The sequence below is a fragment of the Drosophila novamexicana genome, unplaced genomic scaffold (genome assembly GCF_003285875.2).
Source record: "Drosophila novamexicana strain 15010-1031.04,08,12 unplaced genomic scaffold, DnovRS2.1 tig00000870-arrow-arrow-pilon, whole genome shotgun sequence".
NCBI lineage: Eukaryota > Metazoa > Arthropoda > Insecta > Diptera > Drosophilidae > Drosophila > Drosophila novamexicana.
The window spans coordinates 98,827-167,106 of NW_020824830.1; the positions used below are offsets into that span (position 1 = coordinate 98,827).

At 42.7% G+C, this 68,280-nt stretch overlaps 10 protein-coding genes across 14 annotated transcripts in view; 4 read left to right on the top strand and 6 right to left on the bottom strand.

Annotated features, from left to right (window-relative positions):
• The first annotated feature begins 13,729 nt into the window (after nucleotides 1-13,729).
• Nucleotides 13,730-15,054, top strand: LOC115764738 (evolutionarily conserved signaling intermediate in Toll pathway, mitochondrial). The gene has a single exon (XM_030707953.1). It carries the CDS (start codon nucleotides 13,780-13,782, stop codon nucleotides 15,034-15,036), a length of 1,257 nt encoding a protein of 418 aa, XP_030563813.1. The 5' UTR covers nucleotides 13,730-13,779; the 3' UTR covers nucleotides 15,037-15,054.
• A 354-nt stretch (nucleotides 15,055-15,408) lies between these two features.
• On the bottom strand, nucleotides 15,409-18,940 carry LOC115764736 (GTP-binding protein 2). Of its 2 annotated transcripts, none has more exons than XM_030707950.1 (4): nucleotides 18,605-18,940; nucleotides 16,703-17,407; nucleotides 15,769-16,643; nucleotides 15,409-15,705 (listed from the first exon to the last, which is right to left on the bottom strand). In XM_030707950.1, the coding sequence occupies exons 2-4, from the start codon at nucleotides 17,391-17,393 to the stop codon at nucleotides 15,430-15,432; spliced, it is 1,842 nt and encodes a 613-aa protein (XP_030563810.1). In that variant the 5' UTR covers nucleotides 17,394-17,407; nucleotides 18,605-18,940; the 3' UTR covers nucleotides 15,409-15,429. The 2 variants fall into 2 exon arrangements, with proteins under 2 accessions (XP_030563810.1, XP_030563811.1); XM_030707951.1 differs by lacking the exon at nucleotides 18,605-18,940 and adding an exon at nucleotides 17,687-18,507.
• A 305-nt stretch (nucleotides 18,941-19,245) lies between these two features.
• On the top strand, nucleotides 19,246-21,242 carry LOC115764737 (guanine deaminase). The gene is made up of 4 exons (XM_030707952.1): nucleotides 19,246-19,433; nucleotides 19,524-19,784; nucleotides 20,052-20,206; nucleotides 20,269-21,242. The coding sequence occupies exons 1-4, from the start codon at nucleotides 19,338-19,340 to the stop codon at nucleotides 21,089-21,091; spliced, it is 1,335 nt and encodes a 444-aa protein (XP_030563812.1). The 5' UTR covers nucleotides 19,246-19,337; the 3' UTR covers nucleotides 21,092-21,242.
• Nucleotides 21,243-27,180: 5,938 nt separating this feature from the next.
• Nucleotides 27,181-31,910, bottom strand: LOC115764735 (cyclin-G-associated kinase). The gene is made up of 9 exons (XM_030707948.1): nucleotides 31,556-31,910; nucleotides 30,832-31,062; nucleotides 30,637-30,776; nucleotides 29,578-30,570; nucleotides 29,107-29,516; nucleotides 28,657-29,039; nucleotides 27,592-28,592; nucleotides 27,368-27,529; nucleotides 27,181-27,306 (listed from the first exon to the last, which is right to left on the bottom strand). The coding sequence occupies exons 1-9, from the start codon at nucleotides 31,773-31,775 to the stop codon at nucleotides 27,196-27,198; spliced, it is 3,651 nt and encodes a 1,216-aa protein (XP_030563808.1). The 5' UTR covers nucleotides 31,776-31,910; the 3' UTR covers nucleotides 27,181-27,195.
• Nucleotides 31,911-33,794: 1,884 nt separating this feature from the next.
• On the top strand, nucleotides 33,795-34,705 carry LOC115764704. Its single transcript, XM_030707902.1, has one exon. It carries the CDS (start codon nucleotides 33,811-33,813, stop codon nucleotides 34,465-34,467), a length of 657 nt encoding a protein of 218 aa, XP_030563762.1. The 5' UTR covers nucleotides 33,795-33,810; the 3' UTR covers nucleotides 34,468-34,705.
• A 1,309-nt stretch (nucleotides 34,706-36,014) lies between these two features.
• On the top strand, nucleotides 36,015-42,821 carry LOC115764772. Its single transcript, XM_030708012.1, has 2 exons — nucleotides 36,015-36,135; nucleotides 41,583-42,821. Exon 2 carries the CDS (start codon nucleotides 41,598-41,600, stop codon nucleotides 42,735-42,737), a length of 1,140 nt encoding a protein of 379 aa, XP_030563872.1. The 5' UTR covers nucleotides 36,015-36,135; nucleotides 41,583-41,597; the 3' UTR covers nucleotides 42,738-42,821.
• Nucleotides 42,822-42,829: 8 nt separating this feature from the next.
• On the bottom strand, nucleotides 42,830-47,387 carry LOC115764771 (beta-mannosidase). 2 transcript variants are annotated; one of them, XM_030708010.1, is made up of 10 exons: nucleotides 47,307-47,387; nucleotides 47,050-47,239; nucleotides 46,748-46,894; nucleotides 46,180-46,693; nucleotides 46,039-46,123; nucleotides 45,687-45,975; nucleotides 44,354-44,833; nucleotides 43,879-44,300; nucleotides 43,441-43,821; nucleotides 42,830-43,147 (listed from the first exon to the last, which is right to left on the bottom strand). In XM_030708010.1, exons 2-10 carry the CDS (start codon nucleotides 47,183-47,185, stop codon nucleotides 42,881-42,883), a joined length of 2,721 nt encoding a protein of 906 aa, XP_030563870.1. In that variant the 5' UTR covers nucleotides 47,186-47,239; nucleotides 47,307-47,387; the 3' UTR covers nucleotides 42,830-42,880. The 2 variants fall into 2 exon arrangements, with proteins under 2 accessions (XP_030563870.1, XP_030563871.1); XM_030708011.1 differs by having other exon boundaries at nucleotides 47,050-47,361.
• Nucleotides 47,388-48,693: 1,306 nt separating this feature from the next.
• LOC115764671 (beta-mannosidase-like) lies at nucleotides 48,694-52,407 on the bottom strand. The gene is made up of 10 exons (XM_030707858.1): nucleotides 52,215-52,407; nucleotides 51,817-51,963; nucleotides 51,237-51,753; nucleotides 50,936-51,023; nucleotides 50,706-50,880; nucleotides 50,535-50,645; nucleotides 49,989-50,474; nucleotides 49,296-49,927; nucleotides 49,052-49,234; nucleotides 48,694-48,990 (listed from the first exon to the last, which is right to left on the bottom strand). The coding sequence occupies exons 1-10, from the start codon at nucleotides 52,330-52,332 to the stop codon at nucleotides 48,718-48,720; spliced, it is 2,730 nt and encodes a 909-aa protein (XP_030563718.1). The 5' UTR covers nucleotides 52,333-52,407; the 3' UTR covers nucleotides 48,694-48,717.
• An 801-nt stretch (nucleotides 52,408-53,208) lies between these two features.
• Nucleotides 53,209-62,399, bottom strand: LOC115764785 (xaa-Pro aminopeptidase 2). Of its 3 annotated transcripts, none has more exons than XM_030708026.1 (8): nucleotides 62,303-62,399; nucleotides 57,908-58,015; nucleotides 56,383-56,459; nucleotides 55,648-56,322; nucleotides 55,475-55,587; nucleotides 54,201-54,913; nucleotides 54,067-54,135; nucleotides 53,209-53,998 (listed from the first exon to the last, which is right to left on the bottom strand). In XM_030708026.1, the coding sequence occupies exons 2-8, from the start codon at nucleotides 57,954-57,956 to the stop codon at nucleotides 53,580-53,582; spliced, it is 2,115 nt and encodes a 704-aa protein (XP_030563886.1). In that variant the 5' UTR covers nucleotides 57,957-58,015; nucleotides 62,303-62,399; the 3' UTR covers nucleotides 53,209-53,579. The 3 variants fall into 3 exon arrangements, with proteins under 3 accessions (XP_030563886.1, XP_030563887.1, XP_030563885.1); XM_030708027.1 differs by lacking the exon at nucleotides 62,303-62,399 and adding an exon at nucleotides 62,049-62,119; XM_030708025.1 differs by lacking the exons at nucleotides 57,908-58,015; nucleotides 62,303-62,399 and adding an exon at nucleotides 56,842-56,965.
• A 2,254-nt stretch (nucleotides 62,400-64,653) lies between these two features.
• The window catches only part of LOC115764825 (nucleolin 2), a 5,345-nt gene continuing 1,718 nt past the window's right edge, over nucleotides 64,654-68,280 (bottom strand). Inside the window, exons 2-3 of the mRNA XM_030708074.1 lie at nucleotides 66,393-66,764; nucleotides 64,654-66,332 (exon numbers count right to left, since the gene is read on the bottom strand). Coding sequence (XP_030563934.1) covers nucleotides 64,984-66,332; nucleotides 66,393-66,764 — 1,721 coding nt within the window. The 3' untranslated portion in view covers nucleotides 64,654-64,983. The remainder of the gene's footprint in view (nucleotides 66,333-66,392; nucleotides 66,765-68,280) is intronic.

The following is a 68,280-nucleotide window of genomic DNA, read 5'->3' on the forward strand; positions in this document are numbered from 1 at the left end:
GTGCAGCCAGTTGCCTCGTCGTTTGACAAGCCAGAAAACATAAATAAGTCTTGCGCACAGCTGAGTATTAATCACACCCCGCGCGTATCTTTTCCCCCTACTCCCTACTCCCTTTCCCTTTCCTTTTGTGAGGCATCTGTAAATTTTGCGCCAATTTGTGCGGCTGCTGGCTTTGGCGGAACACATGCACAGGCACACATATACCTGCTGCCAATTTTGAGCAAATTTTTGCGCCAAAACCAAAACCTGAATCAGACACAGCCGGGCATCTGGCATCAGGCATCAGGCTCTCGGTCACCACAAACCGGGCCACTCTCTGCTCCCGCTTCCGCACCTTCAACATTTTGTTGAGCCGCAGCTCAACAAGCCGAACAAGTGCTTTGGTTTTTATTATTTTTGTTCCTCTGTGTTTCGTGTATACCCTGCACTTATTGGGAATGCATCTACAGAGTATACATAGTCAATATTTGATCTCGAGATTTGAGACGTAGATGTATTTAAATGCATATTATCGATAGCTCAAGCTATTTCTGCGATATCGATAAATATCGATTTTTCAGTTCGATTTTTTTTATTATATTCTGGAACTAAGAAGAGATAAATATATTTATATATTTGCAGCTAGTAAAAGATTCCGACTGTTTCATACCCTGGACTTTAGTACTCAAAGTGGGGTTCGAGAAAGAAGAAGAATTGGGTACATTTTTGTTGATGTTTCAATCTCAGATACTTTGATAGTTCGCGTTTTGTATCGCAGATGTTCCTAAAGTCGAATTTATATTCAAATAATCGATAGTTCGACAAGATCGATAAGTATCGATTTATCAATTCGATTATCCTGACTATATGCTGGGACTAAGAAGATATAGATACGCCAGCTAGTAAAAGATTCAGACTATTGCATACCCTGGACTTTGGTACTCAGCGTGGGGCTCAAGAAAGTAGAAGAAAGTTACAGGGTATCTGCCAGTCGGCACTAGGCAGCTCTTCCTTGGTTTTGTTTTGCTTTGAGCCACAGCCAGGCTCAAGAAATATCGCAAATTCTTGTTTTTTGTAGAGGGAGAAGGCGCGAGGAGGGATCTCGCGGGGTAGCCAGAAAAATAACATCTGCTCCCCAAAAAAACCATAGACCGGAATTGTCGCTGTCGCGATTGGCCTTAAAATACCTTAAACAATTGCTAAACTGCCGGGCAACCAAATCGATTTTGTCTATCTTAACCTTTAGATTCTGATGAAATTAAATTAATAAACTATCAACTGACAATTCAATTTGCTGAGCTAATCTACGAAACAGAATGATGTCAGCTATTAACAATTATGTATAACGGATATTCTAATAATAATTGCAAATTTTGATTTTGATTGTTGTTAAGTGACGAATAGCGATTATCTTATCTTAACTAATACAATTATTTATCTCTATCGACTATGGACTCTTAGGGGAAATTAAGGTCAAAGAAGTTACGTGCCATTAGAAGTCTGCCCAAATTTGTAGATAATCTTCGTTTTCTCTAGACACATGCCGAGTTTATCAAGAATTATTTTTGCTGGAGACGTCGATCCATTTCGAATGCGGCCCGATTCGACCTTAATTCGACCCTTCATAATTTTACTTGCCTTTGCTGTTGTCGGTTTTCAGTAGTTCCTTGGGCCAAGGAAAATGTCGAGATATCTGTTTAATCTGAAATTTTAGCTTTCCATGCAAACATATAAGTAAATTCTATCGGAATCAAACGACATTATGTATAACTCCCAAAGAGAGGCGCCTTGTAAAGAGGCGTAGAATTGTAGGAGTCCGAATGCGATATATAGATATAACGATATATAGATATATAGATATACCGATATATAGATATATAGATATATAGATATACCGATATGTAGATATATAGATGTATAGAAACGTATATCGCAAAGTCTTAGATAAAGTCTTAGTCTAAGATAATCGTTCTTTCTATTGTGGAATATTCTGTTGTGTGGAATATGCGTGGAATTCAATCAAGTTCTCATTTGTAGTGAGAGAAATTGAAAGAAAGCAAACATAATGTAAATATCTTATTTGAGAAAATAGACCAAAATTGAGTTTCTTGTAGAAATATATAGAAACTTATATCGCAAAACTGATATATCTGTGCGATGTTCCTTAGTCTTAGATAATCGTTCTTTCTATTTGATTAAAAGCGGATGTGTGTGTGAATATATATGAGATTCAATCAAGTTCTCATTTGCAGAGCCTGAGAGTTTTACAGTTCCGGTTTGTATAATATCAGCTTAACTGTCCGATATTTATAATTGTCGTCGTTCTTCTTATGTTTCTTCTTTTTGTTGTTGTTGTTGTTGTTGTTGTTGTTGCTGATGTGCTAATTTGCCGCATTTATCTTACAATTCGGGCAACCCAACTGCGCTGGCGGGCACATGAATATACGTGCACGTCTATATATTTACATATATGGACTGAGTCTCGCCTCTTTTGGGGTACGCTTAATTGCAATAGTTGTCTGTCGTCTGGGAGAGCTCATAAATCTCACGCGCCTCCAATTGCAGTTGCAGGCCCGGGCCGGGATTTGTTCGGCGAGTGTCCCGTGTCTAGGATGGCCGCAATTAGGCGAGAAGGTGAGGAGCTGCGGCTGGACTCTGTGTGTCTCTCTCTCTCTGGGGACTGACCCACCAGCTGGCCCGTTTCGAGTGACCAATGTCCAGCTCATAATTCACAAAAAGAAAAAAAAACAGAAAATATAATTAAGGCAGGGGTTGCGCGCGTTTGTTGATAGATAGAATAGTGACAACAGCTCGAGAATATGATATATTTATATGAGAACCTTTGTGAGTTGATTTCGTGGCATAAATCAAAGCAGCGCCTTGCATGTGGCATGTTGCATGTTGCATGTGGGTCAGTTGCCCGATCTCTGGCCCCTTCGCCCGGGCCTTGCATGCGGCACGCCAGTTGACCCACTTGTGAATATCTTGGCGTTCCGTTACTTTTCACACTCAAACTGGTTGCGAGATTTTCTCTAGCGAAAACTAGCGACAATTGTCGAAGGCAGCCGTCCGGAAAATGTTGAACAATAGGAGACCAGAGTTGGGCATTTTTGATTTGGTTTGCGGCTGGTTTTCCAACTGGTTTTTCCCATTTTGCTTTTTGGGCATTTTTTTTGTCTGGCTTTTTAATGGCTTTTGCCTTTTTTATTGTCTCAGATTTTTCCTGCTTTTCTTTGGTTTTTCGTAATGCATTGCGAACAAAAGAGTTTGTTAAACTCTGCCCCGTCCCTCTCCCCTCTCTCGCCCTCTCTCTCTCTCTGCTTGACTTGGGTTTGGTTGAGTTATGAGCCTGGGTGTGGTGACCTCTTGACTGGAACGCTTGGTGGTTGCTTTTGTGTTGGATTTGTATTTAAAACTTTATGTAAGACACGAAACCCGAATGGACTCTATTAACGTAATGTGATATGAGTCGGAGTTGATATGTATCTGTATCTGCAGCTCGTTGCTGGAGTATCTCAGTATCTTTTCCGGACAACATATGGTCAGCGCTTAGTCAGGCGCTCATTTGATGATCATCAAAAACTATTAATACAAAAAAAAAGATCAACTATTTTTGGCATATTAGATTGCATTGTTGGCCGCACAGCTGCCCAAATATTTTGGCCCGTGCTGTCGGCCTTTTTCAGCTGCCGCCCCCGCCAGTCCCTGCCTCTATTTCTAATGATGAACTTCTCCAGTGTGTTTGCCGTCAACTTGTGTGCATATATCTGGCCATATACATATATGCTGATGCCACTTGCAATCCCTACCCTGGGCTCTGCCCTTTGTCTGTCAGCGAGGCGCGCGCGCTCTTTGTTTATTTTTATCTGCTGCTATTTTAGTTATGCGCCGTTCGGCTTTTTATTTATTTACTTGCATTTGTTGTTGCTGTTGTTGTTGTTCTGTCACACGCCCTGCGCCTGTTTGCATTTTCCATGTCCATCGCCGGCTGCAGTTGCGCGGCAGCTCCCAGCCTCGTCTTGCATCTTTGGCTGCAGCTCCGGCTGACTTCCTGTCTAAATAATTGCCCATTCAACGCAAACACATGAATTTCGACTAAAAATCGGTGTTCAGATTTGAATGCCAGATTAATCTAGAGGGAAAACCATGAAGAAAAATCCAAACTTCGTGAAAATCTAATGAGATTTGGCCGAGATATGGGGGTGGTAAATTTTGACCCATGTCTATTTACGAATCTTGGGGTAAGATTTGGACTTGAATTTCGACTAAAAAATCGGTGTTCAGATTTGAATGCCAGATTAATCTAGAGGGAAAACCATGAAGAAAAATCCAAACTTCGTGAAAATCGGATGAGATTTGACCGAGTTATGGGGGTGGTAAATTTTGACCCATGGGTATATACGAAAATTGGGGTAAGATTTGGACATGAATTTCGACTAAAAAATCGGTGTTCAGATTTGAATGCCAGAATCTTGGGGTAAGTTTTGGACATGAATTTCGACTAAAAAATCGGTGTTCAGATTTGAATGCCAGATTAATCTAGAGGGAAAACCATGAGGATAAAGCAAAACTTCGTGAAAATCTATTGAGATTTGGCCGAGATATATTGTGGTAAATTTTGACCCATGGGTATATACGAATCTTGGGGTAAGATTTGGACATGAATTTAGACTAAAAAATCGGTGTTCAGATTTGAATGCCAGATTAATCTAGAGGGAAAACCATGAAGAAAAAGCCAAACTTCGTGAAAATCGGATGAGATTTGGCCGAGATATGGGGGTGGTAAATTTCGACCCATGGGTATATACGAATCTTGGGGTAAGATTTGGACATGAATTTCGACTAAAAAATCGGTGTTCAGATTTGAATGCCAGATTAATCTAGAGGGAAAACCATGAAGAAAAATCCAAACTTCGTGAAAATCGGATGAGATTTGGCCGAGATATGGGGGTGGTAAATTTCGACCCATGGGTATATACGAATCTTGGGGTAAGATTTGGACTTGAATTTCGACTAAAAAATCGGTGTTCAGATTTGAATGCCAGATTAATCTAGAGGGAAAACCATGAAGAAAAATCCAAACTTCGTGAAAATCGGATGAGATTTGACCGAGTTATGGGGGTGGTAAATTTTGGCCCATGGGTATATACGAATCTTGGGGTAAGATTTGGACATGAAATTCGACTAAAAAATCGGTGTTCAGATTTGAATGCCAGATTAATCTAGAGGGAAAACCATGAAGAAAAAGCCAAACTTCGTGAAAATCGGATGAGATTTGGCCGAGATATGGGGGTGGTAAATTTCGACCCATGGGTATATACGAATCTTGGGGTAAGATTTGGACTCGAATTTCGACTAAAAAATCGGTGTTCAGATTCGAATGCCAGATTAATCTAGAGGGAAAACCATGAAGAAAAATCCAAACTTCGTGAAAATCGGATGAGATTTGACCGAGTTATGGGGGTGGTAAATTTTGGCCCATGGGTATATACGAATCTTGGGGTAAGATTTGGACATGAATTTCGACTAAAAAATCGGTGTTCAGATTTGAATGCCAGATTAATCTAGAGGGAAAACCATGAAGATAAAGCAAAACTTCGTGAAAATCTGATGAGATTTGGCCGAGATATGGGGAAAACCATGAAGAAAAAGCCAAACTTCGTGAAAATCGGATGAGATTTGGCCGAGATATGGGGGTGGTAAATTTCGACCCATGGGTATATACGAATCTTGGGGTAAGATTTGGACTTGAATTTCGACTAAAAAATCGGTGTTCAGATTTGAATGCCAGATTAATCTAGAGGGAAAACCATGAAGAAAAATCCAAACTTCGTGAAAATCGGTTGAGACTTGACCGAGATATGGGGTGGTAAATTTTGACCCATGGGTATATACGAATCTTGGGGTAAGATTTGGACATGAATTTCGACTAAAAAATCGGTGTTCAGATTTGAATGCCAGATTAATCTAGAGGGAAAACCATGAAGAAAAAACCAAACTTCGTGAAAATCGGATGAGATTTGACCGAGTTATGGGGGTGGTAAATTTTGACCCATGGGTATATACGAATCTTGGGGTAAGATTTGGACATGAATTTCGACTAAAAAATCGGTGTTCAGATTTGAATGCCAGATTAATCTAGAGGGAAAACCATGAAGAAAAATCCAAACTTCGTGAAAATCGGATGAGATTTGACCGAGTTATGGGGGGTGGTAAATTTCGACCCATGGATATATACGAATCTTGGGGTAAGATTTGGACATGAATTTCGACTAAAAAGTCGGTGTTCAGATTTGAGTGCCAGATTAATCTAGAGGGAAAACCATGAAGAAAAAACCAAACTTCGTGAAAATCGGATGAGATTTGACCGAGTTATGGGGGTGGTAAATTTTGACCCATGGGTATATACGAATCTTGGGGTAAGATTTGGACATGAATTTCGACTAAAAAATCGGTGTTCAGATTTGAATGCCAGATTAATCTAGAGGGAAAACCATGAAGAAAAAGCCAAGCTTCGTGAAAATCGGATGAGATTTGGCCGAGATATGGGGGTGGTGAATTTTGGCCCATGGGTATATACGAATCTTGGGGTAAGATTTGGACATGAATTTCGACTAAAAAATCGGTGTTCAGATTTGAATGCCAGATTAATCTAGAGGGAAAACCATGAAGAAAAATCCAAACTTCGTGAAAATCGGATGAGATTTGACCGAGTTATGGGGGTGGTAAATTTTGACCCATGGGTATATACGAATCTTGGGGTAAGATTTGGACATGAATTTCGACTAGAAATTGGTGTTCAGATTTGAATGCAAGATTAATCTAGAGGGAAAACCATGAAGAAAAATCCAAACTTCGTGAAAATCGGATGAGATTTGACCGAGTTATGGGGGTGGTGAATTTTGGCCCATGGGTATATACGAATCTTGGGGTAAGATTTGGACATGAATTTCGACTAGAAATTGGTGTTCAGATTTGAATGCAAGATTAATCTAGAGGGAAAACCATGAAGATAAAGCCAAACTTCGTGAAAATCGGATGAGATTTCACCGAGTTATGGGAGTGGTAAATTTTGACCCATGCCTATATACGAATCTTGAGGTAAGATTTGGACATGAATTTCGACTAAAAAATCGGGGTTCAGATTTGAGTGCCAGATTAATCTAGAGGGAAAACCATGAAGAAAAAACCAAACTTCGTGAAAATCGGATGAGATTTGACCGAGTTATGGGGTGGTAAATTTTGACCCATGGGTATATACGAATCTTGGGGTAAGATTTGGACATGAATTTCGACTAAAAAATCGGTGTTCAGATTTGAATGCCAGATTAATCTAGAGGGAAAACCATGAAGAAAAAACCAAACTTCGTGAAAATCGGATGAGATTTGGCAGAGATATGGGGGTGGTAAATTTCGACCCATGGGTATATACGAATCTTGGGGTAAGATTTGGACATGAATTACGACTAAAAAATCGGTGTTCAGATTTGAATGCCAGATTAATCTAGAGGGAAAACCATGAAGATAAAGCAAAACTTCGTGCAAATCTGATGAGATTTGGCCGAGATATGGGGTGGTAAATTTTGACCCATGGGTATAGACGAATCTTGGGGTAAGATTTGGACATGAATTTCGACTAAAAAATCGGTGTTCAGATTTGAGTGCCAGATTAATCTAGAGGGAAAACCATGAAGAAAAATCCAAACTTCGTGAAAATCGGATGAGATTTGACCGAGTTATGGGGGTGGTAAATTTTGACCCATGGGTATATACGAATCTTGGGGTAAGATTTGGACATGAATTTCGACTAAAAAATCGGTGTTCAGATTTGAATGCCAGATTAATCTAGAGGGAAAACCATGAAGATAAAGCCAAACTTCGTGAAAATCGGAAGAGATTTCACCGAGTTATGGGAGTGGTAAATTTTGACCCATGTCTATATACGAATCTTGAGGTAAGATTTGGACATGAATTTCGACTAAAAAATCGGTGTTCAGATTTGAATGCCAGATTAATCTAGAGGGAAAACCATGAAGAAAAACCCAAACTTCGTGAAAATCGGATGAGATTTGACCGAGTTATGGGGGTGGTAAATTTTGACCCATGGGTATATACGAATGTTGGGGTAAGATTTGGACATGAATTTCGACTAAAAAATCGGTGTTCAGATTTGAATGCCAGATTAATCTAGAGGGAAAACCATGAAGATAAAGCCAAACTTCGTGAAAATCTGATGAGATTTGGCCGAGATATGGGGTGGTAAATTTTGACCTATGGGTATATACGAATCTTGGGGTAAGATTTGGACTTGAATTTCGACTAAAATATCGGTGTTCAGATTTGAATGCCAGATTAATCTAGAGGGAAAACCATGAAGAAAAATCCAAACTTCGTGAAAATCGGATGAGATTTGACCGAGTTATGGGGGTGGTGAATTTTGGCCCATGGGTATATACGAATCTTGGGGTAAGATTTGGACATGAATTTCGACTAAAAAATCGGTGTTCAGATTTGAATGCCAGATTAATCTAGAGGGAAAACCATGAAGATAAAGCAAAACTTCGTGAAAATCTGATGAGATTTGGCCGAGATATGGGGTGGTAAATTTTGACCTATGGGTATATACGAATGTTGGGGTAAGATTTGGACATGAATTTCGACTAAAAAATCGGTGTTCAGATTTGAGTGCCAGATTAATCTAGAGGGAAAACCATGAAGAAAAATCCAAACTTCGTGAAAATCTGATGAGATTTGGCCGAGATATGGGGTGGTAAATTTTGACCTATGGGTATATACGAATGTTGGGGTAAGATTTGGACATGAATTTCGACTAAAAAATCGGTGTTCAGATTTGAGTGCCAGATTAATCTAGAGGGAAAACCATGAAGAAAAATCCAAACTTCGTGAAAATCGGATGAGATTTGACCGAGTTATGGGGGTGGTAAATTTTGACCCATAGGTATATACGAATCTTGGGGTAAGATTTGGACATGAATTTCGACTAAAAAATCGGTGTTCAGATTTGAGTGCCAGATTAATCTAGAGGGAAAACCATGAAGAAAAAACCAAACTTCGTGAAAATCGGATGAGATTTGACCGAGTTATGGGGGTGGTGAATTTTGGCCCATGGGTATATACGAATCTTGGGGTAAGATTTGGACATGAATTTCGACTAGAAATTGGTGTTCAGATTTGAATGCCAGATTAATCTAGAGGGAAAACCATGAAGAAAAAACCAAACTTCGTGAAAATCGGATGAGATTTGACCGAGTTATGGGGGTGGTGAATTTTGGCCCATGGGTATATACGAATCTTGGGGTAAGATTTGGACATGAATTTCGACTAAAAAATCGGTGTTCAGATTTGAATGCCAGATTAATCTAGAGGGAAAACCATGAAGATAAAGCAAAACTTCGTGAAAATCTGATGAGATTTGGCCGAGATATGGGGTGGTAAATTTTGACCTATGGGTATATACGAATCTTGGGGTAAGATTTGGACATGAATTTCGACTAAAAAATCGGTGTTCAGATTTGAATGCCAGATTAATCTAGAGGGAAAACCATGAAGATAAAGCAAAACTTCGTGAAAATCTGATGAGATTTGGCCGAGATATGGGGTGGTAAATTTTGACCTATGGGTATATACGAATCTTGGGGTAAGATTTGGACATGAATTTCGACTAAAAAATCGGTGTTCAGATTTGAGTGCCAGATTAATCTAGAGGGAAAACCATGAAGAAAAATCCAAACTTCGTGAAAATCGGATGAGATTTGACCGAGTTATGGGGGTGGTAAATTTTGACCCATGGGTATATACGAATCTTGGGGTAAGATTTGGACATGAATTTCGACTAAAAAATCGGTGTTCAGATTTGAATGCCAGATTAATCTAGAGGGAAAACCATGAAGAAAAAACCAAACTTCGTGAAAATCGGATGAGATTTGACCGAGTTATGGGGGTGGTAAATTTTGACCCATGGGTATATACGAATCTTGGGGTAAGATTTGGACATGAATTTCGACTAAAAAATCGGTGTTCAGATTTGAATGCCAGATTAATCTAGAGGGAAAACCATGAAGAAAAAACCAAACTTCGTGAAAATCGGATGAGATTTGACCGAGTTATGGGGGTGGTAAATTTTGACCCATGGGTATATACGAATCTTGGGGTAAGATTTGGACATGAATTTCGACTAAAATATCGGTGTTCTGATTTGAATGCCAGATTAATCTAGAGGGAAAACCATGAAGAAAAATCCAAACTCGGATGAGATTTGGCCACAAAGTTGCACGATAAAAATGGTAAAAAAAAATAGTTGAGAAATTCATTATCGTATAATATATATCCTTAATAAATACCCTAAGCTACGCAGTTGCAATCAATCTATTTGGTCTGAATCACATCAAAACACACATTTTTATCGATAATAAGTAAATATTCGCTAAGGAATTTACAGATTGACTGACTAGAAAATACCCTGCGCACGGCGAGCTGCATGACTTTTACCAACTCCGTTTAGATTTTAGTCATATATTAGTGGGTATTTCCCGGTATTAAATCCGTACTATCTTGAATTCCACTTAGGTTTGTCTATATTAAAGTCCATAGTCCATGTTTGTCTGCTGCTGAAAATCCTGAAGCCGCAAAGTTTGACACATTTCATACATTTTTTCGCCAATTTTCCACTATTTCGGGTGGAATTGCCAAAATCGCTACAACACGTTAAAAGCTCTATTTTGAAAATAGATTGGCCGAGGAGACTGCGGTTCTACGAAAAATGTGAATCCCGTTTAAAACCATTTTTCCTGGAAATGAATTTGACACAAATTTGAACTTTACCAAAGAATTCTTCCAGCCCCATTTCTATCAAGGAGAAATGGATTCTGTGGAAAGTGTGAAACATTTCTCACACTCTTTGAATACATATACTCTGTATATATTTGATTATTATTTAATTGTAGCGAACGTCATTTGGTGGTGTTAGAAGAATGTTCAGGGCATCCCTTAGTCGGGCATTCCCGACCAGAGCACGTTTTGCTTGTGTTTACTCGCTGCGTCTAAAAACATTTAATATGAAATTGATATAAATTTCAAAGTACATTTTTAACGTATGCTCTTAAATTGATTGCATGCAGTACTATTATTTTGACCGCAAGTGTATTTACAAATACAAACGAAATTTGTTTCTTACATAAATCGACGCAATGATTCGCTTACATCTATGAAGATATGCACACACACACACACGCAAATATATATTATATACAGTCGGTACCTAAATTTAGTGCACAGCTATGTATGCATGTGTCTGTCCATGTGTGTGTGTGCATTGCTTGAGCTTATCGCCGAATATTTGGAAATTGCATACCTCAAGAATAACAAATGAATAGTACACACACACACACACACATACATACGTGTGTGTCTGTAGACGCACGTTGCCTACGTAGAAATTTCTTTTTGTTCGCTTCTCATTTTGTTGTTTACGCTCTGTCGTAGAAATCACAAATTTTAAATAAAACAAAAAATAAGATAATCAAATGAAAATTGAATAAGCTCTAGTAATTGAAGCTTTTCGCCACTTCAATTTGATATGAAATTGCATCAAAATACATATGTACATACATACTTACAATTAAAGACTAGAACATAACCTGTGCCCAGGTCTCCATTTTTATATATGTATGTATGTATGCATGTAAATATACTAGCGGTAAAAATAAAGTGTACAATACCCATGTCAATATGTACTTAACTAAAAATTCCCATAAGACATGCATAATTTATTTATTTATTCATTATTACGCGCGAGATACATGTGTATGTTAACTTTGCCATATACAAGTTACTGTATATATTATTATTATTGAAGAAGAGAGCGAAGAAAGAAACGTTGTTAAAGCTCGAGTAAGAGAGTGAGAGAGAGAGCAAGAGCAAGACAACGGAGAGTGCTCGACTAGAAAAGTGATTGAGGAAACTTCGACGGTTCGAAATCATGCGCTGGTATGCAGTGTCCGAAAATGTTGAGGGTCTAGCTTCCTTCTACGCACACATGCATATGTGTCTAAGCAAAGTCACAAATACAAACAAACTTTGTTCCGCAGCTTACGCTGCTGCGGCTACCCAGTATTTACGAGCTTCACACTTTTCCCCATATATCTGCAAGCCCGTTAGCCCGTGTGTCTCCACAAGGATATTTATCTAAGTAAACTTAATTGATTTGTCTTAAAAGTAATAAGTTTTTTATTTTTTATAAATATGTACTTTGAAAAACTTTGACATTTTGATCTTCACGAATTTGCGTGTTGTGCATTGCGTGTGTCGAGGGCGTACTGTACCTATGCATGCATGCCAATTTGCATGCATATACATGCATACATATGTGCACATATATCTATTCCAATAAACGCATTGTCTGACGTCATTATTGTGCGCATGTGGCCTGATCTGGTGTAGTCCTAAACTCGAGCATTGCTAGGGCCAAGTTATCAACAACAAAGCAGTTAGATTTGTTGCTGTGGAAATAGTAATATTGCCGCTAGGTTCTGGATCTCGTTTTGCGGTCGTCTCGCTAATCGACGGCTTTTCACCGTTAAGTGGCGTTAAGTGCCACCACAAAGCAAAGAAGGGAATATAAAAACAATGGGAAATAAACAAAGAATTAATCTGATTGGCTTATTGATGAGTTTCAGTTTTCTCGCAAACGTTTATTGAGCAAATGCAAGATTCACACACAGCGCCCGCTGCATTGAAATTTTAATGACGCATAATATCATCAACACATTCGACTTTTGCTGGCATCATAAACAAAACCACCTAAAATTACGTACCCCCCCCTCTCTCTCTCTCTCTCTCCCTCTCTCTCTATCTCTCGTAATATGAGCAGCTGAAGAGTATTGTGAGCACGCACACACACACACAGTCAAACATGCGGGCGTTTGACTTTTCGTCACATTGAAAACATCGAATTTTAGTTCCGTGCATTCTTGATTGATCTATGAGGGCGGCGGTTCAATCCTCTATCATCAGGATAACCTTAACTCTATGACGAACGATGACGTCACAACTACGCAGTTGAGTAAAATCATACCATGCGACTTATTTAACTGTATTCCTTAAATATTTGATTTATATACCCTGTAATGGGTAAAATGGGGACACGGGGTATGTTGGTTTTGTGCTCATGCAGTACGAGTTTGTTTCTTAGTTATACCAACATCGGTGCACAGTATTATATAACTGTCATAAGATCGATTGATGAAAAATTCAGTTTTTGTATGTAAAATATACATATAATTTTATTAAGATCATTGTTTATTAATTCATGACCAAACTCGGCATTTATTAGTTTTACTTTACTTTACATTTAGGCAAACCCCTATTACTATCAGACCAATATATCACTTTACTATTACCCTAATAGCTCTGCAAAACCTTGTCAAACCGGACTACCTTATTTAATGGCCTATTAAGCTTTTTATATAAGCATATCTAAGCCACATGTCGTTAGGGGTATTTAAACTTCGGTGTGCCGAAAATATTTCCTCTTATCAGCTTTTAAGTTTAAACATTGGCGGTATATTTTCCGTTAAAAAGTTGTGGTTGGCAACTCATTTGAGAAAGTATTTCATTTTCGATAGATCGTTTTCGATAGTCTTTATTCGTGCTAAGAGCTATCGATAGTTCGTTCTGATATCGGATCAGCTGATTCTGCTTGAGCAGTGCTGTAAAATGCATTTGTTGTTGTTTTATAATCGTTCAGCTTAGTTTTATGAAATAGATTTGTTTTAAATAAAAATGATTCGCAAATTGCATGGCATATTGCGATTGCATAGCACAGTTAATCAAACACGCATTAGACAGCGAGCGCCCACGCTCTTCGCCAGAAATTATGCCACGGACGAGGCCAACGAGAATGCCAACACAGAAGATCCAAAGAGCAGCAAAAAGAACAATGCCGGCACGTCCAGAAGCCTGCCTGCTATACGAAATCCGTTTGCAGCTGCGCAGGAGAAGACCAAAAATTCGTATCTGACAATGGTCGAGATCTTTGCGGAACGCGATGTGCACCGGCGGAACCATGTCGAGTTCATATATGCCGCACTCAAGCACATGCCCGACTTTGGGGTCGAGCACGATTTGGAGGTCTACAAGGCGTTGATAGATGTTATGCCCAAGGGAAAGTTCATACCGACGAACCTGTTTCAGGCCGAGTTCATGCACTATCCCAAGCAGCAGCAGTGCATCATTGATTTGCTCGAGCAGATGGAGGACTATGGCGTTATGCCGGACTACGAAATGGAGGCGATGCTGTTGAATGTGTTTGGCAACAAGGGACATCCGCTGCGCAAGTACTGGCGCATGATGTACTGGATGCCCAAATTCAAGAATCAATCGCCATGGCCGCTGCCCGATCCCGTGCCCGACGATACGCTAGAAATCGCCAAGCTGGCCGTGGAGCGCATGTGCACGGTAGATCTGCGTTCCAAAGTTGAGGTGTTCCATACCAGTGAAGTAAAAGACTCACTGGACGACACGTGGATTGTTAGCGGCATGAGCCCGGAGCAGTCCAAGCTGTTGCGTGAGCACTCCCGACAGAAGGCGCTCTACATTGAGGGTCCTTTCAACATATGGATACGGAATCGACGCATCAATTACTTTACGCTGCGCGCCGATGCCGATGCAGAGTTTCTGGCGCAGCTGGACGAGCGAGAGGTGGATGAGGATGATGTTACCCAGATCGGTGTGCCGTTCTTTGGACGTGCACCGCCGCGTCGCCACAACCAGCTGGGCAAGCTGCGCTCGGTCCACCAGCAGGACGATGGCACCATATTCGCCATCTGCGCGACTGGCACCTCCACCAAGGATTCACTGCTTTCGTGGATTCGTCTGCTCGAGGCGCATGGCAATGCGGCGCTAGGCGAAATACCCGTACTCTTTAGGTTCACCTCGACCTTGCCCGACAAGGCCGAGCAAATCGAAGGCCCCTCCAACATGCCAGCGCACACCCGGGATACGAGTAGCAATAAGGAACAGTCTGGCAGTAGACCGTAGCGTGTTCTTTGAAATAAATGAATTGCTGAGCAACATGCTTGTTTGTGGAGTATATTATCGTCTGGTCTTTATTAAGTATTCGTGGGCAAAATTAAAATTCGTACATTATTTTCAATTTGAAATTGCATTGTCTAATGAATCAGTTATCCGTAACGCAACTGTGTTTATATACTGGAGGAATTGAGCTTAAAATAAAAATCACAGAACTCGAAACTAAATGTAAAGAAGATCTGCTACAAGTTCGCGGCATATACGCATTATTTTGCATACGCTAATCGAAATCTCTAAACTCTAGTCGTAAATAATATGTACATGTCTACATATGTTATCCGTATTGAGATATATTGATAAGCTTTAATAAGTATTAAGCTGTCCACTGGTCAGGCGCAGAGTTTACTTCGTGCGTGTCTTGTTGACGGGAAATACTTGGGTGACGACGCCTATGCCCTTGCTGGACATGCCCTCGCGGAACAGTATGCGCATGCCGGGTCGCACATACTCCGGATGTCCAACGAACTCAAACATAACAGAGGCCGAATCATTGGTGCCCAGCTTCTCGCCACCCATTATGCCGCGTATAACAGCCGTCTGGCGTATGCTGCCGATGTGCACCGTGGTCTGAAAGCCCACATAAATGGCTGTTGCGTGGAACAGCACCGAGACCTTGGCCTGCAATGGGAGACAGTAAGTTATTAAAGTGTAAAATGTGAATCTCGACAGCGCTGCACCAACCTGAAAGAAGTAAGTGCCGTAGGGTTCATCCAGGTTACCAAAGTCACCCAGCAGCACCATGCCGCTGCGCAGCGATGGCAGCTCCTGGGTTGGCGTAAACGATAGGGACGCACTTTGGCCAGCGCGCACCACCCGACATGGCGCCTTGTTGCGATGTATGGTATGAACAGTGACTGCATGAAAGCTGCCATCCGGCAGGGGTCCAATTTTCATGGGCATATTTTCGGTGAGCACGCCCTGTACCAGCAGGCCGCCCACAACTGGGCCGACGTCGGTTACCCTAAAGATCTCATCAATTTGGAACTCGCAAGGCTCTAGCTCGAGACGATCCTTTTCGGCATTGCTGATGCCCGGCGAGAGCACGTACAGAAACTTGGTGACCAGACTCAGACCAGTGCCAGTCACATTTGAGACACAAAATATGGGCACAATATTCTCGGATTGCTGATTCGAGCCAGCCGATATAGCCTCATCCGTGTCGGTGACCAGAAACGGCACCTTGCGGCAGCCAATATTTGTGAGCAGTGTGCGCAGCTCCTGCACCGTGGCATCCGGCGATGTGATATCCGTTTTGGTAATCAATATAAAGAAGGGCATATCAAGGGCGCGCACTATGGCCAGATGCTCCTCGGTGGTGTCATTGCAGCCGCTGCCAGCGGACACCACAAGCATGGCATAGTGAGGCGAGTAGCCGCTCAGCGCTTGGACCGTGGTGCGCATGTAGCGTCGATGGCCTGCCAGGTCCATGAAGGTGACCAGCTTGGTTGAGCGATCGCTGATCTCCTCGGCCGTCATCATTTCATTGTATTTGTAGTTGACCACATTGCCCAAGGCGTCGAATCCCAGAGTTTCATGCGAGATGCAAGAAGTGCGACCTGTGCAGGGAGCCTGGATTAGTGACTGTAGCTAGGAATCTTAAGTATTAAGCGATTACCGGACTGAATCTCGTGCATGTGCCGAAACATATTGAGGCGCGCGCGTCCATGTCCATTGTCCAGTTCGTCCTGGGTGAGCACGCCCAGCAGCGTGGATTTGCCCGCATCGGCGCCACCCAATACCGCCACGCGCACTTCAATGTTGTGCTGATCGTCGGGTATCTTGCGGACCAGCACCTCGGCAACGGATCGCCGCCCGGCAACTGTCTTGCTCCTCAGCACGGATGTGCTGGCGCCCAAATGATGGGCCATTTGCTTGAGCGTGGTCAGCGATGCATTCATATCCTTCTCGCTCAGGCCCTGCAGATGACCCGCATCCGAAACACCAATCTCATAGATGGCCTCGCCGTGGCCCTCGCGCAGGCGCCATTTCATTTGCGTGACCAAATGCTCGAAACGCTGCTTCGACGGATTAACCAGCTTCAGCTTATACTCCACATTGCCCAGCTGCGGCTCGGGCGGCAGGGCGCCCTGCTCAAAGTCAAAGATTAGATTGCTGTTGCTAATATTGTTGTTGTTGTTGCTGTTGCTTTTGCAGATCTTGTTTTTGTTGGTCTTGTTTTTGCTGCCATTGACATTGGCATCCACCTCGTACTCGCTGCTGCCGCTGCTGTTGCCATTCAGCTCCTGCTCCTCATCGAAGCCATCGTCCGGCTGGTTGGGATCGAATAGACTAAGAAACGATTCCATATTGTGGCTGCTAACTGTAAAAACAGAGAGCAAAAGAACAAAGGAAAACTCACAACATGTATTTTGTAAACATTTTCGGACAAGTGCGCCATTTAGCGTACACATTATATTTTTGGCTTGGCCTCTTTTGCTGCTTGCAGCGGGGCGACCTTGAAACTCTTGTTTATGTGCGCACACACACACACACGCACACGCACGCACTCATACATACACAGCACAGAGCAGGTATTGCTGTTCCCATATACACTGCATAAATACTTGAAATTCACAATTAATATTTATTATTAATTTACCAATGCTGCAAAATAAACTTTTAATATTAAGCGCCTTTTGCTTTCGCCTAAATCAGAACGTTTACCGTTTCGAACCGTTATTGTGCTTCTTGTGTACGATTGTGTCACTGGCACGAAAAAATCGATTTTGGGGACGCTGGCGCTTTGGCCCAGTCTTTACATACACACATACTCATGCACATGTAAATATGCGCGCATATGTACACATACATATATATGTAGTTGTTTTTTTTTCTTTTTGGCTAACTTGCTTTTGGCTGCTCTTCGCATCTTGTATGTACTTTTTGTGCTTTTTGTTTTCAGCTGCCTTTCGATTTTGTTTATAACTTGTTCTTGCTTTGTGGCAATCGCACGTAAGAGCTTTCCGTTGCTTGTTCTCTACAATGGGGCATATTCGCACTGCGCCAACTTGTCACTGTTGATGTGCTTGTATTTGTAACAGCGAATGCGTAGAGCGCATGCAGCAGTCGGTTAAGCTTAGCTTGAATGTACCGCTCGTTATTGGGCCGTGCTTTCTGTATGTTTTTTCGCATTTTGTCGTTGTTGGCTCTGCTCCTTGGTTTTCTATACAAATTGCCAGCTATGTATGTATTTGTTTTGATCAGCTGCGACGACGCTGAATGAATAAATCAGATAACAAATTTGCACTTCTGGCGTAATTATCTTTTGTTTTTATTTATTTCAAAGAAAGCTTTCGATGGGAATTACGTGTATAAATATGTTCACAATGAGTACGTGTCAATTTTATACACAATAAACAGTTGTAAATACCACAAGCATATACGTAAACAGTTGCATATAAATAATAACTGTATATGTATGCATATAAAAACCCATTTGCCCGTCTCGTCGAGCCCCCTTTCCCGCGTATTTGCATATTTCATCATCCAGCATATGAACATATTTCATCATACTCACATTTCACAATAGATGGCAAATCGTCTTGAGCCAAACCAGTTTTATGCGCGCAGTTTTTTGTGCAATTTATGTTGACGAATAATGCACTCGGATTGCGTGAGACGCTTTGTCTTAATGTATGCTTGGATAATTTGAACAAAAATATACGTTTACGTCGCCATTGGACACTGTGCACTTATAATTTTGGTAATTTGGCGCCAAGAAACACCCACAACAAAAACAACTATACTGCTTTGATTACATTATTATTGGTAAATGAGCTTGTCTGGGCTAAGCAAGTGTAAAAACTAATATGGGATATACTAAGCATAGTCCCTCTTTTACTCGTATTTCATTTTGCTAATAATTATCGATAACAAATCAGCTGAAAATCGTTAAAGCGACAACAGAGTGACCAGCTGTATTTCAGAAAAACAGGTTTGATTTGAATATCATAACAGCTTTTTGATTGGCCACAAAGCAAAAGCACACGAATGTGTGTCAACGTGATAACAATAGTCTAATAAACAAATTAAATATTAAAAACAATAAATGAGTCTACTTGACATAAGCCAGTTCAACTTTAATCAAAATCAATTAACCCGCCAAAACCTATATTCACCATTCAGCATAGCAGCTTTCAATTGGTGCTGCCAACTTGTTTGGATTACAAAAAGACTGCTGCAAACAATTTAAATACTTGTTTATCAGGCATAGTTTCGGATCGTCTTGAGGAACACGTTGCTAAGTAAACATGCCTATCGTATATTGCGGAACTATTGTGCACACCAAATCTTTTGATGAATTTGAGTCTTTTAAGCAAGGCTTCATTGCTGTTGACGATGGAAAGGTATGTAAATATTAAAAACGTAATTAAATACGTTGCGTTATAAGATTTGATTCTCCTTGGAATAGTTATTGATTAAATGTTCCCCTTTAGATAATTGGCATTGGCAATGATTACCAGAATTGGTTGGCGACCGCAAAGATCGATCCCAAATCAGTAGCCGAAGTGCGCTTGTCGGAATTTCAGTTTCTCTCTCCCGGCTTTTGTGACGCACACATTCATGCCCCCCAATATGCCCAAATTGGCCTGGGCATGAGCGTTCCTCTGCTGGACTGGCTAAATAAGTACACATTTCCCACTGAAGCCAAATATGTTGACCAAGAATTTGCGCTGGAGATCTACAGGGCTGTTGTCGTAAGATACGGTTAAATATAATTATTTTTCGCTTATATTCATAGTTAGATTCTTATCATATGGCACGTTTCCACACACACACAAACACACGCACACTCACACACATGACTTCTCACTCTCAAGCACACACACACACGAATGCACTTGCCGATCTTGAACATTCGGCTCTCACTCTCTCTCTCTCTCTCTCACACACACACTCACACACAAGACATGCTTAGATGTGTGCTCAGTTACATCAGCAGCTGATAACTTAATACTCTATAGGAAGCTACGCTACGCTGCGGCACCACATTGGCCTCCTATTTTGCCACCAACGACTTGAGTTCCACGCTGATTTTAGCCAAGGAAGCGGCACGTCAGGGTCAGCGGGCATTGATTGGCAAGGTCTGCTCCAATTGCAACAGTCCCGACTACTATGTGTGAGCATCTGAAGCATCACAATTGATTGAGATCAATTGAGATAATTATTATTTGCTTGCAGAGAATCGACGAATGTAGCGGTTGAGGGCACCGAGGAATTTGTTGCGGCAATACGCAAGCTGGGGAATCCCCTGGTGCTGCCCACAATAACGCCGCGTTTTGCGCTTAGCTGCAGCAAGGAGCTGTTGCAGCGACTGGGCGACATAGCCAGGAGCCAGGATGTGCATGTGCAGAGTCACATTAGCGAGAATCTGGAAGAGATTCAAGTGGTGAAGGATATTTTTAGAACCAGCTATGCAGGCGCCTATGATGATGCAGGACTGTTGACCAAAAAGACTGTCATGGCGCACGGTGTGCATCTGGAGGATGACGAAATCGCATTGCTTCGAGAGCGTGGAACCGCCATTATACATTGTCCTGCTTCCAATACGAATCTTAATTCGGGCCTGTGCGATGTACAACGTCTTATCAAAGCGGGTGTAAATGTGGGCCTAGGAACTGATGTGGCTGGAGGAAATTCCATATCGATTCTGAATGCCATACAGCGGACTTTGGATGTTTCCAAGCATCTGGAGTTTTTCAAGAAGCAGCACATTTGCGGCACGGGCACAGCCAAAGTGCAGGATAACGACTACCAGCAGTTGTCCTACAAACAGGCTTTCTATTTGGCCACCTTGGGTGGGGCTAAGGCATTGGCACTGGATCACATAACCGGAAACTTTGCTGTTGGCAAAGATTTCGATGCTCTTCTGGTGGACGTAAGCGTGCTGGAGAAACCACATCGTACGCTCACCGTAGACGAGCTATTGGAGAAATTTATCTTTACTGCCGACGATCGCAACATAACAGCCGTATTTGTGGCTGGCAAGCGGGTCAAGGGTTGAAAAGGATAATCCCAATAAGAAAAGAATCCGTTCTAACAGTACCACTTCACAGAGAAATGCATAGAGAATTTATTACTTAGCTTTGTGTATTATGTATGGATTTCGATTTAAATGCTGAAAATAAAAGGGTTTGTTTTGGGTTAACAATAAATCAAAGCTTTTACATTCTATTTAGTATAGTTGGATTGGTCTACCACACATAATCATTAATTTTTACAAACAGTTATATATGTACTCGTATTTATATATGTATATATATGTCGGAACAGAGAAATCACTTTCTTTGCAATTAGGCATACTGGCAGCACAGCAAGTCCCGAGTGTCGTTATAGTCACAAAATAATTATATTTTTAGGAGCGAGCACGTCTGTTCTCTATGACTTCCACTTTTAGAATGAATAATTTTCATCGTCCTCGAGCATACTACTCATGTTCTTGTCATTCTATATTCTTCTCTGACTTTTAGTACTGTTAGTGAACATTCAACACTATAGCAAACTGGACGTTATACAACACACTCGGGCCATGCTCGGCAGAGACTATCTTTTTTGTCTCACACCATGCTTTCAGTAGCAACCCTAATACAAGTAGGACAGTTATGTTAAATAGCAGTACCTTCTGTCAAATTCTCTGATTCTTACTAACACTTAATCGTTAGCATTCAAAATAATACTCACAATAATTTATTGGATACACGACACGGCCTTCCTGACATTTCACACGTCCTCGTGTGTACATTTCGCTTAGATCATGCCATAGTCAAAATTGTTGGGTAAAATTTATTAGTCATTACTTTACTTTAAGAATAGCTTTACAAACAGCAGTATCATCGGTCATTGTAGGTTTTATTTTTTTATTTTTTTTTTTTTTTTTTTTTTTGTTGTTGTTCTGTCATCACACGTCTATAGGCTCTTGCTGCCCAGCAACGATAACATGGAGCGGATCCATACAGGTCTTTCAACCTCTGACCCCCGCCATAATATCACCCGCTTCAGCACGCCATGATCGAGCACTTGTGCACGGCGTGAGTATTATGGTGCGGTCTTAGCCATCGTGTATGAGCCCAACCGCACTCTCTCTTAGTGCCACAGTGTCTTGAGCAATGTCCTCAACATTGTCACACTCATCATCTCTCAAATCTATCAACTCCTCCGATACATTGTTGCTTGGAAAAGCTCGCAAATACTCATGTGCATACTTAAACGTGCGCTTACTCGTCAATGACTTTAATAAATATCTGTCTCCATCAAGTATTTCGATTATCTCAAAAGGTCCCTTAAACTTGGGATCTAACTTCGTTTGATTTCGTTCTTCCCTCTTGAGTAGGACATGATCACCAAGCTTATATTTTACAATTTTTGTTTTATTTTTATCAAACCTAGCCTTATCATATTTAGCGTTATTCACCATGTTATCTTTCGCTTGTGCTCTTATTAAATCTTTATCAATTGTTTTTTCATCTGATATTGTTATCATTCCTAACGGCCTTGCCTCTTTACCGATTAGCAATTCTAACGGACTATATTTCGTTACACGATTTGTCGTGCAATTTATTGCCAGCTGTATGTCTTTTAAAGCGTCTTGCCAGGATCGCTGACTACTCTCAACCGCTGTGAGCATGCTCTTCAAGGTGCTCATGACACGCTCTACTTGGCCGTTTGCTCGACTGGCGCCCGTCGCAATCAGGTGTAAACCTATCTTCTGCGAAGAACAAAATTCCCTAAACCTTGTGCTAGCAAAACATCTACCCTGATCAGCTATGATGCGTGCCGGCACTCCGAATAGTGCAACAGTTTCTTTGACTGCCTTAATGCAGTTTTCCGTATTAAGGTTCAGCGTATGTTGAAGGTGAACAAATTTTGTGAATGCATCAACTTGAACTATGATGTACTCTTTTAAGTCGTTTTTGCCACTTAATTTTCCGGTTATATCAATATGCACAGTGTGCCAGGGTATGTCATCTTTAGGAATCGGGTGCATTTCTATTTGTGGCTTACCAGATGGTGGTTTTGACACTCTACAGGTAATGCAATTTTCTACAAACTTTTTCACATACTTAGACATCTTCTCGAACCAGTAGTTGGCATACATTTTGTCTAGAGTTTTCTTCCACCCTAAATGCATTATGGCTTCGTGAACATTGTTAATGACTGACCATCTAAAGGCTCTAGGTATTACAGGCAAACATTTTGTGCTGTCATTTCTTTGAATCCTTCGATATAATACTCCTGCTCTCAATTCGTACGACGCTGAGATAGCTTCTCCCATCTTATGGTTTCGCAATTTTAAGGTTATGGAAGCAATGTCAGAATCTCGTTGCTGTTCGGCTAGAAGCCAATCGTCGGTTATCTCAGCTAGGTTTATGTGCATTTCAATCGTTTTCGCTGAGGATTTATAATCAGTAGGCAACGGATTGCGCGAGAAAAAATCAGCATGTAACATGCGTTCTCCCTTCCTGTATTCAATGCTGAAATCAAATGATTGCAGATATGCCCACCATCTATGTACCCTTGGGGTAAGGTTAATTTTTTTGATACTTGCTTTCAGGGAGTTGCAATCTGTATGCACAATAAATTTTTGACCATGTAAATAATGGCGGAAGTGTCTTACTGCGTTGTAAACTGCGAGGGTCTCAAGCTCGTATGAATGATATTTTGCTTCAGCCATTGTCGTACATTTGCTGTAATATTCAATGACTCTGGGTCTATTTTCTATCTTGTGCATTAAAATAGCACCATATCCAATAGAACTTGCGTCTGTATGTAATTCCATTGGCTTTAGTGGATCGAAAATTGTCAAAACGGAGTCATTAGTCAAAATTGATACGATTTTTTGACGAATTTCCTCATATTCCGGCTTCCAGACAAATTTATTATTTTTGGAGGTGAGATTATATAAAGCTTTCATCTGCTCAGAAAATTTTGGTACGAATTGCCTAAAATACGAGGCTAGGCCTATGAATTGTCGCACCTGCGTTACTGACTGCGGTGACGGTAATTCGGCCAACGCTTGTATCTTGCGTGGATTTGGTCGAATTTGACCCGCTTCAACCAAGTATCCTAAATATTCTATGCTTGTTTTCAAGAACGAGCATTTTGTAATGTTAAATGAGAATCCAGCTCTAGACAAGTTTTCCAAGACCGTTTGTAGCCTTTCAAGTGCCTCTTCCTTTGTCTTCGCTAGAATTAACACGTCATCTATATAGACGATGGCATACGTTTGAGCCAAATCACCCAATGCTCTCACGATTGCGCGCTGGAAAATCGAGGAAGCATTTTTTAATCCAAAAGGCATGGCCAAAAATTCATACTGTCCTTCTGGCGTGACAAAAGCAGTGCGCTCGATAGAGTCTGGGTGTATTGGAACTTGGTAAAAACCACTTGCCATGTCTAAACTGGAGAAATATTTGCCTTCACTCAGTCTATTAATTTGATCAGAAATCAAAGGCAGCGGATATTTGTCAGCGACCGTATTAGCATTCAGTTCCCGATAATCGACACATAGTCGATCGGTTCCATTTTTCTTTCTTACCATCAGCATTGGGCTTGCAAATGGAGAGCAACTAGGACGTATAACGTTTGCGTCTAACAATTCTTTTACTTTATTTCGCACGACTTCTTTTTCTTCTATGCTTAACCTATACGGACGCCTTTGTACAGTTTTATTTGGGTCAAGCAGGCGGATTTCAAGTTCACCCGTAGTCACTCGCGTTTGAGGAATACCCTCAATAAATTTATCAGCATAGTTTTGCAATAATTCTAGCAGACGATTCTTATCAGTGTTGCTTAATGCTCTATCGTTATTCAGATGCTCTACGTAACTTATATCTGGCACTTTTATTAGTACATCAACAGTTTTGGTTTTGTACATTTCAAATTTGTCGGCCTCGATGGAGACTCCAAAGCCTAATCCGAGTATATCACGGCCTATCAATACATCGTATTTCAAAAACTTATCCATTATTACATGAAATAATATTTCTAAGGAGTACTGATCAATTTTAACAGTAGCCAAGATTTGCATAGTGCTATACACAGGATTTTCTCCAATACCCCTCAAAACTATCAAATTATTAATTCTTTTTCCGGAAAATTTCTCGGCCCAACTCTCTCTGATGAGCGTACATTCCGCTCCAGAGTCAAAACAAAATGGAACGAACTCACCAGATTGACGCAGGATTCCTTTTGGCTCGGACACACAACAGATGTTTATACGCTTCTCATGTGATCCAACACCGCTCGTAGAAACTCCTTTCGTACATGAAGACGCAATGTGGCCAGCATCGCCACATTTGAAGCAGGTAACGGCAGATCGAACTTTAGGTAATGCTGAGTTTTTTGACACGTTGCCTTCTTCATACTTCCTCTTGCGACATTCGACCATTTTGTGTCCGAGGTTTCCACAATGATGACATTTAATGCCATATGTTTTCGATCTCTTGCGATCTGGTTCCATTGGGATATTTGGCTGTAGACCTCCATTTGACCTTCCATAAGCATAGGCCTTCAGATGCTGTTGCATCTCGTCTTGACTTTTAATATTAGTCGTATATAACATACGTTGCAGACTTTTGTCGATTTTCGATGTATGTGCCAAAACAACTGAGACTGCAATTTCCTCCATGTTCGCTGTCTTCCATTTGGATAAAAGTGACGTCACAAGACGGCTCGCATATACGGAGAGGCATTCGCCATCATTCGGTCGGCCATTAAAAATGTTCATTAAAGTTGCCGCCGATGTTTCCATTCCCACGAAACGTTGCAAAAACAATTCCTTAAAATTTTGCCAGTTCATTCCAGTATAGCATATTTGAGAAAGCCAGGGCGAGGCGCTTCCTTCTAGGGAGCCGCTGAGGGTCATCACCAGTGTACTGCCCTCAATAGGATTATCGTCAAGTATTATGTCTACAGTTTTGCACCAGGCATTTGCATCTGCGCCTGCAATGTCCGGGTTGAACTTTGGCAACGAGATGCTCTTCTTTGTTGAGGATGCTGAATTTGACATCTGCATTGCTTTAATAATCTCAAGAATATTTCGATTTTGAGATTCCAAAAGCTGACGCCACGAATCGTCAGAATTGCCTCGTGGAGGGGCATCGCCTGATCCCACTTCTGATGTCGGAACAGAGAAATCACTTTCTTTGCAATTAGGCATACTGGCAGCACAGCAAGTCCCGAGTGTCGTTATAGTCACAAAATAATTATATTTTTAGGAGCGAGCACGTCTGTTCTCTATGACTTCCACTTTTAGAATGAATAATTTTCATCGTCCTCGAGCATACTACTCATGTTCTTGTCATTCTATATTCTTCTCTGACTTTTAGTACTGTTAGTGAACATTCAACACTATAGCAAACTGGACGTTATACAACACACTCGGGCCATGCTCGGCAGAGACTATCTTTTTTGTCTCACACCATGCTTTCAGTAGCAACCCTAATACAAGTAGGACAGTTATGTTAAATAGCAGTACCTTCTGTCAAATTCTCTGATTCTTACTAACACTTAATCGTTAGCATTCAAAATAATACTCACAATAATTTATTGGATACACGACATATATATATATATTTAGTTATATAAACTTATTCAGTTTCCATATCTGCATAGGCGTGTTTATAATCACATATTGGGTTGGGAACAGGTCATTTTTGTTTTGAACGCCAATTATAATTGAGCTGTTGATTGAGTATATATCGAATCGTTAGTCAGACAAATAATAGCTATAGCATGCACAGATAAAACTGCTTTAAGGATCTGGATCATCGTCAGATCCTTAAATTGTATTATCTGCTGCACACACTATCTCCGTGTATTGAATACAGTTTTTCTTGTATGCTCGTAATATGGGCATACATGGGAATGTGGGCGCATAAGATTTAATTACAAAATTAAGTAAATTGTCCGTAGATATTTTAGAATTTCAAATCGGATTCATTTTGGGCTAACTAAAATGCGTATGCCTTATGCGGCATACACAAATACTTTTACTTTACACATTAAAGCTTAAACTCTTAAATGGCTTTATACTAGTTTTAGCTAATAGAAGGATTGTGTTAAAACTATATATGTATATGTGTACATATTATAGTTTAAGGACGCATTTTATGCATTGAACATGTTTTGCTGCGTGGCATCGTTCTCAAAATCCGTCCAAGCATTATTTAATTCAATAAAAATGAGCTTGGCTATTTCCTCGTGCTCGGTCCCATTATGCTGTAAATATTTATATATATAGAAATTTAAATACTTTTCGACTTTTAATCAGTTCACATACTTTATCGGGATGCACGGCCAGGCAGGCACGTCGATAGGCCTTCTTTACCTCAGCCGGCGTAACCATGGTGGACATTTCGCAGCGCTGCCATTTGGCATTCTCCCAGAGCACCGTATGCATGGAACAGAGCAAGGCGCGTATGTTGTTCTTCTTGCCATCGGTCTGTAAGTCCAACATTAATCAATATATTAATGCTAAGTTTAAGTTAATAGTTATACGCTTACCCATTCCATTATGCGCACTTTCTTGGGATCCATATCCTTGACCAGCTCCTCTTTGCGCATTTCGTTGATGGAGCGTGGACCCTGATTCATTTTGCTGCCAAACGAGTAGCCCTGTTGTCCCAGAATATCTGCAAAAATGTCTGAGCTCTTGGGACCACCTCCAGCAGCCGTCTGTTGCGAAGACTTTGGCGCATCAAAGTGGGTGCGGCTGTAGTCGGGACGCGACTGGCCGGCCTGGGGTTGCGGTTGCGGCTGCGGTGGGGTCCTGGCAAACGCGGGCTGTGCCTGCGGTTGAGGTTTCGCTTGTGCCTGAGCTTGAGTCTGTGGTTGACTCGGGGCAGGTTTGTGCGTAGGACTCGTGTATTGTGTGGCCTGCGGACTCTGACCAACGGGCGTGTTGCCCGCCGACTTGGCACCAAGCGTGCTACGGTTGAAGTTTAAGTTCAGATCCGAAGCCAGATTGGCAAGATCAGCAAATGGATCTAAAGGTTTTTGTGGTTGCGTAGGCGATGGTTCCTTTCTGGGTGCAGCCGGTGTCGTCACAAAGGTAGGTACCGAGCCCATAAAAGGTGGCAGGTTTGTGCTAGTGGTTGGTTTCAGGTTGGTCGGGCCGATCCCACCGCTCTGATCAATAGAGCCGAATATATCAAAAAGATCTGAATTGATTTTGGGCTGTGGCGCTGCTTGTGGCGGCGGCAGCACATCCGGAATGGGTGCTGATCCAATGCCCGTGGAGTCATCATCTCCAAAGGCGCCCAACAGATCGAAGCTGGCATCTGAGCTGGGCATGGCGCTTGCCAGCGGATCAGCAGCAGCCGCCGAGGCGCCTGCACTTGGCTGCTGATTCAGATTGAGCAAGTCGATGGGCGGCGAGGGTTCTGGCATTGCTGCCGGTGCATCATGAGCAATTTCCGTGACATCGGGTAGCACCAGCGGTGAGCTAGATCGCTCCGGCTTTGTAACAGACGGTGGCGGTGAGGATTGTGTCGTGGGTTTGGTTACTGCAAGCCAGAGAGATTTTAATCAAATAGATCTTGATGAAGCTGAAGCTGGGCGGGTGCTTACCAAAATTATCCAGCATCTCGACATACTCCAAATCGGAGCTAAATAGATTTTGCGCAGCACGCTTGGCCTTGGCTGGCAGCCACGGCGGCTTGTGGCTGGGCAGAGTCTCCGTTTCCGTAACGCTCAACGAGAGCGATACACAAAAGTTTGGCGGCACCTGCTCTGGATCAGGCAGATCATCGAGATCATGAGCGTTGAACGTAATTAGTGTCTCCGGCTCGGGCACAAAGCCAGTGTTAATTTGGAACTGACAAATCTTGAGGCCCTGTGGACGCACCATGCCCTTTAGCGCATTTCGCGCATGGTACAAAACCACAGTCAAATCGCCGCAAACTGTTAAATTGATGGGCAAAACAATTTTGCCAGGACCCGCGAGGTATAAGCTGCAGAGGAAAGGAGAAAAGTTAGTCAACAGTATGAAAAATAATATAACTAAGGTGCATCACTTACCGCATTTTCTCGTATTCCTGCAACGTGGTGAGCAGCAGCTTCTCGTTGCAGTAAACCTCCATGTAAATGCGGCAGCCATCACGCGCCTTTGTCATGCGCGGCACGGGCTGGCAGCTAATTGAAACTAGGTTGATGTTTTTGTAGTGCGGCAACAGAGGTGTCGGACGTAATATATCGCCAAAATAGTATAGATAACGAAACTCGGAGGCGCGCAAATTGATGGTGTGACGTTTAACAGCAAACACCTGCACCGCATCCTCCGGCTCGTGCAGCAGATCGGCGTACATGAGCAGAGCGCAAATGACAGTGGCTGCTGTGCAGCCGCCGGAGTCGCCCGTTTGCACAATGACAACAGATTTGGGATCTGCATTTAGGAAGTTGTACATATCCGCCGAGACAGTGAACAGGCCCTGCAAATACGACAGGTGTTAATTGTAAAGGTAAGGCGCAAAAGTGTGTCTGCACACTTACCTGCAGATTGGGTGCATGCGCCTGTGGGCAACCGTAAACAGAGCCCGCCTCCACGGTGCGCACTGGCGGCGGCAGGCGGGGCACAGTCCGTGCTCCAAAGTTATAAATGCTTATCTTTTGCGGCGCAAAGCGACTCTCCAACGACAGACGCACATCTTCAATGTTGTTCGTCTTGTATGTGGACTCAAAGCCATCCGAGGGGCAGGGCATAACCAGAATACGCGAAGTGATGTGACTTATATCCAGATCGTTGCGTGCAATGGACTGCTGCATGGTTTGCATCACCTTGGTTGAGGTGTCCTTCAGGTTTTTGAACAGAGTGCCCGCACCACCGCGCAACGAGGAAAGCAAGCTCCCGTTGCCATGGCTGGACGCAGAACTCGAGCCAGCGCCCGCAGCTTGTGGCATATGCGCAGATGTTGAGGGCGTGGCCGTCGGATTTGGATTGTCACAATAGAACTCGGATTGGCTCACTTCGGGCACACTTCTCGCCGGGCTCTCAGCTGACGACGTTTCAATGGGCATGCCGCGCAAATCCAATGGTCCCTTGAGTGACCAGTTGTGCGTCTCGGCAATGGCCGCCAAGCGCTCCAGCACCATCGAGATGTCGTAACGCTCGGCTGGATTCACCTTAAAGCAGCCCTTTATAATCTCTCGGAAGCAATGATAACGAGAGTCCGGTGGCATAATATAGTTGGCATTGATGATGCGCAGCTTGCCGCCATCCTCGTACGGATGCTTTTGATAGCACAGGAAATATAGAATGCAGCCCAGCGCCCAAATATCCGCCTTGGGACCGATCGGATAGTTCGACCAGGTGTCCAGCATTTCGGGCGCCCTATACATGGGCGTTGTCACCGTATTCAGCTGGTCCTCGAGCATGTTGCGCTGCTGTGCGCTCCATTCAAATGTGGGCGCCAGCAGCTCCTTGCTGGCCGAGCCAAAGTCGCAAAGTTTGATTTGCTTATCATTGCCAATAAGGAAATTTTCAATCTGATGGCAAATAAGACAAAGATTTAAACATTGCTTAATCCAATTATTCATCCAATCCAGGATTACCTTTATATCACGATGTGCTATGGGCGGCGACTGTGTATGCATGTGGGCAACGGCGCGAGCCATTTGATAGAATATGCGCAGGACAACGGGCGGATCGAACGCCACATTCTCCGCCCTAAAACAGTCCACCAAGGAGCCACCTGTGGAACATATGCATATATGAGATAGAATCGATACCAGCAAGCCATCACTTACCCTTGCAGAGTTCGGTTAGCAGCAGGAATTGTGCACCCTGCTGCGACGTTGGAGCAATGCAGCTGGAGCCGATGCAAGTGACAATGTTGCCATGTCCAGATAGTTGCTTGTGCACGCTAATCTCATTGTTGATGGCGCGGCAGGCCTGCTGATCGGCGGCGATCAGCCGCTTGAGGGCGTACTCCGTGCCAGTTTTTACATCTTGCGCGACGTACACAAACGCATAGCCGCCTGCAAAGAGAACGGGGAAATGTTTGATAACAAAAACACACTGATAAGCGGGGGCGTTCAATTCCAGCAATGATCCGAACCACACATTTATATAATTAAATATGCATTGTTTATGTAGCACAAATTCTGGGAGTAATTATTGTGCGAGTTCGTGTGTGTGTGTGAGTGTGTGGCAACATGAGTCATGCTGGGTCAAGAGAACATGGCGAAGAACGTTTGAACTTCTTCGCTGACAACTTGGTCACCAATACAAATGCAGCACGAACATGAACATCTCTCGATGCTCGTTAACAAAGCAACAAGTTTTCCATTCTGTTTCAATGCGAAAATCAGAAAGCGCAACAAAAAGAGACCTCAGCTGACGTTGAGGTGTCATTAACGCCAGTTTTGAGTGTAATTATAAAATGTCTGACGAATGCAGTCCCTTTTTGGACTCCATTGCCTATTGATTTTTATGCCCTTGCAGTTTGTAATTTGTTGAATTCTTGCTAACCTTCGGCTATGACACATTTTGTGCGCAGCTTTTGGCCAGATATCTCCAGGCATTGCCCAACGTAATCATTGTCCAGGCTGCCACTATTGGCTGTGGCATTGCTGGCACCTCCTCCTCCACTTCCTCCGCCTCCTCCTCTTTCACCATTGCCACCAGCATCGCTCAAGCTGGATGTGGTGTTAAAGTAGTTGAAGTTCAGCGACTTGAAGAAATCGCCCATATTACTCAGACTAACAATGGTTTGTTTTAGATCAAACTGTTTGATTGCTAAACCGCGAGCTAATTATATATTGCTTGTGTTATTTTAACCGAGTTTAAACATTTTCGCTGCGGACACAACAAAAATTGCTGCGTTGGTTTGGTATTTATTAGTTCGGTTCTGGTATTTTTTTTGCTGAGTTGGACGGACAAAAATGGTCAGCTGTTCATTTAACAGTGCACTTAACAGCGCACACAATTGTACATTTGCTGAACTGTTAATAACAGCGGTTGCAGCATTACTGCCGTTACTTACATTTAAATTTCAGCTTGAAAGAAGGAGATCTTCGGCACTTCAAATTTAAGCCTTTATACTAAACGCTGAGGGTTTTGTTGATTGTTGAGCTTAGCAAAAATATTTTACAGAATATAAATGTTTGGTATGATACAGTAGTCCAATTTTGATAATTTGACTTTACATAAGGTGCATAGTGAAACTAACAATACTTGATGGGAGCTTTATGAAATAGTAGTTCGAAAATGAGAGACTAGTCAAACGAGCATGGCTACAACGACTCGGCTATTGACACTGATCAACAATTTTTACATAATATTATGTATTCTAATTGTATTCTTACATGTGTTATAAATTTCAGGATAAAATTATAATACCCCCTACAGAGGTTATTGGTATGAGTTTGATTATTTTTGAGGTTTCAAGATTTGACGTTATTGAAGGTCTCTTGAAAATGGTTATAGTTGTGTACATATCAGTAACAGTATGCCATTTTATTAAACAACTTGATTTATCCAACCAAAAAATGCAAATAAGCATGCTTCTAAGTAATGTAACAGAGTGAACGAACTGCAGTAAATATCTTGCTGTAAGACGTGGAGTCATATGTAAAGTGTGGAGTAATCATGTTAAGGCCCTTTGTAGCGGCATTCTAATAAGAATATTAGCTGTAAACCAGCTGGAATCTGTCGTATATAATATATATTGATGGGAAAGAGCTCGACTTAAGTCAGTGTCTTTTTTCAAGGGCCATACTTATTAACTCCAAAATTATATTTATTTTGGGGTGTTTGGCCTTCCAATAATATTTTCCAAATTGTGGCTTCTTCGATAACCTTGCGGGTGGAGCAACGCCCGCATCTTAGCCAAGACATAAATTAGTCATAATTATGTATACTTACATAGGGTAAATAACAAAAATTTCCAACCACATTTGGGTGGCTTTGAACCAATACAAGGTTGTCCCAAACATTTCTCAAATAAAGTTATCTATGCACATATTTAACTGCTAAAACAGTTTTTAATTTCGATTTCCGTCGTGTTTTGAAACCGACTTTAAAAAAAAATCACTTGAAAAAATTACAAACTCTTACCTTTATTTCGGTTATTGTGGCTGGCAAATAAATGTGAAATGCATGACAAAATCAAGAAAGACCAAATACGATTTTAAAAGCCATTTACGGCACAATATTGTGTCTGTCCGCTTGAAAGCATAGTACGTTACGGATTGCGATGCCGATGACAATTTCATTTTGTTGTTGTTACCTTTGTTACCTTTGTTGTTGTTGTTGTTGTTGTTGTTGTTAGCAAGCTGCGTGTTGCTTGCGTAAATTGAGCGTCTCATGTAATTTTGACACATTTAAAAGTGTCAGGTGTGCAATTTAGTTACATTTGCATTTCTAGCAGACGTAACAAACGCCCAACTAAACAATCGCACCATGTCATGGAAAACTAAAATAATGTTGATTAATTAGCCAACTGCAGCCTTTGGGCCCTATCGGCCGGCATTGACACATTTAACGCGCGTTTTGCCGACTGCAAATAATTAAAATTAATATATATCATATTTTCCACGCCATTTAGCTGCTAGAATAAAGTAGTTGATATGAATTGGGGGCGAGCTGAGCAAACACACACACACACACATTTTGTTTGGACAATTGTGCGGGAAAAGCTAGAAAAACCCACAGCTTTTCAGGCAGCCTCCAACTGGACAGTTCAGTACGTCAAGTGGAGCACAACCTCGTGAGTCGTCAATAGAATGGGTTGCCTTGCGCCACTTAGCCAGCTGGCGGCGATATTCTTGCTGCATTGCGCATACGCACAGTTGTACCAGGGCATGCAAAATGGGCAGCACTTTTATCAGCCGTTCATGCTGTATAATCCAGCGAGCGGTCAGCAACTGATGCCCCGACAATATCTGCCGGCACGCATGATCAGCAATAATTTGGTGGAGCTGCCAACCATGGGCATGCCCTGCTCCTGCCAGGATTTCGCCTGCAAATGTTGTCTGGGTCTGGGCTTTGGCATGATGCGAGACGGCCTCTGCGTTTTGGTCAAGTGCAGCCGGCGGGACTTGAGCGTGGATTTCGCCGTGGAGCTGAATCATCGCTCCGTGGCCAATTTCGGCATATCGCCGCGCAATCTGCCGGACATCTGTTCGCCGCTGGCGGTGCCCATTTTTGTGTCCGCCTGCCTGCGGCTCTACAACATACACATCATCGAGCGCAGCCTATACGTATGCATTTCCCTGGTATTCAAGATTGCCTTCCAGCCGCTGTTCGAGTACAAATTGAATTGCCTCCAACTGAGCTTCATGGGCGTGGCAGTTGTGCCCGAACGAGATTGGGGCATGGACACAATGCAGCTGAGATTAGACCAGGAGACCAATGACAAGCTGGAAATCAATGCTGCCTAAGATACAAACTACATTTAACTACATTCAGCCTCTGCTCATTCTGTTTAATATCAAATCTAAGCAACAAAAAAAAAGTGAAATTTTGTTAATTAAAAAAAAAAGCTATTTATTCAAAAGCCGCACCAACAAAAAAGCGCTATGAAAATTGCGAAAATTGCTAATAAAAAGTTGGGCCAAGTGAGCGTGTGTGTGTGTGTGTGTGTGTGTGTGTGTGTGTGTGTGAAAGATGCGGCTGCTTTGTATGTATGTATCTGTATCTCAGCATCTTAAACAAGGCACAACACAGCTCATTGGAACACACCTACTTCTGGCCACTTTCGTTAACCATCGCGGCACATGGCAATTATTATTTTATTTTTATTATTATTTTCTGCTTCCTATCAGACGGCATGCATCTGAAGGCGACAAGCCGAGCGGGACGGAGGGAAGGAATTGTGGGCTGGGGCGGATCCCGTCGATGACGCTTTATTATCAAACGGCAATTTGTCACTCCTCTAACGCTCAACTAATAACAATTAATGCTTAAGTCGAGGATTAATCAAGTTGTTTTTTTTTTACCGAAATGAAATAGAAAATAGAGTAAAAAGTTTCTGTTTCCTTGAATCTAATATTCGGATATCCAAGAAATAACACTGGCAGCTAGATCTCAAGCCCGCAGTCCCGCAGGCAACCCCTCTAACTAGGTCTATAATTTTTGAATATATTTTGAAAATATGGCAACACTTTTGTCTCTCATAAGTCACATGCTAGCACAGATATGTACACACTTTTTGATGCATGTACACATGGCAAAAATTGATGCCAATGTGAATCGCACATGATATACATATGTACATAAATAATCGCAGATAAATCACCGTTAACCAATCACCAAATCAGCTGCACTCTCGCTGATGCGAGACAAACGTCGCTGACTTGTGATCATCGGGCAAGACAAAAGAAGAAGAAGAAACGAAATGAATTATTGTGTGTAAAATTTTGATCTCTGCATTCGCTCTTCTCGCTTTTTGTGTCTTTGTTGTGGCTGCTCTTGCAATTGCGCAATTGTTCGCCGATTTTGGCCGCATTGTTGTTGTTGCTGTTTGTTTTTTTTTTTTTTTTTTTTGGCATGTCTTGCTCGACTACCCCTTGCCCCGCTGGCTTACCCACACATTTGCTGCTCAGCTCTTGTTTGTGTGCAAGCGCCGTCTGAGTCCCTTGTCTGCGACTCAGTCTCTTTGGCCAGCTGTTGCCGCTGCCGACGTCGCAGCCAGCTAAGTTTGTGTGTGTGTGTGCGTTTGTGTGCGTGTATGTTACCGTTGCCAACAGCGACGTTGCCTTCGCTGCTGCTGCTGCTGCTGCGGCGTCTTTGTTGGTGTCGGCCTCCAAACACATATACATATAGTTACAGACATGTGCACGCATGCATGTATGTATGTGTGCATAATATTTTTACTTTTTTTTTTGCTGCCGTTTTCCAGCTCGATGCTTTTTTACTTGTTAGCAAAAGTTTTTCATTTGCGTTCAGTTGTATTTCGGTTCGCGTTGCGATCTGTTGCACATTTCGTCTGTTCGTGTTCGTCGAGCAAAAGATACAATTTAAAAGCCGCTTGTTGCTGTCTGTTAAGGAGCCGCATATATTGGACTAGTTAACAGACCAGATTTCAATTCGAGCATCAAAATTATAAAGTGAGTTGTTGTTGCTTTTTGATGGGACTTAGCCCACTTTATTTAATGAGAGGCTTGGTAATATTTAAAATTGTTTTCTTTTTTTTAAATAATTTATATACTAAAAAGAACATTAAAAGCGTCTTCAAATCTGAGATTAATTGCCAGAACTGAGAGCCTTAAAGTAGCTGGCTGTCAAAACATAATCTCTGAGCTATTGAAAAAGTATTAAGCAAAGTTTTGTTATAAGATATTTTCCATGACATTGATGGCTTTTGATTTAAAAGGGTTTTGAGAGCCCAAGACATTTGTGCGTGGGATAATGGCATGAGGCAGTAGCTCAAAAGGCTTGTAGATAGATATTTTCGATGTCGAGCTCTTATCCATCAAGCCCACGGTACTTTAGCTTGGCAGACATCAAATATGTCCGAAAGTAAAAAGTTTCACTTTCAGTTGCGACACTTGGGCGCAAAAATCCAGATGCGGATACACCAAGCTTGTGCTAAGCCGGAAAGTGCCTGCCAGTGCTGAGTAACAAGCACGTGTAATTAAAGATGTTGGCAAAAAAAAAAAACAAAAAAACCACAGACATAAGTAAAAAGCATTAATTTTAAGAAAAGGCCAGTCAAGAGACCAGCAAGGGCTACAGCATCTTTAAACTTTACGATCTTTCAAATTTCACATTTCAAAGCCGCACTAACAACAAAAAGTACAAATATGTTTAAGTGAAAAAACATACCAAAAAAGAAAAATAAAAAAAAAAATCATGTAAGGTTTCTCACTTTTGGGTGGGAAATGTTAATCATAAAAAGTAAAAGTGAAATTAATACAACGCCGGCAAACATCAGCAACAACAACAACAACAACAATAAATTACATTAACCGCACGAGCACATTTGCATTTTGCACATAACAACAACAACAACAGCATAGAAACATTACAACAATCGCTGATAACAATAAGCAACGGTAGTTCGATTTTTGGCTCCACCTCCAATGAGATCGGGCAGGCAACTCTGCATTAGTTGCAGCGAATGCAGCGAATGCGAATGAAGCGACAAAGGAGACGAGGAAGTCGCTGCTGCCTATGTGTGTGAGGGCGTATGCGTAATTTGAATGCAGCCATTGTTGCCAGATCAATTGAAAATGCGCGCAGCGTTGCCAGCGTTTGTTTGATTGACAAACTGACAAGCGGACGCGCGACCCTAGAAGAGCTGCTGTTGCAAGAAAAGTGAGAGTTTCTTTTCGCCCGAAACGCTAGAAGCTGACAAGAGTCAATGAACAAGTCGCCGGTGATTTTGTTTGCCCGCAATTGCGCTCAATTGCTTGTTGCGATAAACGTAATACCCAATTAATGGCAAACGGCACGCCTTGAGTGTGAGAAAGCCCATCATTAAATGTGCGCCGCCTGTCGCGGCTCGATGTCTCTAGCATGTAAATGATAAACGTTTGTAGTTGCAGCCCATTTTTTGTATCTATTTGAGCAGTAGCAGAGCTAAACCCAGCCGACACGTTAGTCATGTTAGTTCGGAGAGCAGTAAGAAAAAACCCACAAAGCGCCAACAGACAAATTTACAACTTAAACAAATTGCACATACATAATAATAATTGCAGTTTGCATTTCAACATCGGTACTTCGTAGTAAAACCCGCAGGGCTATGACACCGATTTTGACGCTGACCAGCCGCTAATAAATTGCTTCAGTCGCATTTCCTGTCTCGCTTCGCTCCAAAACTTGAAATGATGTAATTTTCATTGAACAAAAGTGGCCGAAAAAGAAAAAAATGACGCTACGAAGACGCAACGGCAACGCTTTAAAAAGCGAAACAACAGTTGACGTCGACGTCGCTGTCGCTGTCGCTGTCGGCCGCGACTGCGCCGTGACATTGAAGCCGAGATCGCTGGCGTCGCTGCTGGCGTCGACGCAGCTGTTAGCGGCCAGCGGCCTAAAAACGCTGGCCAACACTTAAGAAAGGCTTAAAGAAAAAGAGACCAAGCGCTCAATAGCAAGCGTTGACTTCTTCTTTTTTTATTATTATTTTTCTGTTTGGTTTTTCTTCTATTGTTGTTGTTGTGCAAAAAGTAAAACGTGTTTTTGTTGTTGTTGTTGTTACAGTGTGAGCGCGCGATGATTGCGACGATTTCATAACAACAAAAAGTTCAGCTGGCAGCGCGGTGCACTCAGCCGCGTCGCCGCCGCCGAGCTTGAGTTGAAAGTGAAAGTCGGCAAGTCGGCGAGTCGCAGAGAGTTTGGGCCACGAGTTGGGCCAGCACCAATGTGGCGGTTACCCAGATTGGCCGAGTCGTGGTCGTGCCGTGAACTTTGCCGTGCGCATTTATTGAAATTGCAATTCACAATTTACAATTCACAATTTACAATTCACAATTCACAATTCGCTTAATTGTTTTGCTCGTTTTGTCGGTAGATTTTCACTCATTAGCGTCTTGTTGGCAGCAGTACGCGGCGTATGCGTAATATCGCAGTTCATTCAGCCCAATTATGCAGCCAATCAATAGGCCAAACTTCAATTGATCAGACGCAAATTGCGGTAAATGGTCCTGCGACTCGGCCATCAATCTTTGCCGTAGCCACCTATCACATTGATTGGCGGTAACGCCCGCAAGGCGTGATTGCGAGTCAACATTAATCAGATCAGAGCAGAGCAGAGGCTCGTTAAAATTTCGGATAGAAGAGTAATTTATGGGTGTTATATTGATATTAAAGTTATACGAATTTATTATATATTATATATGATATATGTATAGGCTTGATCAGTCGTTATAGTTAGATATAGATCCTCCAGTCTCTATCTATCTGTTTGCCGATTTGTTATTAAACCTTTAGTGCAAACTCCTGATTAAAGGATTTGCTTATGTTAAAAGTAAATATTATATTTTTATTCATATTTATTTATTTTTATTTAATTTTTCAGCAAATTTCATGTGCAAATGTATAAAATTGAGAAATTTGCATACCCTTTACATGTAAATTAAATGTTATTTACATAAATGTTATTTATATCGTAAATGTTAACTATATCGTAAATGTTACATAAACATGGGCAATTATTATCGATCAAGCTGAGTTCTGAACCGCACATAATTAATATTGTTCAATAAAGAACGTTATCTTTGAAATAAACGTAGATTAAATATTTGTTTGTGACAATTTAACAAATATTTTGTGACTACTTTGTGTTTACTGTCGTTTGTATAGATAATTGTTGTTTTAATTAGATATCGGGTCAATAAACTGTACCCAATCTTATTCTGTATGCATAGATAATATTCTTAATTGTTTTACCTTGATTATTATTGTATATTTCTTCAAAGAGAGAAGTCGACTTGCGAGCCTTTTTAACATAATTGATATGCACTTCAAGAAGGGGGCGCACTTCCTGCTTTAGATAAGCGTGTGTGCGAAGGCAAGCTAAAAGCTTGTGCAACGTTTAGCTAAAGATTGCTCCAGGTGCAAAAGCAGCCTGGCCTCCACTGAGGCATAAAGTGCTCCGAGACACTGAGTTTCGCGCGACTCCAGGGCCTGGCTTTGGCGATATCAGCTGCTCAAGCGCTGCAGATCAGCTTCAGTGTCAACGTTTGACAATCACGAATGGGGCGTGGCATTTGCAAACTGTCCGGAATTGTCGCTGAATGCTGGCTAAATGCAAGCGGCAAGCGGCAACCAGCAACTGGCAACCGACGATTTCCTCATGCCACAAACGAAAGTTAAGCATTGCAGTTTTTTAATCGCTGTTTCGCTTTCTGAGCCCAGCACACACACACACACACACACGCACACAGTAAGTGCAATAAAAAATAGTACGAAGATGCACTCAGTCTGGTTGGCTGCTTGGCTGGCTGTCAATAATTAAATTAAGAGCAACACGGCCGGCAATAATGAGCCAAAATCCAACGAGGTGTTAAAAAGTACAACAACACGAGTCGGCCGGGCTAATTAACCGGTGTGAAAACACAAGAAAAGCCGCCACAAGATCCGCCTAAAGTCTAACAAGGACAAGTAAAAGTGCGCTAGTTGAGTGTGCCCGACTAGAAGATGCCCTGCAATCAGCTTCTTCTGCCCTTCGGCCCATTTTATGGGGAAAAAAACTATTGCTTATAAAATATGAAAAAAATTCCTAATTTGTTGCATCTTCAAATTTATTAAGTCCTAAAAGCATACTACATATACCCTTTCTCTTTCGTTTTCAATGGCTATGATAAATGATTAATATGCGCAAAAATATTTAAAAACAAATTGATTGGAATGGGAAACCTTCGGAAAAGTGAAGATTGTATCATCTTTCAGCACTGACTAGGCTTGTGGTATTAATGCATTAGCCAAACAAATACATTAGCAATACATTGATGTTTTCATTCAAAAAGTAATTTTCCGCTTGATTGTTCACATGTCAGCTATATGATATAGTAGACTGTCGTTGATAAGATTTTGTATATACGTATACATATATTTATTTGTCTATATATATATTTTGTCTATATATATTTTGTATCTATTATATAATGTATATTCTCAGGCTTGTCTTAGCTGAGTTATGTGCGAATATTGTGAAAACCAAATGTGTTTAATATTTAGAAAATTCTTTTTAACCCTACGTTGGATGCATTATATATTGGATCATGTATATATTATGCAGTCTGCCGACTTGGACATGTACTCGGACTATATAATACGTATGCACTTTATGGGCTCACAGATCTCTTCTTGAATTCTGTGCATATTTTGAGACAAAATTATTTATCTTAAATAGTTGATCTATCTATTCAAAAATCTCGGGAATATTTTTTGATTGAGACCTTTTGATCTGCTTGGCACTAAGTTCACAAATTTAATAGAGGCTTTTCCCAAGCAGATTCTCTTGTACTAAAACAAACTTAAACTGATGATTTATTGTTTTATTTAATTAACAAATTAAGTCGAAAACTTTATAATGTTTTTTCTCACGAAACTAATCGAATCGGAAAACGCCCTTTGAATGTATTACAAAAGAAATAATCGACTTCAAACGATTTTATTATAATTTATCTTTTTTTGAAATTAAAAATTTGTTTTTTCTTAAGTAGAAAGTTGTCTCAACCGCATGTTATCATAATTATTGTGTAAACTTTACACGTTTTGGCTTATTAATCAATTATTATTATATTATTATTATACTATGCACAGAAGAGTTTAGGAATAACTCCACATAAATAGTCTTGATATTTTAGTATTACTCTATATATCCAAGTCCCCATCTGAGTATGTTTAGTACAGTATAGTCAGCACAGAGTTAATTTACAGCTCTTGGTTGAACTCGCTGACAATAAAATTATTATAATAGCAACAAAAGTTGTTGAAGAATTGCGAAACTTATGACTGGCTGCACTTGCTCAACCTTCCCATTCCACACATAAATTTCTATATAATTAACTCTCACTAATTTGGCATCAATTTTGCGTCAATTTCACAGCAGACGCACCAAGAGATGGCGACAGCGACGGCTTCAAGGATGACTGCGGCGTCTTTGATAATCTATGCTGCACTCCTGATGGGCGTGGCCGAGGGCAACGGCAATGAGAATGGGCAGGCGACGGGCAAGCCCTCGCTGCTGCGCACCGAGCTGCGCTTCGGACGCAATCTGGATCCGTCGAAGGTGCGTGTGGTGAACGTCAAGTCCAGCCAAGGCGAGAATGTGGAGATTCTGGTGGGCAGGAATAGTCGCAAGGCGCGTGCCGAGGAGGCCGCGGGATCGTTCTTTGTGCGCAGCTCCGATGTTAAGCGGCCAGCTTCCGGCCAGGCCAGAAGCAATGCCAATCCGGCTGCCCGGCAGCTGATCTTCGAGCATACGCCGGCGCTGCTCAAGCAGAGCGAACTGGCCCAGCAGCAGCAGGATTATCGTCAGCGCAAGGCGGAGGCGGAGCAACGCCAGGCCAGATTCATACAGCTGCAGCTGGCCAAGGCGCAGAGCAAGGCGTTGGAGCAGCAGGCACTGCGCACCGGACGCCAGCTGGGCAGCGGCCCCGCCTGGCAGCCGGTCTACTTCCAGGCGCAGCCGACGGCACGGAACAACAACAACAACAACAACAACTACTCGCTGGCCATGGAGCGCCAGTGGCAGCCGTATACCTATGCTGATCCCGTCGAGGCACAGCCGCGTGTGCTGCGCCAGGCCATCAGCTTTCCCAGCGATCAGCAGTACGCCGGCTCCGAGCAGACGGATTATTACAGCCGCGATGCACGCGCGTATTCGGGCAATGGCGGTGGGCGTGGCTCGCGTCCGCCACAGAATCTGATCACCAAGCACAACTACAACTCCCTGCCGCAGAAATCCAAGTACGTCAGCTACATGCCGCATTCCGTGGTGGTTACGGCCAGTGCGGGCGTGGCCACGCCCACGCGCCGGACACCAGCGCCGGGCAGTCCGCATCGCAATCCCATTGGCCAGAGCACGCACAGCGTTGTGGATGGGCCGGCGGTGACACTGATCGAGGGTGTACGCGTGCCGGACACGGCCGAGGACCGGGTGAAGACCTGGCGCAATGCGCGCGTCCTCAACAACCAGCTGGTGCCATATCCCGAGGGCTACACGCCGCCGCGCGTCCAGATGCCCAGCTTCGACAGATAGGCTATGCCTGCTCCTACCGGCTCCTTGCCAGGCCGCCTTCCTACTTCACATATGTGTATTTAAATATTTCCATTACATTTATTGATTTGTTTATTTGTTAAGTTATTTATATATGTTGCATTAAAATTAAATATATATATCCCCTAAGCCTGGAGCATGAACTGATTCACGGTCCAGATCTTAACGTTCGCCTTGCGCCATATGCGAATGCAGGAACTCGACTCGATGGTCGCATGCACCACATGCACGGGCGTCGTCTGCATAAAACCATTCTCGGAGAGCTTGTACCGATAGGCCATCTGCAGCTCCAGGTAGACAAACACAGCCGGACGCTTCACGGTGATCGTGATGCTGATGCTGTTCCGTTTGCCGCTCGTGGTGTCCACGCAGGTCTTCGATGAGATGTCGAACTGGGCAAGATTCAAAGATATTTTCATTATTGAAAAACAACTTGGAACATTCAAGCTTCCTTCTCCTCCTCCTTCTGTACAGAACAACATAATAGACGTAGAGGCAAACGGACGGACAGGTGGAATAGATGGAGATGGTCAAATCAATCTGTCTGTTGATACTGATCTAGGATAAATATACCTTTTGGGATCGAAGATGTGCCCTTCTGTGACAAAACTAAAATACCCTCTCCAATAGTATCATAAGCTTAAGTGTAGCTGATGTTAGCTGAAGTGAGACGGGGTTCACTTACCTCTAGCTCCGGATCGGCGATGCCCACAGCACTGGCAATGCTGCTGGGAAAGAAATAGGTGCGGGAAATTAAGTTCTGATCGCGACGCAGCTGGAACTCAAAGTAGGCATTGTGCTCATTGAATTCGCCCTGCAGCCAATCCTTGATGGGAATAACTTTGTCGTACTGCACGCCGTTGGGACGCAGCGTGGCGGTCCAGTTTCTGGACTGGCGCGGCATCAGCTGCGACCACAGATGAATGTTGCCAACGACGGTCAAGTGAGACGTATCCACTCGCGGCTCGTCACACACCAGCGATATCTCGAGCAAGCCCGTGGGCTTATCGAAGAGCGCCACGATAGCAATCGGAGACAGGAAGTCGCGTGCCCAATAATGCAGCAGCTGCAGGAACGGAGAACAGGATTAGCATGCATTAAATTGACTTCAGCTGAGACCCACCTTCCAGTTGCCATAGAAATCGATGCCGGACCAGGAGGGCGCCACCCAGACATCGTTTAGCTGCCAGTAGAGTGCGCCCATGGTATTGTGGACCGTGTCCCGCAGGCTGCGATACAGCTCCGTCTCCACCTTGGTGGCCATGGCATGGGAGATTTGACTGAAGTAGATCAGTGCCTGGTTGTAGTCCTTGTCCTCTGGCAGCGGCAGCGGCAGGTGCTGGAACACCTGCGTCGTGATGGGCACCATGGCCAGCGGATGATGCTGCCGATGGCCCATCAGTTCGGTCAGATCGACGCCAACTCCTTTGCTGCGCTCCCAGGCGAAAGCGCCGGGCAGGGATTGGATGCCGTACTCGCTGGCGAAGCGCGGACGCGGATAGGTATTCGGATCCCAGGCATCCTTGAAGTAGTCGTAGAAGTGCACTGCAAGAGGAAGATGTAACGGATTAGTTGATTAAGTATTCGGTTGCTTTTACCGTCGCCATTGTGCTCGTCCTGCGGATTCTCCGAGATGTAGTTGTCCTTCTCGCTCGCCTTGCCATTCGATGGCGAGGACACCAGCGGCTCGGGTCGCCCGCTGTGCGACACAAGCTTCAGCTCGTGTACAACATGGCCCAGGTACAGCTCCCGGTATTCGGCCTTGAATCGATCCAAGTCCGCCAACGTATGATACCAATTCTGAACGAGAGCTGCCTCATTCTCGTTGTTGGCCGCAAAGATGGCAATACTTGCGTGATGCGACAGTCGCTTCGCGTTCTGTCGCACCTCCTCGCCCACCGAGGCGAGAAACTCGGGTGTCGTCGGGTACATGGCGCAGGCGAACATCATATCCTGCCAAATAAGTATGCCCAGGCTGTCGGCCTTATCGTAGAAGAAGTCCGATTCATAAACACCTCCACCCCATACGCGTATCATATTCATATGCGCCTCCTTCGCAGATTCCAACAGATATCCAACTGCAAATATGTAAACAATATCTCCATATACAAAAAACTAACTGACTGATTGACTGACTAACTGACTGACTGACTGACTGATGGACTAATTGATCAATTAAAGCGAATCGATCAGCTATAATCTATCTCACATATTTACAGTCAAACTTAAATTGCTGAGCTTGCATTTGTCAGACCTCGAATCTGAATTGTGTTGTCATAAGAACAAAGAGAAAGAAGCGCCATTTTCGGCACGCCGAAGATTTAATACCCTTGCAGACCCAATCTGTTCATAATGCTTATAGTGCTTTGCCCGTATCTAAGAAGCACAGGGAAAATAGTTAATGCCGAGCATGGTTACGATATTTTGAAAAACAAAAAGTTGTTCAAACAACTTCGTTTAAGACCGATCGTTCCTATGGAACCTATATGATATAGTTGTCGGATGTATATAAGATTCTGCATAAATGTAGGGAATATAGTGAAACTTAAAAATGGCGAGTTTGGTCAAGATATCTTGAAAAACAAAAAAGTTTGCCATGCAACAACTTAATTTTCGACCGATCGTTCCTATGGCAGCTACATGATATAGTTGTCCGATATTGTTAGGATTTTGCATATATATAAAAAGCATAGTGAAACTTATAAATGCCAGGTTTGGCCAAGATATCTTAATAAACAAAAAAGTTTTTCATACAAAAACCTACTAGAACCTACATATGATATAGTAGTCCGACTCGGCTATTGAATCTGATCAAGAATATATATACTTTATGGGTTCTGAGATGTCTTCTTCTATGCGTTACACATTTCACGACAAAATTATGATACCGTCTGGAAGGGTATAAAAAGCAAACTCGACTGTCATACTCACCACTTTCGGAGGTCTGATTCTCTGGCAATATGTGGGATGGTATATAATTGCTGCCCTTTATGAAGATCTCCAGTCCGTTGACGCGAAAGAGAAAAGTGTTGCCTCTGCCATCCGGAGCTGGACGCTCCACCAGCTCCAATGTGCGAAAGCCAACGCGCAGCGACTTCTGCGATTTGGTCTTGGCCCGCAGCTCCGGTCCGGAGGCGCCCAGCCAGGCGTTAAGGGTAAAGTGCAGCGGATAGAGCTTCTGCTGGCCATAGCCATTGGGCCACCAGGGCACGACGTCCGCCTGGAAAACAAGGCGTGCACTTGACATCGTTGCCAATCAGCTCAATTAGCGGACGTTACTCACAATTGGCACAGCCTGATCAAAGACAATTACCGGCGACAAGTAGCTCACGGGCTGCGAGATGACCACCGTCTGATTGAGTAGCTCGCTGCAAGCACATTGGGATCAGAGATCATGTGTGTGATCATGTCAAGGTCTACTTACACGGCATAGAAGACTAGCTGGGCATTGAAGTTCTCTTTGCCCAGGGCGTCCATGTAGCAGCTGATGTGCATGTTCCAGTGCGTCTCATTGCGGCTGATGTCCACATCAACATCACGGAGTAAAGCCACCTCGCACATCTCCAGCTGGACGCTCTTCCACAGACCCATCGACGGCACCGCCGGTCCCCAGTCCCAGGCGAAGCTGGCCTGCATCTTGCGCAGCATGTTCACATGGCATTCGCCATGATAGCGCTCCGGCGGACAGTCCGGCGGCACGCTGCGATCCGCCGCGCTCAACGCCCTGGCCCTGGCCAGTGCTGCCCATACGGGCGATGTGATCTCCACCTCGAGCACATTCTCCTGCTCCAGCAGCCTAGTCACATCGTACGAATAGCGCACAAACATGTTGTCCGTGCGTCCCAGTAGCTGGCGATTCAGCCGGATCTCGGCCACGGTGTCGACGCCATGGAACGTCAGATTGAAGCTGCGCACGCGCTTATAGTGCTCCACATCAACTGTACGAATTTCGACTATAGACTATGAAGGATTCCAAGGGAAGCTGCACTCACACTTGAACTCATTGATGTACGTCCAATTGTCGTAGGCCATCCAGCGGAGATTCACATCGTTGTAGGACTCCAGCACATTGGGCAATTGGCCGGGAAAGGCGCTGTATATGCCCGAGGGCAGCGTCAGATTAAGCAATCGCGTAAAGGCTGCAACACGAATTTTTGGCACACTTTAGACAGGTTAATTCAGGTGTTTCACCTGAGCCGATAATGCAACTGACAGGCGAGCAAAAAACGCTGCGATAAGCGACAATCTTCAAGCTTGTGGTCGTCTTTTGCCCAAATGTTTTGCGAATACTTACAGCTATTCTGATTAGATAAACTCCAATTGCTGCCCAGCTCAATTACTTCGACGGCATCGCCCTCCACCCGGCCCACCGCAAGCACGCCCAGCAGCAGTCCGAGTCCCAGCAAACGGCCATAAAATTTATTATTCATTTTTTTTTTTTTTTTTTTTGCGCAAAAATTGCTGCAAATTATTTAGTCGAACTTCTTCGGGCCGTCAACAAACAAATAAAAATAATAATTATACATAGTAAAACACAAACACGCTACACACCAAAATCCGTGCCCGCGCGAGCCCCCCTTTTCCGTACTCTTCGTTGCGTTCCGAGGTGCAAAAATTGATGCGTCTGCCACCGGGAAGGGCCGCTAATGGACTGATGATAACCGACTTGGACGGCCGGCATTTGCGAGAGATCGGCTTCTGCTCAGAGCGTAAACAGTCAGAGAGAGCATGACACAGAGAGAGAGAGAGTAGGAGAGAGAGAGAGAGAGGGAGATGGTGTGTGCTGATAACACTAGCTAACAAAATTTTGCGTACGTACGTTTATTTATTGCAGGCGGGCATTGCCCGACCTTGCCCGTGGCTCGTATCGAATAAATTCCCGCAAAGATTATTGAAAATGAGTTTTAGGCTTATCGAACGGTAAACAAAAAACTTTCATGCAAACGTGTTCCGCCAATTTTCCACTGTTGCGGGTGAAATTGACCAAAACGCTAAAACAGATATTCATTAAGTTCTTATGTAGCTTTGACAATAAGTTAAAGCAAGTCGGGAATCGCACTTGCCACGTCTCAAATGATTTGTTCATATAGATGGATCGGACTAAGACTATCATATGGGAACAATCGATCGAAAATGAAAATATTGTATGGAAAACTTATTTGTTTATCAAGATATCTTTAGCTTCACTGATGAATCAAATCATATCAATATCGCACTACCATATATGTATATACTATATAGCACTATAGGAACAATTGGCCGAAAATTAAGTTTTAGCATGTAAAAATATTCTATTTTCCAAAAGCTAAAGGGTATACAATCTTCGACGTGCTCTTCCCACTTGTTTCTCCCATTTCCTCCTCCTGAATAAAGTCCATGGTTTGACAAATATACAGAGAAAACCTGGATTAGGTAAGCAGATTTTTTTTAATTTTACTTTTTAAATTATGCCAATAATATTCATCATAAATAAATATCATTGATAAGTAAAAGTCCGCGTTGCGGACTAGGTCTGAAATTATTTAACGCACATTCTTATCACAGTTATTTGTAATTATTTTTAAATGTTTCTTATCTTCACCATTAGAAAGTTAGTATGTAGAAAAGATATAGAGGAAAATTATAATTATAATTATAAATATCGGTTTTTAGCCAGGGCCATAAAATGCTTGCTACTATCGTAAATGTATCTTCCAGGCGACACGTTCGCTCGTTTTCTAGGCAAAATACTTTTCAAATAACATTTACAAATCTCGTAAAAACATAATTTCATAATGAGCATGAACTCTATCTATAGCACAAGAGTTAAGCAACTTGTTGTGGGGTAAATTTAGACTTTGTGAGATTCTCGGGTCTGCATTCAATTTATATGGTATTTTTGATACAACCCAAGTAATACCCTGTTTATTGCAATATACAGATGTGCGTGATTAAATATATATGTATTTTGTCATTTATTAACTCAAAGCATATACTGATTCATGGTCTTTACGCCGATATGCTCGGATGTGAGTTTGAGGCAAGTCGAATCGTTTTCGAACTCCAAGTAGACATTTTGCCGCGGCACAGTCTGGGTGAAGCCATTCATGGAGAAGGTGTGCCTTTGATTGGCATACTCCGGATCCGTCAGCTCCAAGTAGACAAACAGAGCGGGATACTTAATCGTAATCCGGACACTGAAGCTATTGGCATAGGGCGAGGATGTGGTGCTGCAGTCGATGCCCACCACCTCGAGCTAATTTCAAGGGGAATACCCTTTAATTGGGGAACAGCTATTCGACAAGTGGAACACTTACCCTGAGTTCGGGATCCTTCATGCCAACAATGTGCTTAATGGGCACGGGATAGAAATAGTTTTGTGCAACAACCTGATCATCTTGATCCTTTAGAAGAATTTCCAGAAAGATTTCCTGCTTGGCATGCGCCTCGTACAAGACGGAGTCCAGGGGTATGTTCAGCTGGTCTATGGAACTTTCGCGCTGGAAATTATAGCTCAAGATATTACTCTAGATATATAGATAGCTGGATGGTTAATCCTACCAGGCCAATGGCTCTCGCGATGACTTTCTTGGAGAAGATATCATTCCATAGAAACGTTTTGATGAATATGTTATAGAGCTGCATATCGGCAGTTTCCATATAGTCCTCGCGCGTGACAGTTATATTGAGCTGATCGTTGGATTCGTTGTAGAGCGCAATGATATTGATGGGCGCCAGGAAATCCCTGGCCCAGTAGTAGACCAGCTTGTAGTTGCCATGGAAATCGATGCAGGACCAGGTGGGCGCCACCCACACGTCGTTCAGCTGCCAGATGAGTGCGCCCATGGTCTGGTAATATCCACGCCGGCTCCGGAACAAATCAATGGCCATTTTGGTGGACATGGCCTGCGATACCTGGCTGAAGTAGATGAACTCGTCGATGTTGTCCTCCCAGTTCTGCAGCGTAAACGGCAGCTGGTAGGCTATTTGCCGTAATAGAGGTATAAAGCCCTTGGAATTATGCTGGCGCTGGCGTATAAGTGCCGCCAGGGACTCCTCGCTCGTGTCAGTGCCCAGCAGACGCAGCCAGGAGGAGCGCATGGGCAGACTGCTAGAGCCGAACTCGGAGATGAAACGAGCCTGCGGGTAGCTGCTCTGCGAGAGGGCGTCCCTTTCGTCCTCGTAGATGTGAACTAAGGCCGGACAGCACAGTAAAAATATCAATATAAAAAGACTAAGGAAAATATTACCCACCGTCGCCAAAGTCCGGACTCTGTGGATCCTTGGCCAGCTCTTTGCCGGACTCTGTTATGCCCAGGGAGGGCGTGGAAATCATGGGACCTGGACGCGGGCTAAAGTCATTCCGAGAGATTATGTTTAGCTCCGCACACAGATTGCCCACAAAGAGCAGCTTATATTCGTCCTCCAGGCGCTTGGCATCCGTGCCAAAGTCCGTGCGATTCTTCACCAGATACAACTCGATCTCGTTGTTGGTCACAATCAGGGCCAGGCTGGCATGATAGGCGAGTCGTTGGGCGTTCTGCACCGCCTCCAGACGCATGGAGGCCATGCGCTCCTCATCAATGGGATAGGTGGCCTTCGTGAAGGTCATGTCCTGCCACACCAGCAGGCCATAAGAGTCCGCCAGGCTGTAGAAGGTGTCCGACTCATAGAGCCCGCCGCCCCAGACCCGAATCATATTCATGTTGGCTCTCTGGGCGGACTTCAACAGATGTTTAACTGTCAAGAAATCAATTGATTAGCTAGGATCAAGGATTTTTAAGGAAGGCAGCTACTCACTCGTGTCCGAATCCGCAGACAACTCGGGCAAGGTGTGAGCCGGCACATAGTTGGCGCCCTTCATGAAGATCGGATGTCCGTTGACACGGAAATAAAAGGTTCGACCACGCTCTGAAATGGCACAAGGGGGTTAAGATCTTTGAGAGAAGAGAGGGTTAAAGGTCTCCCCACCATCCTTGTCCTCCACCAGCTCGATGGTGCGAAAGCCAATGTGCAGCAGCTTCTGCGAATCCGTGCGCGAGCTCAACTCGGGCCCCGTCTCGTTGCGATAGCTCTTCAGGCTGAAGAGCACGGGATACAGCTGCTGTGCCCCATATCCATTTGGCCACCAGAGCTTGACTCGCGCCTAAGCATTGTGAATGATTAGCTTAAAGCCTCTGCAGGACATGTGGGCTACGTACTTTGGGTATGTGCACCTGAAACTCCAGCGTGGCTGAGGCATGGCTCAGCTGCTTTTGCTCCACGACAAACGGCTCATCCAATAGTTCGCTAAAGTAAGGAGGAATATCCATTAGCTGATGTGAGAATATATGATATGAGAATTAACAGAAGGGGGTTGGATTTGCTAAGGTTGTCCGGCTGTCGGGCCATAAGATTATACTTCCATCGGATTGCTGGTGATCCTAGAAATTACCCTATCCTATCCTATCCATGGAAGATCTCTAGGCTAACTAGCCCGGCTATCCATCGATCACTTCTCACCTGGCATAGACCACAAGCTGCGCATAGAAACTCTCCGAGTCGGGTGTGTTGAGAAAGGCACGACAGTCCATTGTCCAATGGGTATCATTGCGATTGATGGCCACGTCTACATCTCGTAGTATCGCGGCCGTATAGTATTCCAGGGTAACTGGCTTCCAGAGGCCGGATGACAGTGCCACAGGATTCCATTCGCCGCCGAAGCTCATCTGCATCTTGCGCAACATGTTGTGATGACAGACAACATCGCCGCGTGATGAGGGGCAGCTGGGCGGAGCGCTGTTGCCCTTCGCCTCCAGCTGCTGGGCACGCGCATTCGCCTCCTCCAGGGGCGAGAGTATCTCCACCTCGAGCTGATTCTTAAGTGGACTGAAGCGCACCAAATGGCCGACCGCATAGGAGTACCGGACGAACATGTTGTCGGTCTCACCCAAGAGTTCGCCATTCAACCAGATCTTGGCGATCGTATCGATGCCATGGAAGGTCAGATTCACCAAGCTGTCCAGACCCAATTCGTCAGCTGAAAATAGTTGGGCATCTTTATAGGTTGAGGCAAAAAGGCAGTCGAGTAACCCGAGCAAACCTATTTCAAAATCGGTGCTGTAGATCCACGTCCTGTTGGCAATCCAGCGCAGGTTGATATCGTTGCCCGCGTCCAGCAGATCTCCGTGCTCCTCCGCGAGAGCCGTATAGACGCCGGATGGTATTTTGGCCACGCTAAATTGGATTGCTGAAAAGTGAAGCAAGGAATCGGAATTGGTAAACATTGTCAAATCACGGAGCTTGCAGTTAAAAAAATTTACAACCAATTAATTGCCACAATGGCTGATAGCAACAAATCGAAGCAGACGTCAGATACTTTATCTTATCTTATCTGAATGCCTGGGGGAGGCCGGGAACTGTGCGAAACTTCAATATTTGGCAATAAGGCAAATCAATTGTATTTACTTATTACTCATCAGGCATAAGTCGAATACTCACTGGAATTGGCCTCCTTCAGGGACCAGCCCTTGGTCAACTCATCGATTCGCACCTTTTTCGCATTTAATTGCGGCAGCACGAGTACAAATATCAGGCACACGCTTATAATTCTCAACATGTTCTCTCTTTGTTTTCAGTCTATTGACATCTTTTCGTGTATGCCTTGTTGTTGTTGTTATTAAATCTTATCACTTCAGCAATTCTTTCGAGCACAATGTATCGAGTCGGAATCACGTTAATAACTGAACAATCGGCACGCTCTACAAACTTTCCGACCCACTTATGGCCCGGCTTATCAGCCCGATTGGCTGTGGTGAAATTAGCTCGAAAATCATCTAACCACAGCGCAAGCTCTGGGCAGGTGGACAAATCGAGGTGGCTAACGCATCGCGGCATTCGCAAATCTCCCATTTTAAGACTATCAGCTAACCCGTGTCCAAGTCTAAATCACCTAAATATATATATATTCTTATATATAGTACACTAGCGGGAATACCCCGGGCAGTTGCCTGCGGAGCGTATAAAATAAATAAACAAAACGTCGTGGAAATCGGATAAGGTCTGACCAAGGTATGGGATTGGGAAATTTTGACCTATTTAGGATATTTGAGGGTATCATTTCCGCATGAATTTTGACCAAGAATAATGTAGCCAAATCAATCTAGAGCTCATACTATGAACAAAGACCGAAAACTCGTAAAAATTGAAAAAGATTTGACCAAGTTATGGGGTTGGGAAATTTTGACCTATGTCCCTATTTTCTATATTGTTGCCTTTGTCTATATGGGATATTTGCATGAATTTTGACCAAGAATAATATTGTCAGATTAAGATACCAAATTGATCTAGAGGTTAAACCGGAAGAAAAATGAAGCCCAACCTTTCGCAAATCGATTGAGTTTTGGGGTAGGAAATTTCGACCCATCTCTCTATAGGATAATAGCGTGTATACCCTAGGATTTAAATACATTTCAGTAGACTTTCGATAAATTTTACGTTTAATCACATTTAGAAAAATATACAGCGTTATCTCTTAACTAAGATAAATATTGTTTATATATTAATATACGAAAATTAACAGATATATTTTTGGTAATTTAATTGTAGTTAAGTAATTTTATACAGTTTAATTACGTATTCGCATTGGTTTAAGTTAAGCAACAGGATGCGGATGGAATTCAAGGATCGAGCCGAGCAACTTTCATAGATGCTAACAGTTAATAATGGTATTTTTTGTGTAATTGTTAGTCCCAGATTCTCTCTTCGATTAATTTGCATTGCTAACTAAAACTAATTACACACAAACACGCACACGCATACACACACACACACGCACACGCACACACGAACTTATCTAGATCTCGTCTATGGACGCCACTCGGCCTGGATGAAGGCCAACAGGATTATCAGCGTCAGGGCCAGCAATGGCAGATGGGCGTGGCTAGGGCAGGTGCCGCCCATTGCGGCACGATACTCATCCTCGGGCAGATATTCGCGTATGTGTCGCGTCTTGTTCATCATCCAGTAGAAGGCCTTCATGTTGCCGAGTCTCTTCAGCTCGTCGCCAATTTGTTTGCGTATCTTGGCATTGTATTTGTTAAGCATGCGCTTCTCGTCGGAGCTCAGCATGGAGCCATCGATCAGTTTCGGCTCGTAGGGCACCAGGGTGACCGATTGGAATGCTAAAAAGTGCTCGCCGCTGGTCGTTGTCTTGCCCGTGTCGAGCACCTCCAGCACGTTCTTGATGCGTACGCCGTAATCGTCGCGCTTATAGAAGCCGGACTCTAGAGCAGGAAGCAGGGAGATTGATTAGAGAGAGGTTCTGGTAAGAGAGGGTATTCCAGCTGCTTACCGCTGGAGAAGAAGTAGCCCTGCTTGAAGTGGAAGCTGCTGTTCTGGCCATAGGCCACCGAGATGGGAGCTGCAAGGAAAAGCAATAAGCCATCAAATCTATGGGGGATTAAAATCCATTCTTTCTTCACTTACGCTCCTCGACGGAGCCGTAGGCGCCAATGCCGTGTCCGGTTGCCTGCGGATAGTCGGTCATCTCGTGCCAGACCTTGGCGCGCACCACGCTGTCCAGCCCGGATGGCTTCACCGAGGCGGGAAATATCAGATCCGAAATGTGCAGAATGCCCGCCAGCACGGCCGTATAGGCACGCTTCATGTCGCGCGTGGGCTCGCCAAAGATGAAGGTGCGCGACACGTCGGTGGTGCCCTCCAGATACTGGCCGCCCGATTCGATGACCAGCAGACTCTGATCGGAGACCTCGATGTTGGTCACATTGCTGGATATGTAGTAGGGCAGGGCCGAGTGCTCGCCGTAGGCAACCACGGTGCGCAGCGACAGGCCCTTGGCATGGATCTGGGAGAGACGCCACAGCTCCAGCTCGTACTTGATCTTCTCCTCGGTCCATTGTTCCGTGTAGAATCTGGTCTCCAGATTGCTCATTGTCTCGCAAATGGCGGCGCCATCGCGTATATGGGCCATACGCATGCCCTCCTGCTCCTCGGAGTTCTTCTGGGCGCGCATAAAGATGATGGGCGAGATGTGCTCCACAACATTCTTGGCGGGCACGGCCGAGTAAATGGCCTCCGAGGCACCCGGCTCCTGGACGCAGGGACCCGGCACCAGTACACGCTTCCAGACCTGCACATAGGTTCGTATATCGCTCCAAATTTGCTTGTACTTCTTAATCCTGCAAGGAATAAGGTTTATCAAATGTTTTTTATTTTAAAATTTGATTTTAAGGAGGTAAATTAACTTGGGCTCTTATTGATTTGAGTACATTGTTATAAAGCTCGCCTTTCTATGCGATTCTCATATTTGCAAATAATGGCTGCTGATTATTTAAGTCCATTTTATTTGTTCGGATGAATTCCGATTGAACATCCAACTCCCTTCCAACATACCGAGATTAGAGATATTAATAGGGATTGTGTCTTGTCTCGTTGGACCATCGCTCGATAAAAATTAAAACAGTTCTGAGTTTATTGAACAAGGCCGTACAAGAGTAAGAGTCGAACTTAAGCTTATAATCAAATGTGACAGATTTATCATTACTTCCGTTATCATTTCGAGTAATAAACTCTGTGTAGGAAACCATTTGGAATAATTTCCATGGAAAGGCATTAGATTGCATGGAGAACAGTTGAGATCAGGACTGAAAGACATCAATCCGTATAAGCAGGACACATTTAGACTGAGAAGAACTCTATAACAATTTATTAACCTTCAAAAAAAAGGGGGCTTCACTTACTTGACGCAGTTCTCGTTGTAGCAGTCGGTGCGCAGATGCAGATCGATGCCAAGGCTGATCTTGCCGTGATCCACATAGAAGAAAATCTCATCCTGGCTGACAATGGCAAAGGACTAAAGAGAAGCACATGGTCATAAATAAAGTACTCGGATGATCGGATGTTGAGAGCCCACCTTGACGACGGGCGTGTAGGGTATATCCGTGCCACGAATGTTAAGTAAGTAGGCGATCTCTGTCAGTGAGGTGACAATCATGGCATCGCAGCCCAGATGGGCCAGCCGCCGGCGCAGCTCGTTCACCTTGTCCTCCCACTTCTCGCCGGCAAAGTCGAGCGTTTGCACTTGTATGACATGATCCTTGGGTGGCTCGGGTCGTTCCGCATCCCAAATCATATCGACCAGATTGCTGTTGATCTTGATCAGCTTGAGAAACTTATCGGCCAGCTGACGCTCCCAGGTGATCCATAGATGATGCGGCACCAGCTGCGGATCGGCGCCGATGCGCTTGTTCATGTGCAGCTGGCCGGCCAGCCAGTCGGCCAGGCTGACATTGCCGCCCGCCAAATAAATCTGCCAATCGCAGTCCAGCTCCCCATCCGCCTGCTGCACAAAGCGATGCTCCAGCCAAATGGCGGCGCCGCCCTGCGTAACCGCCGCCACGGCCCGATTGCCCGTATAGCCGCTGAGATAGAGCAGACGCTGATCGCGTGTCGCCACCTCCTGATTCAGATGCTCATCCGTGGAGGGCAGTATATAGCCATAAATCTCCGGGCCCTCCAGCGTGGCGCGTATCAACATCTGCTCTCGCATCGCCAGCAAGCGGCTGCGATACGCGCTCGTCGGCTGCATCTGCAATAAACAACAGCTCATTAGGATTGATGGAGAACCCCGTGGGTGGCCATTACGCACCTGTCTGCCCTTGCGGTACTGGCAAATCTCGCGACGATAACCGCCGGGCATCTCTGCGGTAACGGCAACGCACAAAACTATTGAACAGGTGTATAAAAATGGTGTTAAATACGTTACGAGCATGTTGATAAATAATATTATAATTGTTGCCATTTGTTTGTGCATATTTCGCATATCTCTTAATAGGCAACAATAAATTGGCCAAGAATAGCAACAAGTGCGTCACAGTTTCCCACGCTCGCCAAATAGTCGAATGTTTATTTTTGGCCAAGTGAAATGTCGCGGCAATGTATAAACTGAAATTAATTTCAATTTCAACTGCGCTGCGTCCACCTGCTGCTGCCCGGCTGAGTCACGCGGCGGCCACGCTGCGTATGCGTAATGTCAACTGCACAGCGTGTGGGGGCTTCAATGGAAACTCAACAGCCCCAAAACAGCCCCATCAGGCCCAACAATTACCACGGCAAGACTTCCGCTGTGACAAGTGAACGACGGCTGTTTCATTGCCAAAATGTTGGCCAAGCGATTTGTCAAAAGCAACTGAAGTCTTCTCCTTCTGCCATAGCATACTTATGCAGAATGGATTGATTTATGGCCACCTCCCACAGACATTTCGGGCCTCGATTTCTATTATTAAACGCATGCTGAAGAGGTATAAAAACTTGGCCATCATGTTTGGAATTCACATGAACATGTGTAGTTGAGGTCAATAGACGCCAAAAGGATTGCTAGCAATGTCCATATAAAATTGTAAAATCTATTTAATTCATTTGCTTGTTTTTTAGTTGTTAAGAAAGCCCTTTTAATCTCAACATAATTTGCTATAAAATAAATGCTGAATTTTAAAATAAGTGAGGGTTCGAATAGCTAGGTTTGTGATTTTATACTAATACTAATACTAATACTAATACTAATACTTATACTAATACTAATACTAACACTAATACTTATACTAATACTAATACTAATACTAATACTAATACTAATACTAATACTAATACTAATACTAATACTAATACTAATACTAATACTAATACTAATACTAATACTAATACTAATACTAATACTAATACTAATACTAATACTAATACTAATACTAATACTAATACTAATACTAATACTAATATGACATAATATGAATAAGTGTATTTGCTTCTCGTTTTGCGATAATTTCAGTTATTCTTTTAAAGATTTTTTAAGTGGAATTATTTGAAATTCATTCTCTTGTTAATAGGCGTATATTCATATGTACCGAATTAGTTGCTCAGATTAAATGGAAATATACGTAATGTATGTTGTGCTTGTGGAACTTGGATACGTTTTTTATAAATATAGAAATGCTGCCTAAATTGACGAAGCGTTTCTAGTGCACTTATTTTTCGGGCTCGAAGGCCGCGTGGCTAGTGTAACGCATTAATTTCAAGTTTATGTGGCCCGGCCATGTGCGAAAATATTGCATAAATATTGCTCAAAAAACTAAAACATAAAATGATGCAAAGAACCATAAAATAGTACAAGTACTTGCCCAGCAAGATGTGCCAGATCCGAGCCCCAATCCATTTGGCTGTCGTCATTGTTGTTTGTTTTTGCACTCAAGATTCCCCAAAGAGCACAGCATAAAATTGTTTTTGGGCTGCAAAACAATAAATAATAATTTCTTATTCTATTTTGTTGATGTAAACAAATCAAATGGTTGCAATTAAAGAGCTCGAACTATGGCCAGGAAACGGAATGCAATGTTGCCCCGAGGCATCTTTAATGGCCATTTTTCTGGGCGCTGCTGCACTTTGCCGGTTAATGACCGGAAAAACTGTTTGTTTGTGCTGCTACGCTTTTCCACTTTTCACTTTTCACTCTCATTTAATTAGCTGCCTTGCAAAGTGGGCGTGGCCCGAGCACTACAATGTCTGGGCGTGGGCCCCGGCGCTTTCTACTAATTGATATGCCAGTCGCCGGACAACATCAATTCCCTGAAAGGTGGCCATAACTCATCCAGCCGGAGTGTGTGTGCGACTGTGTGTGCGAGTGTGCATGCAAAATCAACTATGATATCAGACCATATTCGTATCTGGAACTTCCGTTCTTTCGAGTTCTCGTTTTGGCAGTTTAACAAAACTTTTAATTGTTTTTCCAAATTGATCAAGCGTAAAGGTAAACTAAACATGCTCGGGAAATCATTCAAGCTCTATGTTTATGCATATCACAACATGTGTGTGTGTGTGTGCGTGTGTGTGTAATTATTTATTTATTTTGTTAGCACGCGGCGTGATTCATTGACTTGGAACCGAAATAGGTTTCCATGTGCCATATAAAGCAGCTCAAAGGGCGGCGCCGCGTTCAACGGCTGCCTGGCAAGCTGATTGATAGTGATTGATGCCGATTGATGCCTATCAAATGCCATACGCTTTGCGTGCCAAGCATTGCAAGTTAAATAATATATAAACTAATTAAATATTCGCAACAATTTGACAATTTGACAATTTGATAACCTTAATTGTGCAATTGATCAGATAATCTAGAAATACGAATTGAAATTTTATGATACCCTTGCACAGGGTATTATAATTTTGTTGTGACATGTGTGACATGCGATCCCATAAAGTATATATATTCTTGATCAGTTTCAACAGCCGACATCAAAGGTCTGTTTCTCAGTTCATAAGCTGCCATTGAAATGATCTTCCGTAATGTAGGTTCTTGTATGAAAAACTTTTTTGTTTATCAAGATATCTGAACCAAACTAGGCATTTATTAGTTTTACTATACTCCTCATATATAGGCAAAATCCTATTAAGATCGGACCACTATATCATATAGCTGCCATAGGAGCGATCGTTCGAAAATTAAGTTCTTGTATGGAAAACTTTTTTGTTATTCAAAATATTTTGATGACTATGCTTCCTTCATTTTTGCAAGATCATATTTACAGCGGACTACTATATCATATATCTGCCATAGGAACGATCGGTCGAAAAACTAGGTTTTTGATTAAACACCTTTTTTGTTTATCAAGATCATCTGGACCAAACTCAGCATTAACTATTTTGCCTGTGCTTCTTAGATAAGGGCAAAGCTCTATGAGAATTATGAAAAAGTTGGGGCTGCAAGGGTATTAAGTCTTCGGCGTGCCGAAGATAGCCTTTCTTTGTCGTTTTTATTTTATATTTATTTTCTTTTATTTTATATTATTTTGATTGTATTTTAATTGTCAATATTGTGGACTTTATTTATTTGTTGTAACAAAATTGGCACGTCCCACAGCGGAGGCTGCCCACATGGAAAAGCAATTGCAGCAATTGCATTTGAAGGCCATTGAGAACTTGCTATTAATTATAAATAAAACAAATTGAAAATAATTTGTGGGCGCATTACTTCATAAATGTGAAAGCCCCGACTTTTGTCTATGGCAACGCCCGCGCTCGGCAATTATGTGCTCGACTCTGGCAGCCAGCCCAAGACGACAAAAACCAGTTAACATACAAGCATGTGCATATGTCATATATATTTGTAACATATATTTGTAATATGCACAAAGGCCGAAACATTTGCCAAGTTAACAATAATATAATAATAGACAAAAAATGGCCATGATAAATGCGCTCGGATTGCACGCCAACTGGCAACTGGCAACTGCCAGCTGGCTGCCAGCCCTGACTAGTTAGTTAGTTACTAATTTTATTGCTTTGGGATTCAAATTCTTTTTTTATTGAAAGCTGATATGCTGCGACTAAAGCTTAGCAGCTTTTATCAGCGTGAGCATCGAGTTTTGATAGAAAAAGTATCTTTTTATTAAAGATAGCTTAATTTAAATGCTTACATAGTTAGTTACTAAGCAGAATAAACACTGCTTATTAGAAGGAGACAAAAAGAAAAGGGAGATTGAAATATCTTCATCCTAGTCTGATTGTTCCTATAGCATAGCATAGTATCTTGTCAAGGTCAAACTTACTGAGCTTAGTCAAGATGCCTTAAAAAAAGATCTTATCATAATGATATAACCTTATGATACTCAAAGTTGATAAGATTAAGACTGAGATGGAAGATATATGGCTAGGAAGCGTATCTTTCTATGCTTTACACTAATCAGATTTTGGTTTAAGGCTGAGAGAGAACTGTTTGGATTAGTTTCAGAAGCAGGCAGATAAATGTAAGATATCTTTCTATGCCTAAGACATTTCATATTTATATAAGTAACATACTAGTTAGTATACATGCTGCCCTTAGTTAATGCAAAGTACATAAGGAGGAGGAGTCCGAATGCGCTGGAGTTTGCGGAGGTTTAATTCAATCGATCTCTCAGATCAAGTCAAGCTAACTTTAGTATTGCAAATTTTCATATAAATTGAATTTAACTTGTTTTCATACTAAGAGTAAAATTCAAAATATAAATCTCCTACGGATCGCTTCCAGCGCAAAATAAAACAAAGCAAGAACAAAAAAATACATTTCTTATAAAATTCGAATACCCTCTAGAAGAACAAATACCTGGCGCACACACCTGCAATGCAAATGGGCCAAAAAAAAACACTAAAACCAAGGCAGACAATTTATGTTCTGTTTACACGGAGCGCAGGAGAGGGGGAGAGGAGGAGAGGGGGAGAGGGGGAGAGGGGGAGAGGAGGCTGCCGTTCATTTTATGCTCTCGCTTTCTTTTCTCATTGTTTATCAAATGCATTTCAATTCAATTTCAATTTCAACTCATTTCATTGTCGCGGCCGCGACCAAGAACACACACACACACACACACACACACGCACACGCACAGGTGACTCACACTTAGACAAAATTGTGCCAAAAATCAAGACAATTTATATATGTACATAGCATATACATATTTATTTATTTAATTATATGTTAAATAAACATGAATTCACAATAGATGTGCTATGTATATATGTATATATATATATATATATATATATATATATATATGTATGTATATGTATGTATGCTCGCATACAAAACAGCAGGTTTGTGTTTTTGTTTCAAAATAAAAGCAACACATTTGCATACCCTGTAAAACGCTGGGCATAAGGTCTGTTGAAATAGGGCCTCGTGTGCTTATATTTTGTATCAGCTTAAGAGCACAAAAAAAACGTCTTAATTGCAGAGATTAATCAAATTAGATGAAATATAATTAAATATTTTAACTTAATTACTCATTACTCATTACTCATTGCTCATTACTCATTACTCATTGCTCATTACTCATTAGTCATTACTCATTAATTACTTTTAAATACGCTTCAAATAATGAATATAAAATATTCATTTATTTCTTGCAAATGCTTTTATATTTAATTTGAACTAAGACTTCATACAGGGTATCTTCTGGTCGGCCATTTACCTATTATTCTATGTCAATATGGCAAAGGGTTAAAAAAAATTTCGAAAATTGTAAATAAAAATAATTATAATATGCTGCACAAAAAAAAAGAAATTCTGCTGAACACATTGAGAATAAAGCAAATCGTTTTTGAGCTAAAATCAAACATGTTCGATTCTTGATTTTCTGTTTCACATTAACTTTTTATATAAATATTGGAAATCTTTTTGGCAACCATTTTTGATACATTTATCTTTGATTTTTTTCAATATATTGGTGAATACATATTTATGTTGCTTTTCTAATATTTTTTTTTCGGCAACATTTCTAATACAATTACTTTTTGTGATATATTTTTCACGCTTTCCGTTCAAAATTTTCGAAATTTGTACTTTGAGTTTTGGTACAATTGAAGCGCATTCGCACACACCTTGAAACACAGACAAATTTCATGCAAGAATGCCAAATAATATTTGAAAAATGTTCAAAACACGTTGTACACTGTGCATTTTGGTAAAATACGTATACGTCGCGTATGTCACAAACTTTGCACAGCTGTTTAAAATAGCAGCCGCATTTTCGAATATATTCTACCTTTTGTAGATTCTTCAGAATATGCTCGCTTCGTTTGGAGAATTTAGAGGGAGAGATAGAGAGAGTGTGAGTGAGAGAACGACAAGACAAATGCGAACCGCACGCGTGCAGAGCAACAAGCAAACTGAACAACATGTTTCATGTTTGCTATTTTCTGTGCTTTCAAATGTGAAAGATGAAAACACACACACACACGCACACGCATACGCACACACAAACGCGCGCATTCAAATAGAATTTAGTTTGAACGCACAAAGCAGTGGGACAGAGAGAGAGAGAGAGAGAGAGGCGAGAGCAGGGGCAATAACAACAACGTCGCGGCCAACGCGCGACCGAGCAGCGCGTGAGCGAGAGCTTTGGCTAGCGGCAGACGCGCATTAGACGAGCAAATGACAACGCCGTTGGCGTCGACGCCGCACGGGATATGGGTTAAAAAGCAAAATGTAGAAGAAAAAAAAAAGCACATCGCTTCTTGGCTGCAGCACAGTGGTTGCATACATATGCACATATATTCATTGCAGCAGCGTGCCCTTTGTATGTGCAACTTAATCTTGACTATTATTGTATATACATATGTGTGTGTCAATGTGTGCCAGTTTTTTATGCGGTTTACATTTCGCTGTCTCTACACAGCTAACCACATTGGTTGGGTTTCCAACTATTTTGAAGAGTTTTGCAATTGCCAGCGACAGAATTTAAACTGTTAAAATGATGCTGTCAATTGGCATTTTATTGCTTTTAAATTGACAATCATCAAGTCGATAGTAAGGAAATCGAAAGTATTTGTTTACCAAAAAAGTTTTGGTCCATTAAATAATTCAAACACTGTGCGGGCGATTGCATAAGATCACATCAACAAAAATCGAACAGAAAACTCTTAATCTCAAAATGAATTTGTTTATTTCATGTTAGGCACGTTGCCGATGCGCGCGCGCTTCCATTAAGCTCATTAAGCTCATCAGAAAAACTTCAACAAGAACGGCAAACGGCGAAGGCTCAATCAAAACAGCGTCGTCTCCTGTTCTCTCCACTCCTCTACTCTCCACCACTCTCCTTGTCTCTCCTCTGCGCTCATTGGTGCCGATATTTATGCGCGGCTTCTATTTATTATGTTGGCAGCAGCGAACTGTTGTTGTTGCTCTTGAGCTTTCTCTCTCGCATTCTCTGTCGCGCCGTTCAATAGATCTTGCTCTCATTTGTCAGTTAATTAAAAGAGGCCTTTGATGCGCCGCCTCGTCAAAGTTGATTATTCAATGCAATTAGTTGCACTAATGCCATAAATTGCGCTGCCTGATATTTGAATGTGGCAAAGCTTTAAATCATTTCTGGTTGACCTCCATGAGCTTTCATGGATTCTGATTCTGATTTTGCCCTATTTGGCATTACAGTATATGTAATAATACATTTTCAGAGCTTAAGCCAGAGTTACAAATAGATGAGATCAATAAAATGCCTTAGTTGAAATGCATTGAAAAGGACAATTCACATCTAGGGACAATTTAAATGTTAACATTTTCAAGCGATCGTTGAATTATCTTTTACTTAACTTAATGTTAGCTCTATTGATTCGTATTCTATATTTTTATGATTATAATGACGCTTTTTGTCTCTTTTTTTTATTATTTCATTAGATTTTTAAAATATAAAAATATAGTTCCTAAGCACTCCGTTTCTACGATGATATTTTAATGTAAAATCCAGAATGATTTTACGCCACGTATTAAAAACAAAATACATTAAAAATAATATCTAGTATGTATTATTAAATAGACTTTATACAGGCATTACAACAGAAAATCGCACTGTGCGAAGTAAAATGTGTTGCCTACTTTTAGGCTGTCAATGAAAATGAATCGCAAGCTAATATCAAATCATGAAGTGCAAGGATATCTATTATCTGGATGTGGTATCTAGTATCTGCATATCATATTCAATTCTCTATAGGACTTTAAGGACTTATATTAAGTTTTCAATTAATTAGTTTAATATTTGTATAAAGAAAGCATCTCCGACTTCAGTCTCAAAAGTCCTTAAATTTTGATAGGTTTTTCTAGTGCCACGCTTAGCACGAGCTTTCAGGCAATCGATAAACATCGGTATCGAAATCCGATTTCATGAAATTCGATAACTTATCGGTTATCGGTTTTAAGAGCAAGTTAATGCCAATGCCAATGCCTTTCATTCCGAAAAATCAAATACACACAAATGTTCAAGGATATATGTATTTGCTGATGAAAATCCCAAAACGAAACCCATCCTGGCTTCTGTAGAAGGTATCTTTTTTTGTTAAGACTAAAAAAAGTTTCTGTGCTTTTGAATTAGTTGAAAATATGTTATTTATTCAGACTCCCAATCAGAGTCGCAATAAAAGTGTGCTTAAATCTAGATCCAAGTCCTAGTGATAAATAATTTTTCGTGTTTTCCTGAACGGGGAAAAACTTATAGAAAAGGATTCGCTTAAAATTAAACAATATGGCAAATGTTTTTATTTGTTTGCTTGTTTTTTTTTTTTTCTTTTTGTCGATATTCTGCGCATAATTTGGAGTCGAAAGTTTAACAACCTGTTGAAGAAGCTAGCTCAAGGATTCCATGCTTCAAAAAAAAAAAAACCAAACGCAATCTCAATGTTATAAAGTATTTACAATGCGCCGTAGAAGCGTGCCGGCTGAAGTGCGGGATGTCTAGAGGCATTCGTCGGTCTCCTCGTTGCCCATGGCAATGATAACGGGCGGCGACAGCTCCACATCGAGCAGCTTCATCTGCGCATCCTCCTGGTCCAGGTCGTCCTTGCCCAAACGCTGCTCCTGCATCTCGATGTCCAGTGTGCCGTGCTGGCGTTGGAACGACAACACGAATATGACCAGCGAGACGACAATGAAGAGCACGGCGGTGCCGGAGCAGAGTGCAATGATCAGTGTGGAGCGGCTGCTGGACGCCAGCGAGAGATGGGCGCTGCGCTCGTCGGCCAGATTGCTGACAAACGTCTGACCCGCATTGTGCGGCGGATAGGAGACGAGCGGAGTCGCGGTGCTGTCTTCGGCTCGGGCCTTTGGCTCATCTGCCGACAGCTCCTCGGACTCCTCGGAGGAGTCCTTGTCAGCGGGCTGGACAGCGCCTTGCTCCGTCTCCGATTCAGCCTTCTCGGCATCGCTCTCATCTCGGCTGTCATCCTCGACAGATTCATCAGCCTTATCCGTTTCAGATCGTGTCGGGGATGCCGTGGAGCTGGCAGAGCTTGACTCGCCTCCACTTGACTCTTTCAGATCAGGTTTCTCTTCATCCTCCGACTGATCTTGCTCGCCTTCCGCAGGCGTCAAAGTTTCTGCCGGCAGAGTCACGACAGCCTGCTCCGGCGTTGCCTCCGTTGGAGCCACATAATCTGGTTCTGCGGTGCTCAAAGCTGCGGGTTTTACATCCAAATCTTTCTTTTCGACTTCATTCAATTGATCTTGAGCGGATGCTTCCGATGTACTCTCCGCTGTAGTCTCCAGATTGCGCTCATCCCTGGCATTCTCCTCTCCTTCTGGTGGTGACTGCGGCTCATCCAGTTTTTCGGTATTCTCCTTGGGCAGCAGGTCCTCGACACCTTGCTTTTTGGTCACCTGATGCTTGGGCACTTCGAATATGGGCTGCGGGGTTGTCTCCACTTCGCGGAATTCCTCGTGCTCCCGTTCCAGGGCTAACAGGTTCGTTTTCATGATGGGCTGCTCGGTAATCGCACGATTCTCATCGAAGATCACGGCCACCAAATCGCTGGTCACACTGGGCAGCGGTCGGTTCTCTGCTTCCACCGGATTGCTCTCCGCCGGAGAGCTGTCAACTAGTGCGTCCGACCTCTCAGCAATCGCAGGCTCCTTAGCTTCCACAGATTCTTGAGTATCATCCGACTCGGAGTCAATCTCCGTCGATTCAACCTTCTTTACGTCCTCAAGTTCGACAGCTTTCTCTTTCTCCTCAACCTTGACGCTCTCTTCAACCTTCTCCACGTCCGTTGCCAGAGTTTTCGGCTCACGTACACCTTGAGCTGCATCTGGAGAGTATTCGCTTTTGAGCAGTTATTCACCACGGCTTATACCCAGTGGAAACCTACCTGTTTGCTCCTCGTTGTTGCTTGTTGTCTTGTGCTCGTCTTCTTTGTGGTCAACTTGCAGTGTTTCCACCAGTCCAGAGGCATCTGCTTCGATTTCCGACTCCACCTCGCTCTTCACCGCATTGCGTATGCCCTGCTCCAGTCCCTCGCCACCCAGCGCCACGAAGCTGGTGTGGGCAAATTCATCGGCAACTTCGGCAGCAGCCGTTTCCTCGGGCTCGGGCTCGGACTCGGGCTCGGGCTCGAGCCGAACGTTCGTTTCGTTAACAGCGGTAACAGTTGGCTCAACATGGAGTTCGTTCACTGGTTGCTGTGGTGGGTTTAGCGTGGTGACTTCCTCAGTGTCCACCGACGGCAGGGTTGTTGACTCGGCTAAACATCAAATGGAAACTCACTAAATTAGATTTACCTCAATTTAGTAGATCTTATTAGTTATAGTAATATTTTATAAATGCATATCAATACGACTTTCTCTGCAGCCATGATTTCAAAAATCAATTATAAATTAAACAATGCACGAAATGCATTTTCATATGCATTTTATTAATAGCTCAGACGCAACAAACTTGATAAACATGCCATTTAACCAAATCGTAAACTAATATAACTGCTCGATTGTTATTTTACGATCACGACATCCAGCCCAGCCCAACATGTGTGTGTGTGTGTGTGTGTGTGTGTGTGTAGCCACATGGCCATTATCGCCGTCATCAGCGGCGCACATTTTCTCACACATTTCCATTCAGAAATGTCTTCCCCCTTTCCAATGCAGCTCTAGTATCTAGATATGTCCATGTCCATGTCGACGTCACGAACGCGCCGCAACCCAAATTCTCGCCCGCGCCTCATAATTTAAAATGCGTCCAAGTGTCCACGATGCAGCGATTAAAATTCCAAACACACATATGACAACAACAACAACCCGAGGAATCCCAAATTAGTAGCACAATAAACAATGCAAGGAGAACAGGCCCCGCCCCCTTCCAACAGACAGTCGCCCAAAGTAGCTGCTTTATTTATGAGTCGATTGTTCTCTCCCGACACACACACACACGCGCACGAACACGAACACACCACACATGCACGCACGCACACGCACACACGCACACACACACGCATGCATCGGCAACTGCATTCGTGGAAGTTGGAAATTAGTTATCTGTGGCCCTGCATGAGATATGCATCGACGGCGGGCTCAATGACCATTTCCACTCGAATCCCTTTGGGAACGCTCGCTACAAAAATAAAAACAACAAGAAGAAGTGTCTAAATGTCTTAAAATGGGACAAAGCATGCGGCACAAACAAAAACAAAGACAAATGCAAGCCCAAATGAAATGGCATTAACAGAAAATAAAAGAAATCGATTTCGGGGCCTGCTGCACTGCCCGCTGCTGCGGCTGCAGCGACTGCAACGTTTGCAGTTACCCAAACCGGAGCAGCATCATCTGCTCGTTCCAGTCTACATGTGTGTGTGCGTTAGAAAATTATCTTTGTGTGCGTATCGAGCTGGCCTCATGTTGTGTGGCATGATCTTGAGGTGGGAAGACATTCGTAGAAAACATATGTTTCAATATTTTAATGTGGAAAACATGTCGTTTAGACACGATTTATATTATTTATAAGTTTCAATTATCTTACAATAGAATAACTGTAAGACATTAATTCCCTGTTTATCTAAGAATTATTTGATTATATTCCCTACTTTCATTAGCGAACTAATTATAGTTTTATATGCTAATAAGATCCTTTTAATATCCCACCATTATACTTCCCCCTAAAACAAATTACCTACAAAAAAAAAACCCTCCCAAAAACTAATAGTGACGCATCGATGCAAAAATGTTTCACTTCCGTTGAAATTCCGTTAGTTCTTAGGCAGATTGTAA

Bases quoted from the DNA above. Each gene is read 5' to 3' on its own strand.
- LOC115764771 (XM_030708010.1), bottom strand. From the start codon at position 47,185: ATGAATAATAAATTTTATGGCCGTTTGCTGGGACTCGGACTGCTGCTG. The intron at 45,976-46,038 runs GTGAGTAACGTC...CTTGTTTTCCAG, and splicing joins TTGATCAGGCTGTGCCAATT to GCGGACGTCGTGCCCTGGTG. The intron at 43,148-43,440 runs GTAAGTGAACCC...AATCTTGCCCAG, and splicing joins TCGCCGATCCGGAGCTAGAG to TTCGACATCTCATCGAAGAC.
- LOC115764736 (XM_030707950.1), bottom strand. From the start codon at position 17,393: ATGGAATCGTTTCTTAGTCTATTCGATCCCAACCAGCCGGACGATGGC. The intron at 16,644-16,702 runs GTAATCGCTTAA...CTCCCTGCACAG, and splicing joins CATGCACGAGATTCAGTCCG to GTCGCACTTCTTGCATCTCG. The intron at 15,706-15,768 runs GTTGGTGCAGCG...CTCCCATTGCAG, and splicing joins ACGGCACTTACTTCTTTCAG to GCCAAGGTCTCGGTGCTGTT.
- LOC115764772 (XM_030708012.1), top strand. From the start codon at position 41,598: ATGGCGACAGCGACGGCTTCAAGGATGACTGCGGCGTCTTTGATAATC.
- LOC115764704 (XM_030707902.1), top strand. From the start codon at position 33,811: ATGGGTTGCCTTGCGCCACTTAGCCAGCTGGCGGCGATATTCTTGCTG.
- LOC115764735 (XM_030707948.1), bottom strand. From the start codon at position 31,775: ATGGGCGATTTCTTCAAGTCGCTGAACTTCAACTACTTTAACACCACA. The intron at 29,517-29,577 runs GTAAGTGTGCAG...TCGTATTTGCAG, and splicing joins CGCATGCACCCAATCTGCAG to GGCCTGTTCACTGTCTCGGC. The intron at 29,040-29,106 runs GTAAGTGATGCA...TTTCCTCTGCAG, and splicing joins CAGGAATACGAGAAAATGCG to CTTATACCTCGCGGGTCCTG.
- LOC115764737 (XM_030707952.1), top strand. From the start codon at position 19,338: ATGCCTATCGTATATTGCGGAACTATTGTGCACACCAAATCTTTTGAT. The intron at 19,434-19,523 runs GTATGTAAATAT...GTTCCCCTTTAG, and splicing joins TTGCTGTTGACGATGGAAAG to ATAATTGGCATTGGCAATGA. The intron at 19,785-20,051 runs GTAAGATACGGT...AATACTCTATAG, and splicing joins AGATCTACAGGGCTGTTGTC to GAAGCTACGCTACGCTGCGG.
- LOC115764785 (XM_030708025.1), bottom strand. From the start codon at position 56,950: ATGCTATGGCAGAAGGAGAAGACTTCAGTTGCTTTTGACAAATCGCTT. The intron at 55,588-55,647 runs GTGGGCTCTCAA...GCTTCTCTTTAG, and splicing joins CCTACACGCCCGTCGTCAAG to TCCTTTGCCATTGTCAGCCA. The intron at 53,999-54,066 runs GTAAGCAGCTGG...TTCCTGCTCTAG, and splicing joins GGGCTACTTCTTCTCCAGCG to AGTCCGGCTTCTATAAGCGC.
- LOC115764738 (XM_030707953.1), top strand. From the start codon at position 13,780: ATGATTCGCAAATTGCATGGCATATTGCGATTGCATAGCACAGTTAAT.
- LOC115764671 (XM_030707858.1), bottom strand. From the start codon at position 52,332: ATGTTGAGAATTATAAGCGTGTGCCTGATATTTGTACTCGTGCTGCCG. The intron at 49,235-49,295 runs GTAGGATTAACC...TATAATTTCCAG, and splicing joins TCGCGAGAGCCATTGGCCTG to CGCGAAAGTTCCATAGACCA. The intron at 48,991-49,051 runs GTAAGTGTTCCA...CCTTGAAATTAG, and splicing joins TGAAGGATCCCGAACTCAGG to CTCGAGGTGGTGGGCATCGA.